The sequence below is a fragment of the Cupressus sempervirens genome, chromosome 7, assembly GCF_028749045.1.
Source record: "Cupressus sempervirens isolate cs-2001-9-10 chromosome 7, ASM2874904v1, whole genome shotgun sequence".
Classification (NCBI taxonomy): Eukaryota; Viridiplantae; Streptophyta; class Pinopsida; order Cupressales; family Cupressaceae; genus Cupressus; species Cupressus sempervirens.
In genome coordinates this window covers 358,411,732-358,483,820 of record NC_143124.1, presented here as the reverse complement: position 1 = coordinate 358,483,820, position 72,089 = coordinate 358,411,732, and the positions used below count along the sequence as shown (strand labels likewise).

The 72,089-nt window shown below is 33.7% G+C and overlaps 1 protein-coding gene and 1 pseudogene across 1 annotated transcript; both read left to right on the top strand.

Annotated features, from left to right (window-relative positions):
• The first annotated feature begins 32,468 nt into the window (after positions 1 to 32,468).
• On the top strand, positions 32,469 to 35,044 carry LOC149546951 ((R)-mandelonitrile lyase-like). The gene is made up of 4 exons (XM_089791447.1): positions 32,469 to 32,811; positions 32,913 to 33,563; positions 33,849 to 34,671; positions 34,762 to 35,044. Exons 1-4 carry the CDS (start codon positions 32,721 to 32,723, stop codon positions 34,802 to 34,804), a joined length of 1,608 nt encoding a protein of 535 aa, XP_089647573.1. The 5' UTR covers positions 32,469 to 32,720; the 3' UTR covers positions 34,805 to 35,044.
• Positions 35,045 to 53,686: 18,642 nt separating this feature from the next.
• LOC149546950 ((R)-mandelonitrile lyase-like pseudogene) lies at positions 53,687 to 57,233 on the top strand (annotated as a pseudogene).
• The last annotated feature ends 14,856 nt before the right edge of the window (positions 57,234 to 72,089 follow it).

Here is a 72,089-nt window from a genome sequence, read left to right as displayed (position 1 = left end):
TGGGAAAGCAATCACTCTCCTAATGATTTTTTGTCTCCTCTTGACCAGAGTCTTAATCTTTCTTTTCTTAGGGGTAGATGGGGAGGCTTCTACCTCTTGTACTTTAGTTTCAGCTTCTCCTTAGCCTTGTTCAATTAGTGGCACTTAAGGATTGTCTTGGGCTTGCGTAGCTTCAATGTTCTCCAACCCTCGTACATTTTTTGCCTCAGATTGTGGTGGTGCATGAGTGCCTCCCTCTTTTGGCTCAACTTGTTTGGGAGAAGTCCCATTTCTCTTTCATTTACCTTTCTGAGCCCTATAATACCTGACTTCTTTATCAAGTTGGTGCACTATTTTCGGCATTACTAGGGGTTGAGCTATAAATGTAGGCATTATAACTTTAGCTCCTTGACCTCTTGTTGCATGGGCTTAAGCATGGAAGACTACCACTTGAGGAATTAGATCTAACTTGAAAGGTCTTTTGATCCAATCCTTTGTCAATTTGATGATGTGCCTGGCCTGGTGATTGATTTTTGAATTTTCTTTCTTATCAACCTCAACATTCATAATGGGTTGATCACCAATCTTGTCCCTATTGAACAATGGATCCAGGAAATCTTCAATATCCTGTTGCACAACCTTTAAAGAAACCTTAATCTTCAAAGCATTTGTTTCTAGATAGAGATTCATCCTACAATAATCCCTTATTTGGATATCGTAGTCATGATGATGACTTGGAGAAAACCCAAAAAACCTACTTGTTCAAAAACATCTTAAAACCCTAATTTTATCCCTTATACACAAAAAAAGGGCACACTTGGTGCACCTCTGAGGTGCACTAGGGGTGCCTAACCTTATGTTAAACTTTCAAAATATGGGGTGCACAACAACACACCTCAAGGTGTGCGCTGATGCGCACCCTATATACACTTGCACAAAAAGGGTTGCTTTTATTATAGGTGCACAATTACACACCTAGATTAGTGTTTATCTACATGCCTATAATAATTGTTTGTGAGTTTTTAAGGTTTCTTAATGTTTTTAAAGTTTTTAAAGTTTTGCAAAGCAAAAATAGTGCGCAATTGCGCACCTATACTTAGTGTTTTAATGTTTTTTTGTTTCGTGAATGCAGGTAAAGTGGAGGAGACAAGGTAGGGAGGCACACCTCAAGAGGTGCAATACTATGGGTCAGAACTCAGAGTGGAGAGAAAACAAGTGGGGAGAGGGGTGCGAGTCCTAGGGTTTTATAGACCCAAGACCTAGCGCACCCCTTGGTGTTGCGCAGTTGCACTGTTGTGCATCACTAAGGGGTGATGCTTTTTACTTAGTGGTTTGGCACACTAGCGCACCTGGTGAGGTGCACTAGTGCACCATTTTTCTTTGCAAAATGACTTGTCCTCTTAGAATTGTTTTTTTTGAGATCTAGGTTTTTGAACTGGGACACAAATTTGACCAGAGACACTAGAAAAAGCCCTAGAAAAGACTTGGACCTCGGACTAGGGATCCATAAAGCCAAAATATAAAGTAGGGGGTCCCCATTTCTAGGTGAAATGGGGTGTGCATTTTGGTGCCTTCAATGGCTATGTCCCATATGTTTATACACAATCAAACCATGTATTATATCTCTATTTGTCATGAAACATTCATTCAAACTTTTCCATAGAGCTTGAAAATATTTCAGTTAGATTAAACATTTTCTTCTCTCTTTTATTCATTTTGATGGTAAATTGTAGAATGTGAATATGAAAATATTGATAGAATGATTCATATAATCTAATTAAGAAATATTCTGATGATATTCAAAGAAATATTCAAACATCTAAAAGGTCAAAAGCAATATTCAATATTCTCTTTTGGAGTTTCTATTATCCCAACTTGAAAACCTTCTTGTGTCTCTTTCTTGTTGAGGCATAAAGCATGTTCTTCCAAATATTCCTTGTTGTTCATCTCTGTCAATCGGTCACAAGAGAAATATAACTTAATAACTAACTAGAACCTTAAGAATAAATCCCTTAGTCATCGTTCTTTGGTGGTTGCTGCTTAAGTCTTAAATATTTCATTAAAAAATCACAAGTGTAACTACAAGCCACGCACATCTTTTCCTATGAAAAAACTACTTGAATGTAATTAATTCATAAATACAAAACAATATGATGACCCTATAAGATAAGAATTTGAATTGAACTTATTTCCTTTGAACCAAAAAAGACGAGAAACATGTCTTGAAGAAACTAGTTATTTGATAAATTATATGTTTGTTACAAATTAGTCTAATGATGCAATAACCAAATGATATAGAAAATGTTATCATTGTGGAGAAAAATATATATCACAATACAAAAAGGCACAATATAGACATTCCAGTGTATTAGTATGTTAGCAATTTATCATCGAATGGCTATAGTCATCAATTGAATCATTAGATAAATCTAAGAGAAAATGACTCATAAAACAAGGTTTATTCCAACTAGTAAGATTATGAGCCTCACTTATGTCAAGTGAGCAACTCAATGTATCTCTTACAAGTGACCTGCAATCAAACTATTTTTCTAAGTTGATGTGTAAATATGAGTAATACAAACTTACATAGAGGCCTCATATTTTAATTCACATGGATGAATCAGCATCAACCTTGCTAGAAACAATTTTTGTGAGACTAGAGATTACTAGAGGAAACTATGATCAAACATAGAATTCAAATGAAGTTTGGAGAGAGTAAAAATTCACTAAAATTTGAACTTCATAGATGAAATTTGGTGTATCCTATGACAGCATTCAAAGATGAGAGAGAGAGAGAGAGAGTACATCAACTAATGTGATGAATCTATAAGCTTCTTCCCTATAATTGTGTGCCCCAAATGTAGGTACAACTTCAATGCAAGAGTATGGATGTGCTCTACATACAACCATCCTTAGCATCGATGGGCTAAAATTGACAAATAAAAGAGTGGGAACATGAAAATAAACATAAATAGCAATATGGTTGAGCATTAAATGAATGCATTGAGGACCCAATCAACTGCCACTATAACCAAACAATCTTCCAAATCAAAATCCTACTTGGGAATGTGACTTTACAATATTGAAGTGACATAACACTTAAAGGGAAGCCAAAAAGGTCTACACACTCTACCTTTTGTCATATTGGTTTACCATGATGAAGGTTTTCGTAATTGTCTTAATAATCTAGGTTCACTTTATCACTGAACCTTCTTAGCTAGGGTTTAGGAATCTCATACCCCTACCCACTAGCTAAAAGTGACACCTTTAAACCTACTTGTGACTTTTATGAAAACTTCATGTGACCTTATATACCCATAAATTGACACTTGGTGATGATGATAAAACACAGATTAAAACATGGTATCCCAGGTATAAACTTGTAACATTTTAGGGAGAGGAAAAAAGTCTTGACTAGAGAAAGTTCTTGATCATGTGAAGCACTTGAAAAACAATTGAATCTATTTAATGAGATTTCTAATGTTATAGCAAGAACAAGAATAAAATCTACCTGTGCGAATAGAGAAGAATACTGAAGAAATGTGCAGCAAATGTGTGAAGGAAAATGTCTTCAAACTCACATCACTCGTAGACCAAATTTAAGAAAATAGGGGAAAGCCCCCAAAAAAACAAAAAAATTAACCAACATGAGAAAATCTTCCACAGTGTAGGATTTGACAAACAAAAATGCCCCCTCTTTTGTGTACATCTTTCATGATGAGCTTCCACGCTTCAACCTACTCCTCTCTCCATATCCCTGGCATATTTGGAAGCCTGCCATTTGAAGATTATTATATATTTAAATGAACATTCAAATGTTAATCAGAATTAGGGGATAATTTAAATGAAGGTAAAGTGGATTGCAGAAACACACCCTTGAGCAGTATCAGAGACCCATGTTGCCTCTATGATCAACAAGCCTCCAGGCATTGTTCTCTGGAAGTAGTACAAGATTGTGTATAGCTGAGGAATGTTGTCATAGGATCTTTGCTTGGTCAGAGGAGCCAAAACCACTTTGCAAAGTAACATAAAAGTGTACATTCACATCTTCTCCATTGGGATTAACATAGTTGAATCTCACACTTGAAAACCTCCAAACCGCACATTCATGTCTTCTCTACCAAGATTGATTAACACAATTGAATCTCACACACTTCAATTTATGAAAAATAATTTGGATTTGGTGGAATATTTTGGCATCGACATGATTATGGGAAGAACATTAGAAATTCACCACAATGAGGCCAAAATGCCTTGTGACACATCAATTCCTTCATCCTTCCCCCCCTTTGCAAGCACTAGAAACTCCCCCTAGAATCAAAAGCTCTCCCCTATCTCCAAGTTTAGTTCCTCAAAATGTAAACCTCTAAAGCATGTAGACCTCCAAATTAGCTCCTACCTAAAATGCCCAAATTGTGAAATAAATCCATGCCCCTATTTCTCTTTCTTTTTTGGTTATGAACTTGATTTGGTCAAGATTTTGGCCAAATCAAGCATTTTGGTCAAACTTTTGACCAAATTGGGCTCATAAAAAAAGAATTGGACAAGCCAAAAAAAGGCCTTGGTCAAAAATTGACCTCAAATGTACTAGTGTCAAGAGTCATGTCCCTTATGATGTTGATGAGGTCCTCTTTCAAACTTTTAGAAATATGGGTAGAATGATTAGAAATTGATTTATTCAAGATGCCAACAACACTATCTTAATTGCAATCACATTCCATATCATTTTTTACTCATCTTCCTTTAGAGTCTTCTTGTTCCCCTTTTTAGTATTCTCCTTTGAATCATAATCAACCAATAGTTTTTGTTCCTTTCTTCATAGATCTAGTAGTCAATCTAATAAATCCATGTAGAATATTGTCATCCTCTTCCTCATAATCTTCCTCTTTCACCTTCTTAGATGTGGAGTTTGGTTTTCTTATTAAGGAGGAGGGGCTTCTCCTTTTCCTTTTGGATGTAGCCAACTTGAGCCCTTTTCCTTTTCAAAGACTACTATTAGGTGAGGGGGCATAAAAAACTAGCAACTTAGGGGCTCCAAGATGGGAAGCAATCCTAAGGGAACTTAAGTTAAAAATACCTTTCTTTTTATTAAGACCTAGCATGCCAATGATACTAGTAGGTAAGGAAGAATAATAAAGATGGGCCGCATAAACCACAATGGCCTTGTGAGGACATAGTTCTAGATTAAAGTGGTAAAGCTTGAAGATGATTCCATGGTAAAGGGATAGGTTTCTTACCTTGGGTGTGGGTGCTCTCCTCATCATCAAACACATAACTTTCTAGTGAATTAAGTAGGAAAAAAAGAGTACAATTAATACTATCCACTTTATCAATGATATATTTTATTTGAATTAATATTAACACTAGATTCTATTGAAATACAATTAGTTAGTTATATAAATCAATGAAGAAAATTAAAACTTAAAATGATGAACTTATTGTGTCAATGATAAGCTAAGAGATATGCACATAGATTATCTTAAACATACCCATATCATTTTCCAATATAATTTTCCTTTTCATAAATCTCACTCTAAATAGTGTGTGCCACATGTGTCCAAGTGTGTGTGCATGTTTGGGTGTGCATGTACGCATATGTGGGGTTGTGTGTACATGTATGTGGATGCATGTGAGTCTACATATATTTATATGTGTGTGCATGTATGTGTTTATTTACTCATATACATAAGCATGCATGTACATATTAATGTATATATATATATATATATTCATGAAGCATGTATGCATGGATGTATATATAGATGTATGGATAAATATATGAGTAAAAAATTACAAATTTAATAAATAATCTTAACTAGATACTAATTAAATTTTAAACAACTTAAAGGAATAATATAAAAATATATGAGGGAAAATATAAGTAATGAACGATTCATTATAAAGATTATTTAGCCCATTAATTGACAAGTAGGAGATACATTTTTAAAAAATCAAATAATGACGGATTCTAGTTTTTTATTCAAACTCATTGACTAAGTAAATTTTTTTTTTGCTTTGATGTATTTATTTACAATCACATGATGACATCCATCTCAAGGCATCACCTTGTAGATAATAAGGAAAATATTCAAAATTTATACATTCCTTTACAAAATAACATTCATAGATCTATCTTGTGATTTTACTTTACAGATACAAAATTAACAACATTCTAATTATACACATCCAACTATAAGCATTTTGAGAACCATGTCCTCATTTATGCATATCTACCCATCATTGTAGACCATTTCTATTGATGAGATATGTAAGGGATACATTATGTTTATTTCTTTCATGTTTCTAATAGTTCTACAAAGGGTTTTAATATACTATTAAGGTTTAAACTCCTTACTTATGATGTTTTTGTACCATTTAAAAGTTAGGACTCATTATATATAAAGACTTCTTAAGCCCCATTTTAGCAATCTCCTAGAACATGGATGCATTTACAATTGAATTGTTCATTTTACTTCAAAATTTTCCCCATTTCTTGTCATTATTTCTCCACCTTCAAGATCTTGGAGGGCATCACAATTCGAAAAACCCTCTAGTAAGGGTCAAGGTCATCCCTTACCCTAGGAAATGGGTGAGGTTGTTCCTTGGCCCCTGGGTAAGGGTCGAGGTCATCTCTTACCCCATGTGTTTTCCCTTGGATCTTAGTCTTATGTTGGGGTTTTCAATTTTATTTTTCCTAAATGTGTAGTCGATCATTTAAATCTTGGTTCTCAAATTGTTATAGAATGAGGCTTACTCACTTTATTTGATCCATCCATTATATATGGATGTTATTGATCCAATACACACATATGAAATCTACACTTTCATGAGCAAGCATACAAGTCATCAATTGGAAGAAAGCTTTCAAGGTACAATCAAAGAGTTCAAGACTAGAAAGAAAAGATCAATTGAAGACGCTAATGTCATCAATAATGTATTTACTTCTGAGGATCTCACTTCTTTCTTAGTAGGAGATAGTGGAGTTGTCCATCAAGGAATGAGACAAACATTCATCAACATTGCACAAGCTTTCATCCTTCAAGAATTCAAGAGCATATTGACATCCATGGTTCTATGATTTGATACTTGTAATATCCATTTTATTTGTGGAGACGTCCTACAATATCATTCTCAATCATTCATATATCTACATATAAGAATGCATACATCTTTATGGATAGTGGATTCAAATACATCCATAGAGATTTGGCAAGTAAGGTGAATATTTAAGTTTTTCTTACATGCTTCATCATTTTGACCTTCTTTCAGTAGACCCTAGTAACATGTTATGCATGCTATTCCTTTAACTCTTAATAAAAATTTCAGGTTTATCTACAATAATGTGATTTACACTCTTCATGCAGAGACTAAACCAAGTAGTTGTCTAGATATGGAGGAGAAACAAGATCAAGAATTTAATGATGATCCTCCTTCTACAAGTGGGGTAAAAGCACAAAGTTGCATCACCCTTTTATAAAGTAAAAGGATAACAAAAGTAAAATTGTTCAGCTTCAATGACATTATTGTCTTGAATTTGAAATTGAAATAAACTAGTGAAAAATATAGAAATGTGTGAAGTTCTAGATTATTATTTTTAATAATTATTTGGAATAAGAATCAATATAGATTTCTAATTTTTAATGATGATTTTTTAGCATCTAAAAAATGTTGAAAATTAGGGGTCTAGTTCCCACCAAAAAACTATATGTAAATATTCTTTTCCCCTTTAATATCAATATATGTTATAGATGATGTATATATAGCTAGTAAAATCAAAAATATAAATTGGTTTTTGATCTATATTTTCTCTTTTAGAACCATACCAATTCTAGCTCCCTTGAAATTGATAATTTTCATCTCTTACTATATATCTCATAACAAATCCATTCCAATTTTAAAAAAAATTATACATTCTTGAATAGGACTCTCTCCTCTAGCACACTACATATTTTTCTTTAAATGATATGAAATTTACTAATTTATTCTTTTTCAAAATCAACATCTTCTTGTCTGTTAAAATATACACTTGTAGTATTTTTTGATTACAATATATTATGTCTAATTAAAACACTATAAATTCTAGATGAGCATATTCTTGACTCTAAGATCTATAAAATGTGTTTTTATATTTTTACTTTTCTAAAATAATTAAATTTCTTTAGTAATTGGACACAAATTAGTATAAAACATGTATTTAATAGATATTTCCAATTTGAAAAGTTGGACCACTTATATAACTTAGCTAAAATGAATCTAGCTAGATCATATGTTTGATCAAAATTGATTTTTAGTTATAAATACTCAAATTTAGTTGTTTTGACAAATCAGCCTAAAAGTTTACATAACTTTGTGTTTTTACCCAACCCTCTTTGAGAAGATGATTGGGGATTGCTATATTTCACACTAACCTCTATTAGAGAATATATATTTTTGGTCTTTCATTTATGAAATCTAATACAACTCCTCTTTCTAATAACTTTTTTGCTACTTCCACTAATGATGAATCTATCAAACCAAGTGATATAGGTTCTTGTCATGATCATGGTTATCATGGATTCACTGAGAATGGATGTGGTAAACAATAATAGGAAAATCAAATGCCCTTAGACAATGAGGGGCATGAGCATTCCTATAATCGACAAGCTGTCAATATCATTGTCAATCATAATTAAGGATGTATGCAACAATGTGTTGAATCTCATTCTTTATCTACACCCTCTCCTTCATCATCTAACATTAATCAAGAAATAGTTTTACCTAAACTTCTTCATGCTAAGGTGATTACTAGATCTAAGCGTAAAAATAAACATTGTCAACAACTTATGAATTTTTCATTTTCTATTTATCACTACTATCATGAACATTCCACTAATGATTTTTAAGCTTTATATTACAAGATTCACCAAGTCAATGATAACAAGGTCTTTCACATATCTTGTCATAATGAGCTTTATTTCAATCTTGGTTTTTTAAACTGACATCTAAGTCCCTATTATGTTGCTCCACACCATGCAACATTATTAGCCTACCTCTTGGGGGCTCATTGTCATGCATGGTCTACTTTGTGAGTAGCATTATAAGTCCTCTCTTCCCTTGTTCCCACATGTGGAGGACAAGGGAATCATATCATTCTTTCTCATTCTCTCAAGGATTCACCACTTCTTTGGTTATGTGTGTTATTTGTTTATTGTGTGACATCCAATCTTACATCATTTTCAATTGGGTCTCCATGGTAGAAAGATTACCTAACTTGGAGTCTCATAATAGTGTGTCATCCTTTGAAAGGATATCCTTTTTCACTTCTTACATCATATCTCATTACACTCTTCCCTTGTATGGCTTCATAGAAGTTGTGACATCTTTGACTTGGACTGGGTGTTGCCTATGGATACTATCTTGATGTTGAAATTGCTTTATCCTTCTTCATCACTTCCTTAAGATGCCAAAATAAGCTCTTATTTTTTCATCTTAAGTGGGGGGGATACATGGTCCCCTTATTTTCATATGTATTTTTTAAAATTTCAAGTGCAACACATAGAGTACACTAGAATATCACAACATGCTAGGGCTAATTACTCTTCCTCTTTTTTAGATGTCTTGGATTGGTTGAGTAGCACACCAGACACACTTGCTAGATCATTTGACCTATCTAGCACATATACAAACCATTCTTATGGCATAGGAGCACTATATCGTGGGAATTCCAAGCCATCACAAGGTGCAAATTTTGTAGGGTTGACTATCTAGCACACAAACCCATTAGACCATTTGATTGCACTCCTTTCTATTTTAATGAGATTGACTATTGGACACACAAGCCCGCTAGACTATTCAATCATATCCCTTTGGTGTGGTTCAAAATAAGGAACACAACCCTTATTAGGAAAGTTGATCACACTCCCTCCCAAGTTTTTCAACCTGTTCCTTGAGGATTTTGGGTCTCGGGGCCAATTTTTGTCTTAGGGAGTTGATTTTGAAAATTGGGTGAGCTTGTAGGCTTGCTTTATTTTATAGCCTAAAAACTAGTATAAAATGAGGTCTAGGCACCTCATTTTCACATCACATGATAGCACAAGGCATCATTACACATGTGAGGACACTCAAGCTAATTGATTTCCTAAGACATTTCAAGAATTCATTAAAGCATTCAAGAATTGATAATCCTTTGTGAGCATTTCTTCTTCAGGATCTAGCATTTTTTTGGCCATCAAGGGATGAGATCTACATTGAGGCATTCATCATCTTCTTCATTAATGCACATTTACTACATCCATGGCTCCATGATGTGGTTTTGGTAGATCCACTGCATTAGTGGAGCTTTCCTACCCACTTCATTGCAATTTTAACATTGACAACACACAAGCATTGCAAAATCCTTCTTAACAAGGGTTTCTTCAAGCAAGCTGAATATTTATAGTTGTTTTCTTTCATTTTATGTTTTACATTTCAATTTCAAGGTTGATTTCTCGATCTAGGACTTGACCAAGGAAAACCCTCATCAAACCAAATAAAAAACCAAGTTTTACTTTGTATAGGAGCATGATAGCCGAATTATGATCATGGATTTGGAAACTGCTCACCGAAACATTATTAAAGAAGTTGGGTCAAGTTTTCTACTATGTCCCGAGAATGCGTCCATCTTCCCATAAATTGTCTAGATACTTTACCACCAAGTCGATGTCTTCCTAGAGGCTTGAGAAAAAATTCATTTTTCTAGATTTTCTATTGTGATTGTGAATTTGTAGTCAGAAGTCCAATCATAGGTTCATATCCATAAATGTCAAAGCAAAAAGGCATATTTCCTTGCACATTTTGAGGTAAGTACTTTATTTTTTATTTCACTTTTTAGTCTAGATCTATTTTCATATCTTAATTTGGTCGATTGCATATATTTAGTACTAGATCTATCGTATTCTTCTCATTAAATCAATTGGTCCAATCTCACCTTTACAATTACACACTACTACATTTAACCTCAATTTTCGACCAAAATTTTAGACCATCAACTAAATAAGTTTAGGTTGGTCGGAATGTTAAGGCAAAAATTTCTTTTTTTACATGTAAGTCCCATGTTGGTCAAAATTTTGGCCAACACGGGGCTTACATGTAAGAAAAAGAAAAGTTTCATTCATTCACGTGATGGTAAAAAAGAAAAACTTTCATTAATTCGCAGCCAATCCTAAAGGTATGAGCACGGGCGGGAGAAAAATTGAGACTTCAAATTCGCGTGAGCACAAGCGGGAGAAAAATTGGGACTTCGTTCCCATGAGGACAAATTTGCCTGGCTTTTCTCATTGGACGCCATATTTTGTTGGGTTCTTTCCATCCATGGATGCCATGCTTATTAAGATCTCTATGCAACCCTTGGTGTGAGCTTGTTGTGAACTGTATGCAATGAGATCTCTGATATTTTCAATGCCAAATCAAGAGTTCTACTGCTGTAAGTTACATCTCTATTTTTGCTTTCTGGTTTTTTGGAAAAAATGCAATATGATTACCATTCTGAGCATTCTTCTTGGGGTTTTATGAATATGGAAAAAATTATGAGATATACCATAAAATTTTCATCCAAGCTTGCATATTCTCTATAGATTTGCAAATAAGGATTTCTTTACCTTATGAATGTTGTGAGTTTCTTTGAGTAATTGTATTAATGGTATGAGCTGACTCTTGAGTAGTTCGGGTTGCTATTATTTTGCTTCTAAATGGATTTGATAACCTTCAATGGCAGGTCCCTTAATTTTACAAATACTTTGTTGATGTACAAGACTCAATAAAGCCATGTAATCTCTACTCTGTTACCATATAGTCTTGCTATTTTTCGGCAGCCATCATTCATTACTGCTTGCACATCTTCTATTACAACTCTATTCCTTTCCCCAATGATGACAGAATTCTTCACCCACTCAGCTTTTCCTGGATTTAACTCTAAAGTTATCTCTTTCATCCTCAATCCAGTAACAAGTTATCATGTTGATCAACTGAATACATAGCTGAATCTTCTCTATTTCCACACACAATGCTTCATTTATTACCTTGTCAAGCTCCAGCCAGAATGGTCTTTGCTGAAGTAGCTCTTAATTGACCACCATAGTACTTAATCATTCTACCTATGTTATAATTTGAACTCGTATAAAAACCAAATCATTTACAACTTAGAATCTATGGTGAAATCTTCTATCACTAACCCCATTTCTGTACAATGAGCCACAAGCCAAACATGGAATACTAGTTTTTAATGAAAATGGTAAACTTTAGATTACAACTAGAATCAACATTCACCAGAGGATTCTTTTGAACTACATAGACTTCTTATACTGCATGTTGTCTAACTTAACATCTCACATTTGGTTGTCACCCTTCTTGTGTGCATGGGGAAAGGAGCATTCATCACTAATTACAAAATTTGCCATATTAGCCTAGTTCAATCACACATTTGGCACCATGTTTAAGTCCATTCCATCATCTTTATTTATCTAGACTCTCTAAGCTACTCTTCCATGCTTGTAGCTATTCCACCAATTTCTTTGGATATTACATTGGTTTGTGGTGTTGTTCTAGATCACTTTTCTGAAGAGCTCCATGCACTGGAAATTTTCATGGGATAATAAAATTTCAAAATGATGAATGCAATTTAGGTAAACTATGAACTATACTACATTGGAAAATCTATATTCTAAAGTTGGTGAGTATTGATTCTTAGGCTAAGTAATTATATATTTTACTGTGAAATTTTAATAGGAGCTTGAGCTTCACAATGCTGGGTTTCTTTTTTTTGTACATGATCCAATCATTCAAAGATTTATTTTATTGTGTCAAATATCTTTACTATGATTCTCATTTCTTCTTATTCTTCTTGATCATGATACATCTTTTTTTGAATTTTATTTTTAAATTTCTTATATCAGGAGTCTGGTTTATTATCATTGAATATATTATTCATCTTAATGTAGGCGATGACATGATGCATTATTTGTAGTATGTGTTTTTTCAGATGGAACTTTTTGCAAGTTGCTATCATATGTTCATAATTCTCATGCACTATAGGTGTCTTAATTCTGTTAAAAAATATATTAAACAGTTTGGGGCTTAATCAGCTATAGAGATAGGTTATTTGGATCCATTTAAAATCCAACAATGAGTCTCAAGTATGAATTTACGAAAATAAAGTGGAGATGAAATCCTTATTGAAGGATCATGATCAAGGGACACAATTTGTTGCTAAGTACTTTGGAATATGCAAACTTTGATTGGTCTCATGCAAAATTCTAACTATGGCCTCTACTATCCTAGATGAAACTTTCAAATACAAGTGCAATGCTCTTAGATGATGACAGTTTTCCTAAAATCTAACAACTTCTCTACTATTGCAACTCAAGTAAGTGCAATCCCAATTGTCGAAGAAATTTTTTCACTAGTGGATATCTATTCCAAAAGGTAATCTATATTGAAAAAGTATTGTACTAGTGAAGTTGTATCCATTCATTGGAATCATTTTTACAAATGAGATTCCATCAGTGTTTATACTTATCGCACAATACACTTTTTACTTATTAATATTTTAATTATTAGTGATTGATTTGGGAATGCACAACAAAGTGGTGTTAGTTGTGCCAGTGTGTTAGGAGTAGGGTACTTAAATGATTTGTTCTTATTGTTTTTATTTTGCAAAATTTTGCATTTTTGACTAAAAACCTTGCATACACATGTTACAGTGACATTACTGCTTTGGCAAAAGATAGAGCATATGCATAGGTGCAGATCGACAAGATAAGTATTCAGCAGGTAAATGGGACATATTTATTTTGTTTTTTCCAATGTTATTTTTCAAATTACACATGGAACTTGCACATTATTCACTTAAGTTGTACACTACCTAAAACATGCACTCAAAAACACATTTAGAAGTAGTTTTCTAAAGAAGGATCCTGGATAATAGATAGCAACCTTTTTTACATCAACACTTGCATTTTCTTTTATCACATCAATAGCTTAATGCACATCATTACCTTAAACAACTAATTTGTTAAACTATTATTGCTATTGAATTACTAATTTTAGCTCTCTGAAGATCCCTCATAGTGCGAGTGCAAGATTTTTGTGTAGCCTTAAATCGCAGTATTCTATATACATTTTCTATAGTCCATTTATATGACTTAGCTATTTTGGTGGCTGCATAGCCGCTGCCCTAAATCACACCCTAATAAAGGCATACATCTCTTAAATTTTTATGATATTCTTCTAAATAAATGCAAAAATCCACAAAATTGTAGACCATTTCAAGAAGGCTACCTCCAATAATTGGAAAATAAATAGACACTTGGTATTTTATTTTATCACATCAACAACTTGATGTCCATCATTATCTTTAACAATTTAACTAGTGCATTTGAATTCCCGAGTGTAGCTGTGTGAAGATCCTTCACAGCATGAGTGCAGGAGTTTGGGGTAGCCCTAAATTGAACCCTAATACTGACATACATAGCTTAAATTGATATGATATTTCTTCTAAATATATTAAAAATCAGTGAAATTGCAAACCACATCAAGAAGGCAACCTCCAATAATTGGGAAATATATAGGCTTTAAGGGAGTAATGTAAACTAATTTTAAGGTTAAGCATGTGACAAGTGCTTCAGCTTTTTATATATGGAAGGATAGAATAACATGGTCCTAATATCTCCATCGCCTTGGGAAAAGCATTGTCCTCATCAAGAAATTTTTGATGTTTGAATGGAGATAGAAAAGAGTTTCTAGAAGTTTGAAAGGAGTTGTCATGATTCTACTATGTTATAAGCAATCTTTTTCAATCTATTTGTATGCCATGCAAGAAGCTCAATGACTCTTCAATACCAATCATGCTTCTTCAACAACAAAACAAGATGCATGTGAGTATGTTCCCGCAATGGACAACAAGAGCAATTGGGTGTTTGGCACAAGAACCAAATTCTTTGGGGTAGATCATTTTATGAAACTAGAGGGAACAAAGTTATAACTTGTGAGTTATGGAAGCAATCTAATCAGACATGGTGTTGCATGTTATATTTCATAATTGAATTGTGATGGAAGTATGATATTTGGGACTTTGTTAAATGAATTGGTATCCTTTCTTTGCCTTTCATAGAGACCCATTGACACCAATGTCATGAATGCCTTCAGTCAAACAATTCATGTTCTTTGTACATGTTTTGACCATCTGGATTAAAACATTTCATAGCAAGCTGATTGTGTAGAGAAGTTTCAAGTGTATCTCATGCATTGAGCCAATAGAGTCAAAGCCATTTTTGACATAAAACATTACATATCATGCTTTTCCATATGCATGTTCATCAATAAGCATTCCAAGCTTTTTTTTGGGCATTCTATCAAAAAATTTGATATCTTACTAATCCCATTGCACTATGCATTTCAAGTGTCAAGCTTTGTCTTTACTAAGGCCATAGAACGATTAACAATCTCTTTGATGTTTCTTGCATTTTCTTTGTACATCTGTGCACTATCTCCATGATTCCATGTTTGGTCCTTAGCCTCTTTGCAATAACCACATGATCAATGATTGCCAAATAGTGCCAACATACTATGTGAAAAGGTCCTTTCTAGATCATATTTCATTGCAACCATTTATCAAACGGTGGCGCTTTGAGGGGACAGTGATCATCTTCAACCATGTCACTTTGGCTCATTGCTTCAAATTTCTTAGAGGATATAGAAACTTACTGATTGTAAACAGCAAGTATGTTCTTAAAAAAAACCCATACTCACTATAAACAATAGGTATGGACTTAATGCATATTTCATGAGTTGTGGTTCATAAAAACCCATACTCATCAGCTTGAATTGTTTGTTTAATACCCAATGCATTGGTGACGCTTACAATTTGAATTCATAACAACCATTTCTCATCAACTTAAATTGTTTGTTTAGTACCCATTGCATTAAGGTGACACTTACAAGATTGAAGTATTGCAACTTCCTAGAAGGTCTACCTACTCAATTCCATGATGATCCAACTTTCCTTGACCATAAAGTTTTGCCCAAGATTAAGCCTTCTTAGCTTGCCATGCCATTTGAAAAACCTTCAACAAGTTATCTACCTTATGAACCATTGATCATAGATCTGCTTAGTTCCTTCATTAACAACTAGGTGGTATTTTTTGTCATTTCAAATTATGTGATGTTTAATTAGTATCGATCTTGAAACAATTGCAAGAGTAGTGGTTTACAAGAGCTCATCTCTTGTGATTAAAAATAGTCCACTTAGCACTCATTGCATCCATGTGATCCTCATACATTTGAAGCATTTGAGATTTATTTGGTGTTGTTGTTGCAAGACTAGTACAAATTTGTTTGCATCTACAAAAAAGAAAGCATGGAGAGTGTGGAGGAGAAAATGTTGTAGGTCTAGGAGCTCAAAATGTTGTTAATAAAAAAAATTCAGGTGCCCATCGTTTAAATTTTTATGGAAGGTTCTCCAAGGCTTAACAACCATGTTTGAATGCTTCAAGTGGGCTAGAGTTTGGTAGGACAGACCTAAAGTAGAGGAATTTGTCATGGAGTTGACAGCAATAGCATTGGATGTTTTGGATAATCTACACTCCCCATTGGACAACCAATGACATATGTGTAATATGTGCAACCCAAAATCATGTTATATAACAAATTTATATCTAAATCAGTAAACTAATTAATTAATATAATATTCTTGTAATCCTATAAAGATATATAGGAGGGATGTGAAATATATATCTTCTTATTAGTTTGTTCATTAGTCACCCACTGTTCCTTTCTCTGTTCACTCTTTACAGGAAATGAATTTGTGAATAGAGGGACGTTTTTTTCTAAGTGAATACTAACAATTATTCTAAATGAAGGCTGCAATTACTAAATGGATAGACACATATTTTCAAAGAAAAGGTCATTTAAAAGCATATGGCTCATAAAAGATAGCAATAATAATAAAGATAGACAATAGGAATAAGAAGGGAGGAATATGGGCATTTGATGAAAGAATAGGGGAATATAAGATATATATTTGGAAGAACTAGGGATTAGAAAATATATTTGAGTACTTATCAAAGGATCAGAAGTCAGAGCACATATATCAAGCAATCAATAAAAGACCATAGAATATCAGTTACATATATATTGTACTGATCAAAGGACTACATATACTAATAGAATTGGTACTTTGATCGATGGGAAGAAGAGTACACAAAGAGATAAGTAAGGAAATGAAGTATTTACAATACCGGTAAACATTGTCTAACAACAAATTACTTCTGTAGCATATCTATGAGTAATGTTGATTTACCAAATACTATATCTTACTCCTGGTGGGACTAAGAATTACTTACTATTTAGTCTTGTGTGTGTTTGTACAGTATATATTTGAATTATATATCCAAATGTTTTAATTTATATATCTGGATATCCTATCCTATATTTCTTAATGATCTAATATTCAATTATAAGAATGATTTAATATGTAGATATATGATATATGTTTATAATGAAATAAGCATTATATAATATTTATTTATGTAACATATAAAGTAATTTATACTTTGTCTTTTTATTGTTATGCTGCCTGCTAGCAGGCAACATTACAAATTGTCATTCCCTATCACACATATTGGTATTGTTCACTGTCACACATATTCCAAATAAGGAAAATAGGAGTATACTGTCTCAAGAAAAATTAAGCCTCACCTAAAGGAAGAGTAGTTCTGATACATTAATTACAATTTAAATTATAAATTATAATTATCAGGCTCCGTAAACTAGCTATTGTGAATAGTTGTATTTCTAGTCCTGCCAATGTTTAACAAATTGATTATCAACAACAGCAACAAAATATAAATCTTGGAGAAATATAAATCTTGCATTCAATCACCCAATACTTACACAATAACAACCTCACTCACAATTTTCACATCTACACACATTCATCACATTTCAGTTTTATAATAACACATTTCCTGCCATTAGTATTTTCTTTTTGAATTATGCACCATAAGTGAAACTACATGCAACACATTAACAAGCTGGTCAATTTCTAGTTGATATTCAGAGCTTTTCTCCAAGAAAGAGAGTGAACTACGGGATTAGTGTGAGCAATATTATTTATATTTGGTTTCAGACAACATAATGTTACGGTGGTGTAGGATCATGATTTTATCTAACTAAGCCATGCTAAATTTGTGATTTGTCTTCTCCATATTTTACATTTTAGAGGGTAGTTTAAAATTAATTTGATACAAAGCTATTGGTATAAAATTTCCATCTTACTTGTCCAACCTAAAGTATTGCATTTACAGAAGAAATAGACCCATTATTTAGATATTTACTGAAATTCTGATTAGGCTTTGTTGAGTGGTGGATTGTAGGAGCGGTTGTTTTAAGATCCACTGCCCTGGATAAATGGACCTAAACTTGTTTTATTATTCTAGTTATTCTCCTTTTTGGGGAATTACCAAATTTTATGTGTAAGCTAATATTATATGTGTTGATTCTTTTCAATTAGGTTGGCATGTGCTCAATCTAGTGATGATTGTGGCAGTATTTAAATCAACTTCTAAAAGATCTTTGATTGGGTCACAAGATAGGAGTGCAGCTGTAATAGACAAAGGAAAATAAGATTCCTCTCAAAATGGAGCCCATAGGAGATCAAGGAGCAATGACGCTTCAAATAACTATTCTAAATCCTCCTCATCAGTAGACATTTTTTTGAATGGCCAAATGGATTTTGGAAATATGACAGTTAATCCCCTTTTTAGAGGATCCACAGTACTGGAAGAAGCCTCCAGAGTCATAGAGAAAAGCAAGGTGGACTCAAGTGATAGAAGAGGGCAATCATTGTCTTGTATTAGACCTAATGATGTCAATAACTATCAATCTAGGGTTATATGTGGGCAGAGGAGAGGATGTTCAATGTCTCGGAACCATTCCATTAATTCTCAAAATACATCTAATCAAATGGCTAATGTAGTTAGTGAAGGAAGAGGAAGGTCTCTATATTGTTGCAAATATTATGAATTTGAGGCATACTTTGATTGTTATTCAGGCATTTGATGCTAAAGTTGGCTCATTCATAATATTTCTCCATCAAAACTATTCCACTTTTTGCTATGTCATATTTTAGATTCATAAAGATGGATACAGTTTCTAGCTCAAGTGATTTATCTTTAATACACATGCTATTCTTATTCATTACTGGCAGAGTGACATGGATCAAGCATCTAATAGGATGGGGCTAGGCCAAGTTAAAAATATTGGTATTGTTGAAAATAAAATATACAAATAATATCCTGATGATGAATCATGAAATCTGATCTGAAAGATTGATACAAAAAACTTGTACACAATTTAATTTTAAACCATTTTTTTTCTCTACTGATTTAGTAAGTTAAAGGTTGACAGCATTACTATAAGGCATATTTTGTCCAACAGGGTCAAGCATTGTATACCAAAATGCATATCGGGAAGTCGTATAGCCTTGTTTATGTAGAAGACATTACTTCTAGGGATGTTGCTACCTCACAAGCTAGGTATGACATCTAACATTTATTGCTAACTTTCACCTTGAATGAAGTAATGGTTCTCATAGGAAGTAATAAATTTGCAGGACTTGCAAAACAGACTCTCTTAATGCTACTTTAGCAAAAGGTAAATTTGTTCTGTGCTTCCAAACTAGAACACAAAAGCCAAGCACTGCTACAACACTTAGTGTCTACAATGCCCAAGGAATTGGAGTGATCTATGCTCAAATAAAAACCAAGACTATAGTTTCTTCCCCTATTATTCCATGTGTAAAAGTGGATTTTGAAGTGGGCACTAGTATTCTTTCCTACATATAGACATCAAGGTAATCAATTGGTAATTTCTACATAGGAAATAAGGTACCTATCTGGTGCAGGAGCACCTATCAAGACAATGAAGAACACCTTGGTACCAGATGAAGACAATGGAGCAAGGACCTCTTTGAAGATCAATTGGAACATTCTAAGACCAATAATGGCATTTTATAATGGACAAAGTGCATTGAAGGTCAAATGTCCTAATAAAGCCTTATGGGCAACATGATGTAAAAATGGCATATGAGCCATGAAGGGTAGAATAGGAAGTAGTTTCATGTTTTTTTTTTAATTCAATAAGGTCATTGGATCATTCTTAAATCAGTTGCATAGGTTAGAATGCTGAAATATGCATAGAAAGCAAAGTTTGAAATTTGAATTTAGTTTTGGAGGGAAAATAGTAACTTGTTATTTGTTTGATTAAATAAACATTTCCAACCAACTTGGTTAGTTGGGCAGGTATTCTAAGGTTTATTTAAGATGTCTCAGCCATATGCAAGAGGAGAGACAGTGTTTGTACAGAAAACACACAGAATTTGTACGGACAACCTTGTGAATAAATGAAAATTTGAAGTTTTCTTGCAATTTAGAGGTTCTTTGAATATAGAAATCAGTTATTTAGGTAGGTAAGGTGTTATTAAGAGGTTTTGCATCCATCTTGAGATTTTTTTAAATCAAATTACAGTTATTATTGCTGATGTCATGTTGAAACTGTGAGTTTTGCTTTGATTTTTCAATAGAAAATGAGGGTACCATCCTAGTTTTGTACATCTAACCCATGGGATGGACCCTAAATTCCATAACATGTCTAACTAATCATGAAAATGCAAGAAAAGTGAAGATTTGTAGGTTACTATGAAAGAAATGCAAAGTTGAGTGCTAGAAGGATTAATTTGGGTACCCAAATGAGTGCTAGGTGTTATGCAGCCGTACATATGGCTTAAAGAAGTATAATTTTTATTTGATAATATTTGAAGACAAGGTAAATTCATGGTGAATGCTGAAGGAGAAGTTTTGGAATTGAATTTTGGGGTTTGAACAAGCAGGCCCTAGTTTTTGAGCCATTTTAAGGAGGGTTTTGAAGTTTGGGCGTTTAGGAGTGTGACCAAGACCTATAATATTGAAAATCCTTTGATTTAGATCATTAATAGAGACTATGCAAAAGGATTGCAAGTTTGAAGGGTACTTTCTTTGTAAAAGTGGCCTAATTAGGCCTAATTCTGAGACAAACTGCCCTGTTCCGTACAATCTTTCCAAAGGAGTGCTATCTGATTTTTGGATATGTTATAAAAATCCAAAAATGGTATTTGAAAATCCTATTTATTTTCTTGGTGTTTTGGAAAGTTTCAGAGAAAAATCAAGAAAATAGGGTCTACTGATCCAAAGAAGAGAATAGCCCAGTAAAGGGAAAAACTGGTCTTTTTTGTATCTACTGAAGATTTGTGGGTTTGGAAACCTTAGAAACATGTTTCTTGAAGTTGTTTAAGGTGTGTAGAGGTGGAGGAAACACTTGGTGAAGGTAAATCCAAGTTTGGAGTCTTTGGTGGCATTATGTGCATTTGGGAACACCATTGAAACATAGGGGTTTGGGACCATATTGTGCTTGAATGTGCAAGTTTGTGGGTAGATACTTCATCCTCTGCATCACTATCACCCTGCATTTGCAACTACAAGATTTTTTAAAAAACACTTTGACTAAAAATGCCCTGATATTGATACTCTAGATGATATTCAATATCCTTGGTTCATGGTTAAAGTGTTTGATAGTGAAAACTTATAGTGACCAATCAAGTATATCTCATGACTCTAGACAAGTTCTTTTTATAATTTAGGCATTGTGTATGAACTATTATCATTTTGTCCTCTATAAGTTTAAATAGCTCTTTCTTCTATTATCTAAACCACGTATTGTGTCTAACCTATTATTGTTTTGTGCTTTATAAGTTGAAATAGTTCTTTCTCCTCTATATAATCTTGTGTTTACACATTTTCTTTATATTTTTAATACTGTGTTAAATAAGCCTATCAAAATAGGGTCACCCTATTCTATCCCATACCCTACTTTGACATAAAATCTTGGCATATTATTAATGGGTCTTTACGACACTCAAAGGTTTGCATAATTAAATTGGAAAGAGATGTAATACCTCCATCCCACTTATTGGATTCTTAATATAAGTTGTTTCTTGCATCTATAAGATACATTTCGTGCCCATTTTCTCTTTTCAATTTTTTCCTTACAATGATGTTCATTATTTCATTTCTTGTGTCTTCATCTTTCTTCTATTTTTATTATTTGCTAATGTTGAAACAAAGGATCTTATTTTTTAGGATTAAATTAATTTAAATATTTTCTTTGAATTTTCTAGTGTAGTATTGAAATTGAAATTCTCATGTTTTGTTTTAACTTATTTTTGTTCTCAAAAACCACATACTTTGTGTACATGTACTCATTTTATTAATTCACTAGAATTTCCGGCTATTGGTTTTTCTCTTAATATTAATAAATTGGGTATATGCAAATTGCTTGCTTGATTGTCAATGCCAAATTTGAGTTTTAGTCCTCTTGTTTATTTCTTTAATGTCTGGAAATAATGGCTTGATCAGAATTCTTGGGTCATGATGGTGTAAGAAATGGGGTAGATTGTCCTTTAGAGAATGGGTGATTTTTTATAATAGCTGTTATAAAGGATTTGTGCTGAGGACAGATGGAGCCCATGCCATTCCTGTGGGAAATGCCAATGATAAATTTGATTGAATGATTTTCCAGAATATTGTGGTTGAGAGGAAATTTTTAGTGGATTTTTTTGGCCATTCTTGTGAAAAATTAAGGTAATTTGTTAATTTCTAGTCTGTATGCACTATATGGAGCTATGAACCATATTAAGCTGGATTCTTGTAATATTTTAATGTTTGTGTAGCAAACAAATGCTATTTTGCCAATTCCAATACATAGTGCATCTTTGTGAACTCTGATAATGAATGCTAATTCGACTATACTGTTGTTGCTTGGTAAATTGTTGCTCTACATCTTAAATGAAAGTGCTTTTCGTATTTTAAAAATAGCCAAACTCTATTTTCCTTAGCTCCTAGGATGTTTATAGAGTGAGTGGAACTTAATGTTCTAATTGCAGGTTTTAGTGGACAGCGGTTAAAAGTTTGTGTGTCCATTTGAAGTAGATATGAGGGAGGTATGGTCACAGTTTATTTTTTTGGAAGATTATTGATATTCTTATGCATTTATTTTAGAGTACTCTAATGCACTATACTTATCTTATGAGTTTTCTAATGTTTCTTTTATGTCTGGAAAATTTGATTAATCAATTCGCCTTTGACAATACTACAAATATGATTCATTACATTTGGTAAATGTATTTGGTAGTATTTGTGCTAACATTTCTGCACATGGACACCATATAGCAGGGAAAGGTATCCAAACATAGCTTTCAGGCTTGAGGTAGGTATTGCCTATGAACCAATTGTTTTTGTCTTTCTGTGAGCTATAATTGGGTCAGACCTTATGATGCTTTTATTCAATATTTTATCTTTACTCTCTATTTGTTATGTATAGCAACTTGATTTGTTCTAAGAATTGTGTAGTTTTATTGCATGTTTATTTCTGGGGAAGTTAAGTGCATTGACATATTGATTGCATGGGTCACTTCATTGATGGATTATAATTTTGTGCTGCATATTTTTTATGATTATACAGTAGTATGGTTACTCAGGTAGAATCTGTTATCACTTTTTACTACTAGTACTTTATTTGAACTCCTATTCAAGAACTTTAATTTAGGGCTCTCACTTAGCTTCTCTTATTGATTCTTCTCATATATAGTCTACATTTACTTGTATTTCACCCTTAAAGATCAATTCCTCTGAACTTTTCGTCATAACTAAATATAGATTTTTTGTTGGACAAATAAATAGTTTTAGAAAGGCTTATACCTAATAGACGCTAGCAGATCTGTGGCACACAAGAATGGCATTTTTATGAGTATTGAGTGCTTGGCATTAATGCTATTTATTGCTACTCATTTTTAAATGACATCTAGAGTGAGTTGTGCTACTCTTGAAATGCTTGCATCATTAATGGCGATACACTAATGTTTCTTATAGCATGGATGACATCCTAGCAAGAAGGAGGATATCATTACATTTTTTCTTCATCTTTATTCTCTTTTTATGCCTTGTAGAGAGTCGGGCCATATGAACCAGCTAACTTCGTTTCAGATGGTTGGATGACATCTAGATATCCCCTAGTTTTTTCTTGGGCCATCTCAGAAATGTTTTTGATTTTTCTTGACCTAGGGGATAGCTCTAGTGACAACTCCTAGCCATCCCTACATCTAGAAAACATCTTGATGATGCAAAATGGTAGGGTCTCCTAGCAATTGCAACCCCTTGTAGCTTGGGTTTTGATATTATGTATGGCTATATTTGTAATTTTTTCATATATAGTTTTATTGCTTTAGAACATAGGTTCAATTACATACCCAACCTTACAACAATAGTCTTTGCAATGGTTATTGCAAAAACAAAAACATTTTAAAACAAATTCTAAGCATATTTGCTGAGGTAACCAACACATGGCTTTCTGTAGATGCTTATTTAACCTACTTATATCTTGGCAGAATGATGATGGTGTTACTGTTACTTATATTCTTCATTATTGCATTTGTAGATTTGTAGGCAGATCCAAACATCATAACTTTGACCAATTTTTTGTCAGAATAGATGATTTTCATTAGTTTTTGGAGATGGGGCTGAAGCTCTGGCATAGGCCAATTTTATTACCAAGTGGCTGCCTACATTATAAAAGTAATCAACTCCTTAAAAAGTGTTTTTGTTAATGTCTGATGGGTTCTATGATGCCATTGTATCAATGGGTCCATTTCTTTGCAATAGGATGCTTGATATTGGCATTTTTGCATCAAAATCATGAGGTACTATTTGTCTCTGACAGTTGCATGGTGATAATTCAATTTTCTTTTCAAGAATCCCAATCTCCAAAGCAGAATATGAAGTTGGTCATCTTCGAATGTCCAATGGTTATGAACAATATACAACAGTAGTCTTCTTTGCCCAACATAATACATATTCATTTCCTTTGCTATTCATAATATTCATATGAATTATATCTAATGTGCTTGCTGCTAGACAACATTGTATTGTGCATTGGATGACAAATTGAGAACTATTATGTCTCAGGATGAAAATGTGTTTCTTGGATGTGTGTCTTGAGTTTTAGTAGTCAAATATTTTTTCACAATTAGAGATACCGCATATTTATCAATAAGCACAATGATTCTATAATGTTTTGGATGAGTCTTCATTGGATTTTGTTGGGTTGAATGTTTCTGTGAGTTTTTAAACATTTAAAGAGGGTAATTGTTTTTCAGATGAATTATTGTACTTTTGATATTAAAACTTTAAAAACATGATAGAAATAGGCTTTTTATTTTTTATTTTAAAACTCTTCCATGGACTGGAACTCTGTTTAATTCCTCAACACTTCACTGTGGATGAGTTTTCATTAGATTTTACAGCGGATTGGATGTTTTTTGTGAATTTTTTAACATTTTATGTTGGAAATTGTGTTTGTCAATTGAATTATTGGATTTTGTTATTGAAACTTCAAAAACATTTAAGAAACAAGATTCTTTAATTTTTTAATGTGGATTGGAAGTCTATTTGATTCCTCAACTTTTAAGACAAGATTGAATTCGTAAGACGCCTACAAAATTTGCAGATTCTTTTATTATTGAAAGTTGACACCTAAACACTCGTGTGGACAGCTACTTCTTTTCAATGATTTATTTGACAGTATGGATTATTTCTATTAAGAATGGTACTCTTTTAAGTTTTATTAGTGAATGGGTTATGAATTTATAACATTTCAAGATAAAAGCATGTTTAGTGAATGCTTGTTTTGGATTTTTCTTAGCAAGAGTGTAAAAGATTTTGGAAGCCCACTTGTTTAGTAGTTATAATGCATTGGTTGAGAGTACAAACAATTTTTGCGAGCAATTAGAATGGACAGAACAATATTTTTTTTGTCTAAAGAAGCAATCTGCTGAAATGGATTTTGATCCTCAGCATTGGATACATATTTGTTAAAATCTGTTCTGTTTCTAGTAGAGATGTTACACTGAAAGGAAGAGCTTACTCTTGTCCTATGTTTTTTCCAAAATTTTGTGAATGATTCACAGAGACGTGTAAAAATCATAAGTTTTTATTTCCTTCACTTCTGAGAGAGAAATGAAGACAAATTAATTAGATAAATGATTCCTCAGCTTACCTACTCAAAGCAGAAAGCAAGCACAGACAAATCTAGAGCTTATGTTAAATAGACGAATGCAATCCATGTTAACCAATTAGATGATATTCAAGAAGTAAGCTTGTAATTGAACAAGTAGGCAAGCAAAGAAAGCAAACAATCAAGCTAGTCTTCCATTGAGATTCTTTCATGTCAACTTGATGTTTGGGGCATAAAAAAGGAGTTCTCTAAGTGCTTGTGCAAAGTCAAAAATCATTTGCATGATCCTTTTAGACAAGGAAAGTGGAGAATGTAGTGACGATTCTTTGGTGTATGATCTAGCATGTTGTTGAGGCCCGAGATATGATATTCCTATATGAAATTGTATTTTACCACTTAAAATGCCTAATGTCTAGTTTTCTCCCATTGCATGTGTAACATTTCACCAGTGAAGGCTAAAGCTAATAGAAAGTGAATATACATGGTTGAATCAGTAAGTAGAAAGTTATCCCTTTTGAATGGGACACGAGTGCCAATATATATCCCCTAACATTCATTTAAGAAAATGTTGTTCCAATCTAATCGATTGCCTTGGACAATGCCTATGGACCCTTGTCCACTATCATGTCCATTTGCTACCAAACAATTCATATTCTACAAATTTGAGATGCTGGAACTTTTGCGGATGTGCAAGCCATCGAAGCATATTGCAAGGAGGATGACGAACTTATTCTCAACAGTTAGACTTAGGCAAGTGATACAAATTGTAAAATCTTAACATATGGTTGTCCAAATTCTGTATCTCCTAAATGATTTCCTTTTAGCATATAACTTGTTGTGCATAGTTGCCAAGTTCACTTATTGTATTGGGCATATTAATGAAGAAGCATATTAGTTACTGTCGATTTTTATGACAGTTTGATTAGTTACTGTCGATGTTTTCCAGGCATTCTATAAAATAGTTCACATGCCTTGCGTATGATATGGCATTTTGCATGCATCCTGCACTCTCTCATCCGACTGATGATGGATTACAGAGAGTGATCTGAAACCATGATGCTAAAAAACACACACAATCAAATCCAAAATGAACTTGCATTACAAATGGATTGTGGAACTCTAATTTCCAACTTTGGTTTTGTTTGGTCGAAAATTGGGTCAAAATTTCAAAAAATAATGGTCGAAAAATGGTCTCAAATGTACTAGTGACACATCTTTAATCAATTTACATTGCATGAAAGATGACTTACTTGTGTACTTCCTTGATATAATTTAAGTATTGACATTTGTTCATCTATTTGGGTTTTTCTAATCTAACTTGGGTTATATTGAGAGTTGTGTTTTGAAGCCCCTTTTTCTTTTGTATTGAATGTAAAGATGAAAGTGGAAGTCAAATATTTTCAAATCTTACTGGGTACTTCCATTTTTCGTCTAAACAAAACCAAAGTTTTAAAACTTTGCTTGAACAAATTTATTTCCTAGAAAAGTCCCTTACAAAAGACAAGAGCACTAGACCAAACCATATAACAAACAAAATAAAATAACAAAGACACAAAAATAAACAAAATTTAGAACACACTTTGTATGAAAACATCATGTTTGAATTTGTAATGGTCTTCACCCTAGTTTATCCAAATACTGGGGACATTTGCACATTTACTCTTTCTATGCATATGTCTAGGCAACTTATATCTCTATTGAAAATAACCACTCACATTACAACATTCCCACAGAAGAAAAGCTCCAACAATAACAAGTTGTAGTTTGCAACAACTTGAACTCTTGAACCATGTAAATTGAGAAGTGCATGTGTTCTAGCATTCCCCATTTGACCAACTCCAAATACTTATATGTTGCACATTACCCACAATACATGCATATGTTCTAAAGCTAGTCAAAGAAATATAATACTACACTTATACATTATCATAACACACTTCAAAACAATAACACATAATTACCACTTCACTCTATAAGTGTGTTGTCAACCATAGACATCCCAAACCATTACACAAATTAAATCCTATTATGAACACACAAAAAAGAACAATTTAATTGTTGGATAATCCAATGTTATTCTTCACACTAAGTTCAGTTGACACAAATTGTTTATGACCAATTCAACACGATCATTCTAGTTCTTTTTCTTCAATGCATTATTAGATGCAACCGATCCACACCGCACATCGTTTTGGCAGAGTTTGGAGCTCACTCTTTCAAATTGGGGACCATCTTTGATTTAGTTTGGCTACTTCACCGACTTTGAAGCTTCGCTAATTCCTCGATGATCGTCACATATATTCCTACTTGGCTTACTGTTCCTCTAAGGAGGTTGTGGGTTCGGACTCTAGTCACATGTCTCATTGTTGGTACACCCAGGCCTCTTCCCTGTTAGGCTCGATTGGTATTAGTATGGATCGTCTTTCCCCCTTTTAGTTTTCTCTAGATGCTCCAACCCATCTTCTTCCACCTCAACGGGAGTTGAATGAGCATGTTAGACTTGACATCTACAGATAGTATGTTATCACGACTTGGAGGAATCCCCCAGGTGGGCTTCATTCGCATATGGCCTTCTATGTTGAGCACTTCCTTGATATCCAGGACGAGATCATCCTACTCCCCTGGTACCTCACTCGTTGTTGGACTCAAGCTCTTCAAATCTCCTTGGGATTTTTAGAGTGGGATCACACTGGCTACGTATTCAAATTGATTATCAGATCGACAGGGAGGACAAGATTTGTCGCCTTTGTCACCTTGGAGAGGTTGAGACCGAGTCTCACTTTATCTTTTGTTGCCCCATTTACTATGAGATCCAGGGGAGATTCTATTCTCTGTTCAGAGAGTGTCGGTCTCTTCTCTCATTTTTTAGATATATCGACCAACATTGTCTTGCACTTTACCTTCAGGAGACCATGCGGCTTCATGAGCACACTCTACATCTCTAGCTTTGCTTGACACCAATCCCTAAATAGCTTATCACCTCCTTTTTCAGTCCTATGGTTTCGGCCCGACGATTGAAGTAGCCTCTCTACACTATCTCGATTCACACCAGATTTTTGAGACCCCATAGAGATCACACTCAATAGCACCTCTCCACTACTACTACTTCCTGTAGGCCTCAATGGCAACCTTCCAGAGCACCTGATTGTTCTAATGCACACTTTTCCATTCTTGACTACTTCTCACCTGTAAGGAGTTCTTAGTTGTTGCTCTTCCTTCCCTTGGTTCTTTTGTTGTTTTGCTTTCACACTCTTTCTGCAAACACCGTTTGGTGCTTCCCCCCCCTTGTTGACATTTACCCTTTGTATTGTCTCCAATCCCTTAGACTCTCGTTGGTCTCTTGTTGGACATTAATTTATCTTATTTATCTTATCTAGTCAATTTTCACGCACAAAAAGAGTGCAATACCCAAGTATCCAAGAATAAACTAATCAACTATTCTAACTTGACATTTTTTACTCCTTCAAAGAGCTTAGACATTTGCATATATGCCCTTTCTCTACACGAAAATAAAAATCAATAAAAGCTCAATATAATTGAAAGCTAAACCAAAAATATAACCTGCAAGGAATGCACATTCATAATTGCAACATTTTTCATTCAAGTTTACTTCTACCTACCAAATGATATACAAACACAAGAAAACACAAACTATGTAAACCATAACAAAGTCGATTGTAAAATCGTTTCTTTTACTGTTCAACCGCCACCCTATAACCAAGAACATCAAATATACACAATTTACCAAGATTCCTCTTAACAAAGTGCTTTACAACTAATGTAGTTGGTCTTCTGAAATCTCGTACAAACCAACAATAAGAATAATAGGTGAAGAATAGTGACTAATAATAAACCCAAACAACTTTTCCCAGTGATGGAAAAAATGACTAAAGGAAACAATCGAAGCTCTTAATGCGTTTTTCTTTTGCAAGCAATAAAATTAAAGCTCATGTCGTTTCCAACTATGCCATATCCACCTAGTCGTCCATAAAAAAAAATTCTCAACAAAATTCAATAAATGTCATCCAATTCGTGCTACCCACAAATCAAAGGAAAGGATCCAAACTCTTAATTAGCTCTTGTTTGGCAAGCAACACACGAGCATCACAATTAAAGCAAATTATTCCCATCATCACTGGGAAAAATTTAGAAATGGAAAGCGCTGCAACTAAAGGCAAGCCTCTATTTGCTCCTACACATTTGACAATTGCTTGACATGAGACAACATGCTTGGCTCGAGACAATATCCCACCGTGCGACAATTCCCAACACTTGCAACTCCACACAATGCCAATTTTCCGATACCAAAAAGCTGTCCAATTCCAACTAATGAAATTGGACAACTGTATGGTGTGAGACAACATTATGAAAGCAAAACTTCTAACAAACAACCAATTGACTAATAATATATTAATATTATTTCATTTATTGAATTATAATAAGAAATATATAATATTTGTAATACTTCAAAATTGACTTATTGTCATGATCATCAATTCTGATCTATTCTGATCAATCCTAAGACTTATTCTAATAGGCAATTCTCATTTTGCTACTCGCTACTTGACTTAATTGTCAGATATAGAAAATCCTAATCTGCATTCATCATACTCATTATTTAATCCCTATAGTACGCACTCATATTAGCCACATTAAACCTATTTGATTTCAATTTAATTTAATTTAAAGTATTTATACTTTAATTAAGTTAAATTATCTCCTAAGGCTAATGTACTATGGAATTAAATTTATTTAATTTAATAAATATGCCTATTTTGATTAATTAAACAAAATTATTTAATTAAATAGAACAGCTATTTCTAATTAATTAAGCAAAGTTATTTAATTAAATAGGAAGCCACTCCTAATTAATTAAATGAAGTTATTTAATTAAATAAGAAAAGTGTCTCTAATTAATTAAATAAAATTACTTAATTAAATAGAAAAAGTATTTATGAGAGCATATCTCATTTTATTAAATAAATATTCTTTCTAATTCTTCTCTTCAGTTCAAAAATGGAAATTCCTAGTTCACTGCTGATCAAATTAGAAGTGACCCGGATCACTTACTCTCACACTAAAGTTTATCTGAGTTGACTGACTCTTACACTCAGATTTGAGCCAATTAACTCCCTCTAATTTGGGAATCTTCCACCTTAACTGAACCTCATCCTCAATCTTGACCGTTGATTGAAATCGATCTCAACTGTTAGAGTATTTTAGGAAAATTTATTTAAGAGACCCTCATTTCTTCATTTCGAAAGGATGAATTGAATTGCTATCGAAGTGTTGTTGAAATTCATACTCACATTTGCTCATATTTTGCATACATTTGCATCTTTAGTTTAATTTCATTTAGTATAATATGCATATGATTAATCTAGTTTCCTTTACTTGTTCTTAGATTAAATGCATATCTCATCATAGAATACATTGTATTCTCACATAGATTAGTTGCATATCAAATCCTTCGTTCTTAGAGGGTTTGGTTGCTTACATCTCGAATATGAAGATATATAATAAGCAAAATCCCTTTAGATAGAAGGCAATAGGTCGGCTTGCAGGGCAAATCTTAGGTGAACAATCTCATATTCATTTCAAGATGAATCTGCATACAATGACCGTGTTGAAATATGTGTGTTAACAGAGGCCACATATTCACGCATACAATATTAACTAATTATTTAAATTATTTATTTTAGATATATATTTGTTTGCATTTTTTTTTAATGTATTGATCGAAGCTTGAAGTAAGAAAAATATATTTCCTTTGGATTTGTTCTAGATGTCTCAGATTTTGACTTCTTCTATATCGTGATGTGAATATCAGGATTTAACTGTGTGATTTTTGAGTCAAACTCGATGACCCATGTTTCATGAGTAGTGATTCAACATGAATCCATCTCTCATGAGAATAAATGGAACACTTAGCACTCATTGGATCTAGGTGATGCTCACAGGGGTGAAGCACCGGGGCTTCCTGGGAGGTCACCCATCCCAGTACTACTCTAGCCTGAGCGCGCTTAACTATAGAGTTTCCTCCACAGTTAAACCCAAAGCTTGCAACCCCATTTGCAAAACCTTCACCAAGTGTTGTGCCTTATGAACCATTCATTAGGAAGCCCCTTAAGCTCTTCTATATCACTTTGAGATGACTCCATCATTCCACAAGATTGTTCAATGGTGGTGGTGGAAAATTCGATAGGAATCGAGTCACCCTTAAGTTATCCATTTGAACGCCTATGAAACGTCCTAATCTTTTCATGCTTAAGATAGTAAGAATCCCAACGTCCTAATCATTTGATGCTTAAGACAGTAGAACAGGATTGAGAATGTCAATGTTTATATTAATTGTAAATATACAACAACCGAGAGGCATGTATATTAATTCCAAGTAAACACTTCAAGAATAATAATAATGAGAGTTGCGAGAGAATAAATTCAGACAGATGAGACATTGGCTTTGAATAGTCAAAGTCACAAACACATTTTATATTTCATGACACCAGCCAGAACTTTTCGACATAAGGTCGGAGAGAAGATCTGATCACTACAAAGAATTCAAGCATTCCACAGAGTATTCATCTAATTTTCAAATCTAGAAGAGGAACCAGATTGACGACTTAAGTATGGAGATAGTATTCCTTGTGATTTCATGCCTGCTGATGTTTACAAATCACCACCATCAATTCCGTTCAGAAGCAGCGACATCTAATTTGGGTGGGTACAACTTTTTACAATTTTGTTTCCAATCGATTTTTTTAAGTCTCAGCGAGGACACATGCAATTGATTTGTAATGCTCTGTTCTTGATGTTTGCAGGATACCCATATCCGTTTATGACAGCAGATGCTAAAAAGGCAGCTTCAAGGTCATATGATTACATTGTGGTTGGAGGAGGCACAGCTGGATGTCCCCTGGCAGCAACATTGTCACAACACTATTCTGTTTTAGTATTGGAGAGGGGAGATTCTCCTTATGGTAATCCCGCCGTTGAGGACTTCAAAGGGGCTTTCACTAGTCTGGGGGATCCCAGAAATTATCCCGATGTAGTGGAGGGTTTTGTCTCAGAAGATGGAGTGCAGTTGGTAAGGGGGAGAGTTCTAGGAGGCGGAACAGCCATTAATGGCGGATTCTACAGCAGGGCAAGCTCTAAATTCATTCGGAAAATGAAGTGGAACGAGAAACTTGCGAATGAATCGTATGAATGGGTGGAGAAGTTGAATGCCTTTAAACCAGACAAGCTTTTTCCTTGGAGTTCTGCTTTGAAGGGTGGGCTTATTGAAGCGGGAGTTATTCCTTACAATGGATATACTTTGGAACATATGGAGGGTACTAAGATCAGTGCTTCAATTTTCGACAAGAATGGAAAGAGACATACAGCCGCAGATCTCCTCAAGTATGCAAATCCAGAAAATATTGTAGTTCTTCTAAATGCTACAACCAGCAGAGTTCTTTTTAATAGGGCATCAGGTTCACGTAAATCTTTTATTTTAGAACAGCCTTGTTCTCAAATTAGATATCTAGTATTTTCGAACCTCCCCTGTTTTCAAATTCTACATCCTGTATTTAGCTTGACATTTTGAATAGCCTATGCTAGTTTTTATTGTTTATATAGGTGATTGTTCTGATTCATTCACAGATGAATGATGTTGTTGTTTTTAAAATGAATTTTGAGAAATAAGATGTTGAAATCCCTATACATTATATAGGTATCTATGTGTATGTGTCTATTAATATCTAGAATCTCTATTGCAGGAAAGCTTAAGGCTAGTGGAGTGCAGTTCAAAAGCAATAATAATGGCCTACATTATCGAGTATCACTTAACCAATTCAAGACCAATAGTGAAGTGATTTTGTCAGCAGGAGCCATCGGTAGCACTCAACTTCTTCTTTTAAGTGGAATCGGTCCAGCAAAACAACTTAAAATTTTGAATATTACTGTTCTTTTAGATTTACCTTCAGTAGGAAAAAGAGTTCAGGATAATCCTGGTACAAGATTCACTATAGAATCCTCAAAACCACTTGATTTTTCTTATGGACAAGTAGTGGGCATTGTAGATAATTCTAAACTCGATATTGAGTCAGGTAGCTTTTTCCAACAAATTAATGCAACATATACACAATATTTAGGCCTTGTCGTAAGTAAGGTGGCATTTCCCAAATCAAGGGGCAAGCTTTGGCTTAAAAGTAGAGATCCTATAGATACTCCATATGTTCATTATAATTACTACTCACGCCCTTCTGATTTAGAAAAATGCATGTTTTGTGTGAAAGTAATGGTTAATCTAAGCATGACATCTTATATTCAAGAGTTTGCATTTACTAGCAATGGACATACCAAAACACTTCGATTCATTGGGACTGCATTACCAAAGAATCTATCAAATGATGCCTTGGCCAAGTTTTGCAAAGGCACTCTAGCGACAACTTACCATTACCATGGAGGTTGTCAGGTTGATTTGGTAGTTGACAACAAATGTCGAGTGAAAGGTGTTGATAATCTAAGGGTTGTGGATGGCTCAATTTTTAAGGATACTCCTGGTACCAATCCACAAGCCACCACAATGATGCTTGGAAGGTATTTAAAAAATAAAATTGATTTGCATTATGTTTCAAGGATTTCAAGTTACAACATTAACACAATTATTTGATTATGCAATATATGCAGGTATATGGGACTAAATATCATTCATGAGCGCAAGAAGATCTGAAAAATATTCCAACATCCAACAATAACCATTACACACACTTTATTTCCTTTAAATAGTCATTTAAATAAACAGTAACGTTAGCTTGTTACTCATAATATTTGTAATTGTCATTTCTATTTTGCCATTTCTTTCAAATGAAAATAAATATTACTTTCATATAAAAGAATGCCTATGTATGAAAACCTACCTCATAAGAGCATTCTCAATCATAAAATTGATAACATAAGCAATTGTCATTTCTATCTTGTCTCTTCTTTCACGTGAATATAGATAATCTAATTCACGTGAATATAGATAATCTAAATGTCATTTAGAATAGCACTAGTTATTTAAATTTAACTGTTACTTTCCAAAAGAAGTTTTGTTCCAAAATTTTATATACACAACGCTGTAATGGTTAAATTTGCATAATTATATCAATTCCTATTTAGTTTTGTATCTAATTGAAGTAATGTATTAATGCATATGTATGATGATAAATGTCATGATAATGATTGAATTGAGTTTGTTCTCCCAGTCTCTTTATCTCCATGCACACGCACACGGTAATTGTCATGATATGGTAAACATTGAGTATGTTATTCTCATTGTCTCTTTACCCCCCTCACCCCAGACACATAGGAGTGCATATTAACCATGAAACATAGAAAAAGGTGAAACATATGCACAGGGATATAATCTGGACCTTATCATACATAAAAATATATAACATCAGATATATACAATATTGAAGATCATATCACAGCCAAGCAAAATCATAGCATGAGGCTCATTGTCCAACAGCATTGAATCAGCCAAAAGCTACGAACAACTAGAATTTCTGCCCCAAGGGAAAAAATAATCCAAAAAACTCATAGATAAGATAGTTAATTACCCATGTCAAAGCCAGGTCTACCTTTTTGGTTGGTTCAACAAATGTACCATTATTAGAAATAAAACCGATATACCAGATAAACTAGAATTGCAGAATGGGAAATTATGTCACGGTTAAAATGAATGACAGCCTTTTAAAAACTCAACTTGCAACTTATAAACATTTATACTAGGCCTGCAGGAAGGCATTGTATATCAACTGAATCACCCGCAATGACAAGACAAACAATCTGAGAAGTCATACTTTGCTCCTGCAAGATCACATGAATAGTTCAACAAACAGTCTTGAAAAATTGAAGAAGACTACTTGTTCATCACCTGAGTGACTAGACATATGGTCAACAAGAAGCTGAAATTGAAGAGGATTGGACTTGATACAACCAACCATAAGCCCAAATTCAAGAACCACATATTTGTTCTCTTCTGCAGAGGATAAATATATAGTAATAGTGATACAAATAAGACCAAATGTATTTCTTTTCAGAAACAAATGATGACTGAAAGTATAACTAACTCCCCACCAAGGAACGCTTGGAACTAAAGGTTAAACAAGCACAGAATTTCTTTGAAATGAATAACATCACAGTTGCATAAGGTTGCATTGCAACAATCAAGAGAATACATGACAGCATCACACGAGTATGCACAAGCTTCCTCCACTAACAGCTTCCAAGGGTTCCCTGACTACCACTACCATGTTCAAGGTGAAATTATTCCATGAGTATCTACGGATACAAACTAGCAACTATGATTATATCAAAGTGGACTAGGAATAAAGGGGCATCAAGCCACAATCTCATTGTTAATGTAGACCTTCATTCACACCCCTCTATTCTGACTCTGTAGGAACAAATGTAGCTCAGAGGATGAATGCACAAGAATAGTCAACGAATGCAGAGGAATAGTGAATGAAAGTGCAGGGACAAGAAGTAAATGCATAGAATTTGATAGAAAATGTGCAGGAAAAATGGTCAAATGTGTAGGAAGAACTTGTATATATATGTACAAAAAAAGGTTTAACTCCAAAATTCAAGCAAGAATGAAATGCTAACATACACATTGTTGAGAACGTGTTCAACTCCACTCTCGGAGTACTAGATGGACATAGTTGGGGTCAATTACACTCGATTCACTTGGAAAGAACATGAATACTTCAAAAGTACCTTTATTACCATATATTCCATCGTGGTGTCTAACTTGCACCTAGGGGAGAGGGTGACTTTAAAGTTGTTAGTACAATGCTAACTACCCAAAATTGAATAAAATGTACCCTTAGTTATAAAAATTAACCAATGATGTGATGCCACATCAGCTGTTCAACTATGATGTGATGACCATTGGTCTCACTTTTTTTTTGGGCTGTTTTGGACAACTTGGCAAAAAGCATGCTGGTGTGGCATTATAACGGGTGACGTGAACTTGAAACCTTAGTTATAAGTAGACGACTCCCTAAGTAAGCTGCTGTAAAAACCTAGGAGCGATTTGAAATTTTTACGTAGGATTTTGATAAGCGCAAAGTTAGGGTGTTCAAGTACTAGGTTCTCTCCCCTAGAACCAAAATGTTGAAAGAGTTCATCTTTGCGTCCTTAGAGTAACATAAGTCTAAATGAAGTGCAAACAAGGACAATTCATAAACTTGTGCTCTTGTCCCCAATGGTGTTTAGTCACACTACCTGACAACGAGGTACCCTTAGGCCCTCCCCAATGCGTTCATAGCGATTACCATATGGCCCAAACAATCACACTAGTCCAACATGCAACAAGGCTTTCCATGCTCACAACTCACAAGTACAAATCTATTCAGGCTGAATATGAATCACATAGAGGACAAGGTCAAATCACAGATAAACTCATGCAAGGGAACATACAATCACTCCTCCTCGTGCAATACAACCCAAGACAAGTACTTCCTCCCAAATAGCATGGGCATAATGATGAATAAACACAAACAAAATATCAAGTCTACTCTCATGCAAGAGTGATCAATCGCATCATTCCCATAACCAAATCATATACAACAATGTCAACAAGAGCACTACCCCAAGGGTCACTACTCATAGCTATGAGGGTATGGGCGGTGAGTTTTGATATGGGACTGTCATCTCCGACGCTTCTTAGCCCATTAAAGCATGAAGACTTAGGGTATGGGCGGTGAGTTTTGATATGGGAATGTCATCTCCAATGCTCCTTAGCCCATTAAAGCATGAAGACATGCATGACTGATGCATCCTTAGCCAATACAAGAACTAAGGCATGCATGAGGAATCGATTTTCATCTTTTCTATATATGTCATCTTCGATGCGTCCTTAGCCTGTGAGGGTACGAAGTCACACATGAGGCATCTTAGATGCGTCCTTAGCCGGTAAAAAAGAAGTAAGCCATACATGAGGAATCAATTCCATCTCATTTACATGTGATTACTCCCATTTGTTTTATTAAGTCATTATGTTGTCACTGGTTCAACTACTTTCCAATGGGTTATCTAGGATGGCTACTTGAGCCTTGATCTCCATTGAGACCCACTCCTTAGAACTGAATCTACACCCTTCCCAAACTAGATCCAATAACAAGCACAGTGGAACATTGCCAAATAATCATACAAGACATCAAATTTTCCCTCCTTCATTACATATTGCCAGCACTATCCTCGACAAGCAATCCAAGACCATAAATGGCTCAAAACAAAAGGGCCACCAATCCCAACAATACCGTTATACATAATTAGTTTCCAGCATCATTTACAATTGGTCTCAACCATGCAAACATTCTAATGGTGGTTTCATAAAGGAATACACAAGGCCATTTTCATCTTAATATCATATCCAAATACATAGACCGAGAATACACCATGATACCATGATAGAATTCATCATCCAATTTACTCAAAGAATGTCAAGAATACCCTACAATAAGGGTAGCATTTTATATTTCATATTGAAGACTAAGTGAAGAAGTATAATTTGCCTCAAAACTGGGTATGGAAAAACTACTCGTACAAAATCACCAAAAATTTCTCCAAACAGTTTTGTAATATGATTAAATCCATAAAACAATACATATCAAACCATTTCAAAGTCATGTTCAAAATTCAAACAAGAATTGGGAAGAATACAAGAACCTTAACTCTACATCCATAAAACCAAAAAATATTCATTATGTTACATCCCAAAATTTTGACCTAATTAAAATTAAATTATAGCCATTGAGATGATTAGTTAAAAACTATTGTTTTCCTTGTTCATGTGAAAAGGGTAGTTATATTTAACCTTTGTTTATATGAACTTGGTTGTTATCAATTATTATGTATAATTGCTTATTGATGATGGTAGTTAGTCGTTACTTGTCATTTGTTGATGATGGTAGTTAGTCGTTACTTGTAATATGTTGATGATGGTAGTTAGCAGTTGCTTGTTTATTGAATGATGGTAGTTAACTATTTTCTTTACAACTAACTGTGTTATATGTTGGTATTGAAGTATCATGGAGAACTTGTTATTATTGTGGAAATGTTGCACGGGTGGTTGCAGGAGTAGATGAAAGGGAGAAAGCATTTCTTAACGAGATCTATGTAATGGGACACTACTTTAGTCCATTGATCCGATCGACAGGTATGACCTCTAACTACCTTGGTAAGGACCTAACAACTGCATAACAGGGTACATACACTGGACATGCATGAGCTACTTGGACAACATATAAAACATTTATAAATTTAAACATAATCAAAATTCGTACCTTTTATGATCTATGTTGGCATCCTCATCATTGCATTATATGTATATATATGCACATATGTATAAAGGTATGATGCCACCATGATATTAAATTATCCAAGCTCGTCTCTATTAATATACATATATATAGATTAGGAGGATATGAAGATAAAATAAATTCTCTGAATTATGCACGTATATAGATATGTGTATCCTAATAGGTATGACCTTGGACATAATAATAGTATGATGACATCATTAGAAAATTATATATATAATAAAATTCTTCTTTATAATAAGGAGTCCTTTGAATTCTGCTTTTAAATTATAAGTCTCAATGAGATACGATGAGCAAACTTGGCAATATTTCTTTCTTTTTGAATTGGTGAACCAAGAAGCCGATGATCTTGTTTATAACTACCATCTTGAGCCGTGGCTTCAGTTTAAGCTTTCTCTCTTGCTTAGACATATATTCAACTACATTCCTTTCTTTTCAGCTTAACATCCATACTGTTCCCTCTCTTCTCTTCGTGTTCTTACTCTTTCCATTTGGCTCCCAATATTGAATGTGAAACCGAGCTTGCTGTTTTAGATGGGGACTATATCAAGCATCTGCCTTGGCTATTCAAATCATTGAGAGCCAGCTAGTCGGGACTCCCCGAATTCATTCCATCATTGATCAGGTTATGTGGATACTTCTATTTTCTTATTTGGTATATATGTATCTGAAATCTAGGTGCAACTTGGTTTTAAGTATGCCAATGTTATTCCTCAATGCTGTGATACAAAAAGATGAATAATGAACAATTCATTTGATCAAGGTTAACATGTATACTGATTTGTTCGAATTAGAAATAGAACGGATATGCAATGTGTGTAAGCTTATTCTTGATCAGATTGTCCTTTATTTCTGATAATATAATCTTCTCATTTTACAAGAGAGAAGTCCTTGAGTTACAAGGATGGCTTAATGCCAGAAATAAATTATCATCTTTACATTAGCTGAGTTTCAGCAAATGAACTGTTAATGGAAGGATTTCATTAATGAGCAAACACCAAGGACTCACCTTGGCTGGATGGCCAAGAAAGAGGGTGAAGAGGTAAAAGGAAGTTCTGCAAAAACAAGGAACATAAATTAGATTTGTCATGATAACTTAATCACTCAAACTTAAAGAACTTTCCAATAAGCTCGTGCATGTCCAATTTAGTTACCTGTTAACAAGTCGAGCGGGGGTGATCGGGTATTATAAACCCACCTAAAACCTTAGCCAAGGTCGTTAAAGGCATGCTTACCTTCTATAGATCACATGATCTCGGTGGTGCCAGTTAATCAAACATGTCTGTCTATTACTGAGCAGACATTCTAAACACTGGTACAACTCAGATGGCTGGACTAATAGTGCCCCAAGCCTAGCCCTGGGGTAGGGAGGGCCTTTCTTGTTAAAAGATTGTGTGGGGATTGATAAGGTCCGTGGTTGGGAGGTTAAGCCTAAGCTAATGTTTCTCCTCTTATTCGAGAGCCGAGGCTTGTACAACAATTATGAGACCCTTCAGTTAGATTATTAATGTTCCTCTTCAATTATTTACTATGCATTACTTTCTCTTGTAATTATTAAATATCATAGAATTGATGGTAATGATTTAAGTTATTTTGTAATTAATATAGAAATCAGTTATGTCAGTTGGTTGTTATTTCAGTTAATTTCACATGAAATGGAATTAAAAATGTTCACTTCGGTACTTTGGTTTCAAGTATTGCTTTCATATCTACTTTAATTCAGATTATAGCTCCATCTTTCTAGACTAGAAAATTTGTTTGTTACACATTAGTTGAAAAGTCTTCCTCCAAACCAAGATATATTTTGAAGACAAGGCAATTTCAACACTTGCAATCCAATAAGAAAATACCCACAAAAATATTATCTCTCAAATTTGCTCCCCAAGGCTGTTTAGAATTTTATCATGGAGGACTTTTTAAAGAAAATCCACGAACTATTGGGAAAAGCCAAAAAAAAAAGGTTGAATAGTACACTTTTTGCAATCTTAAAAATGGCTACTTAAAACAAAAAAATAATATTTCATTTAAATAAAAGTCTCAAAATAAAACTTTAAAAATACACAAGTCGTAATAATAATAACATCCCAACTTAGTTTAAGAAACCCTTATAAACTTTCTGGCAATGATAGTGGCAATGATAACACCCCAACCGGTGACACTCATGATTACTCCTACACGTTACTTTGCTCATGCACCAACAGGCAACAATACAAACACAATAAAGCAGCCCCCACACACCACATTGGTCCCATCACAACTGCAAAGATAGTTGTTCAAGAGTAGGAAAGCTGATTGGGCTTAAGAACATGATTGGCCATATCACCATCTCCAAATTTAACCACTGTCAGAGATATCAAAGGTATGCTCAGATCTGTGGAGCCAGGTGGAGTTGATGCCTGGTCTCTACCATCACTTAAACGACATATGTCCAGGGTATCAGATCATATATGCATAAATAACTGAAGCACACATATCATCATCAAATAACAACAATTGCTGAAAGAGAACTTTAGCGGTGTATTCATTCTATGAGAGTTATGACACTACCCCTTCTCACCTAAAATTATTATCTATGTAATTTAACTCAAACATCGTTAACTATTATTGATTGTCATTAATCATCGTTAGTAATTAACTTATTATTTAAACATCATGAGTATAATCTCATCTAATCTATAATATTAATCATTGTTTAGAATCATCAATAATACAATGTATTGTTGAAAATGCTAAATAACATTGATCCACATTTAGCATCCTAATTACCACCTCCTACACACTATGATATTAAGCATCATCGTATAAACATTAATAACAAACTATAATAAGTCCCTGGAATGAGATACTTGCCACATGTAAACTGTTCAGCATAACACATAGGATCCATGTTATAAGAATACAACAAATCACAGATACCACATCATAGAACATATGAAATCACCAACAATGCCATAAGTCAATGATACCATCTGTGCGTGTAAATGTAACCAAACATCATTGTGGAGTTATTACACAAGTATGGTCATCAATGAAACAAGTAAAATCCACTATCTATGCCAGCAGCGGCATCACATAAACAACAGAATATAACTGTTGCCACTCATCAATAAAATGCAAACACCAAAGAATAATTTGAAAGTAGTCATATGGTAGTATACACTAGAATAATCTGACAGTAGTCATATGGTAAGTATACAATAGGTCTATCTCAAATCATTACAAACAACATCCTAAAAGAATAATTTGAGAGTAGTCATATGGTAGTACACACTAGAGTAATCTGACAGTAGTCATATGGTAAGTGTACAATAGGTCTATGTCAAATCATAACAAACAACATGCTAAAAGAACTGCAATTCAAAACATCGAAAGGACACCATCAAGCATGCCATCAACACTCAAATTGTTTGAAGCAACAATGAGACAATTCTTATTCCAATCAGGGCACACAAAGATCCACATCCAAAATAACATATTAGAGAAAACAAATGGCAATGACATGACAGAAAGCATACTCCCATGTTTATACCGTTGAGGAAATTCTTGGAACAATTCCATTAAGAATTTGCAACTGTGAAGCTCATCTTCTCATTTACCAAAGAGGAACATTTTAACCAAAACTATTATGCAACATGAACCTGATATTGAGGGAAAAAACCAAATTGTACCAAGGATTTCAGTAACAAACTAAGGCCCTTAGACCAGCTTGAGTATTCGTTTGAATCAGTACCAGAATGGAGAGAGTGTTGAGGAAGCAGGTTAGCTTCTAAAATACATTTTACGTAGAAGAGCTTCTAATGCCTTCAAATAGATTTAAAATGAAAAGATACACATCTTAGAAAACCATCTGCTTATAAAATCAAGTTCCCTGGAAAAATCTGGGCCTGATTCAAATTTACCTACCAGTGACAAACATTGGAGAAGAGAGAACCTTTCCTGTCAATTTAACCCTTCTGCTGTTGTCTTTAAAATTGGGATCATCATATGAGAGCACAAAATTATGCAGTTGTAGTATAGGCCCATAGGGACATAAGTCCTCTGCAAAAAGATTCTAAATATTAATAGTCTACTAAGAAAGAAAGAATTTGTATTGATGCCTACAATTAAGCAAGCTAGGTCATTGGAGCTCACAACTATGGCCACTTGCAATAGAAAGGTACAAGCGTGGAACACAGTACCAAGACAAAACCATAACATTAGAACACCAGAAGTACAGCAGACAAATCCCCACGGAGAGAAAACCATAGCAAAAATGCAAAGTATAAGTGTAAACTTCTAAACACAAGACTTTTAATTTCAAACCCCTTACAAGGTAATACAAGACAAAGATGATAAAATCCCCTCCAGAAGAATAACAAGTGACTAGAAGTTATCAAAGCCATGAAAAGAGTTATGATCCCATCTACCATCTTCAGAATGATGAACTTATAAAAAGAATCCAAATCAAGAAAAAGTACCAGAGATTGTTACCAAGAACTTTATGAAGAAATCATAATATGATTTGAAAGAGCTAAACATAAGGTTAATTAATGCCACTACCCAGAATTTAACAATTTTAGGTTGACAAGGCATAGCCAGGCGAAAAGAAAAGAGAAAAAGTTTCCAAACACAATACTTTAATGGAAAAATAAAACCCGCTTCATAATATTGAGAAAAATGATCCTCTATCAAAAGGCTAGCAGCTTTTTTTCTCTCCATCTAAACCGCACACAAGAAAATGACAATAGGAATGACATTGAAAATGGTGCATTTCTGGAATAACTGGATGCTACTGCTCCCAAATAATAAGATCCAATGATGCAGAAAAATAAGAAAAAATGTTACACATTAGAGGAAAGGCATGAAAACCAGCAGATTGGAATAAGATTTTTCCAACCTCTAGATGTTGTATGATCACGCTGATGACAAGACACAATATTTTGTTGATTGATAGTGAGGTTCATACAAGTAAAAAAGCATGGCTAAGTCATTAGCAATATCAAAAGAACAACAAAGTAAGGTTACAACGAATCGGTGTGTTTACAATGTTGTTCATTACATTAGAGAGGGGCCTCTAATTTGGATACCCTAACTATCACAGTTCTTCGCTATGTATTTTGCTATTTTATTTTCTTAATGTAACTCATGCATGTAATACAGCATATCTTCTATCCACAAGCATCCGAGTTTCATTTATTTCATATATAGGAACCTCCAATGATCTTAGCTTTCAAAGCATAATGTTCTAATATCTACATAGTTGTGATATTCCTATCAGGATTTATTATTTAATTGTGTAGTTTTTGACTCAAACTCATTGACCCATGTATCATGAGTGGTGATTCACAGATGAATCCATCTCTCATGAGAATAAATGGAACACTTAGCACTTACTGGATCTAGGTGATGCTCACAGAGGTGAAGCACTGGGACTTCCCGGGAGGTCACCCATCCCAATACTACTCCAGCTCGAGTGCACTTAACTATGGAGTTTCCTCTATGGTTAAACACACTCTGCTTGCAACCCCATTTGCAAAACCTTCACCAAGTGTTGTGCCTTATGAACCATTCATTGGAAAACCCCTGTGGAAAATATCATCTGCTAAGCATGTTACTAATCCACATTTAGCATCATAATTACCACCTCTTACACTCTATGATATTAAGTATCATCGTGTAATCATTAATAACAAATTATAAGAAGTCTCTGGAATGAGATACTTGCCAAATGCAAACTGCTCAACATAACATATAGGATCCATGTTATAAAAATACAGCAAATCACAGATACCACATCATAGAACATATGAAATCACCAACAATGCCATAAGACAATGAAACCATCTGTTCATGTAAATGTAACCAAGCATCATTGTGGAGTTATTACACAAGTATGGTCATCAATGAAACAAGTAAAATCCACTATCTATGCCAGCAGCGGCTTCACATAAACAGCAGAATATAACCGTAGCCACTCATCAATAAAATGCAAACACCAAAGAATAGTTTGAGAGTAGTCATATGGTAGAATACACTAGAATAATCTGACAGTAGTCATATGGTAAGTATACAATAGGTCTATCTCAGATCATAACAAACAACATGCTAAAAGAACAGCAATTCAAAACATTGAAAGGACACCATCCAGCATGCCATCAACACTCAAATTGTTTGAAGCAACAATGAGACAATTCTTATTCCAATCAGGGCACACAAAGATCCACATCCAAAATAACATATTAGAGAAAACAAATGGGAACGACATGACAGAAGGTGTTAGTGATAGGATCCATTAAATCTGATCTATAACTTGTAATAGCACTTGTAGATATTTATGTGTCTTCCAAGTTTTTATATGAATGAATATATATATGAAATAAAGAGGCATGTCTTTTGAAGAGACATGTCTCTTTAATATATTAACCTACATTAGTTATAGTTATAATAAAAGTAATATATTCTCAATATATTATAATGGTTATATATATATAACATAAGTTAAATTATTCCATATATAATATCTGCCATATATTATTTATATATCTCATATATATAATATAATTTATTCGACAGAATTATAACATTAACACTCCCTCTTAATGAAGAAGGATAAAACACATAGATATTATACCATAGGTAATATTTCAAAAATAATACGTATAGGAAATCTTTGATCAGAAGATTTCTAGAATATGATATCATGTAAGTATTGGCCTATCAGAATATCAACATATGATATTCATCAATTACTATTTGATATCATATTTGGTAACATGAGCATTGGCCTATCAGAATATCAATCAAATGATATTCACCAAATACTCCGAGTAATGGCCTATTAGAACATCAACTAAATGATATCCACCAAGTACTCAATGTGGTAATGGCCTATCAAAATATCAGGGCATGATATACACCAAGTACCGAAAATATATCTATACAAACAACTTGTAGATAATCAAATTAATGATATCAACCGCCTACTTGTTGATTTACAAGATAAAGCCCTTACATGAAACACTTTCGCAAAAATGAATCATGCTACAAGTTATTATAAGGACGTCACTTTACAACAACTTCTCCTAATACAAGTGATAATCATTTAGAAGTCGTCACTTCTTCATGATGTACACAGGGGACAGGCTCATACATGTATGACATCAAAAGTTCCCATGAAGTCTCCATGAATACTGTCATGTGGTGTTGTCACAACATTCACCATAAAACATGTCAGAGAATAAGGTTTCTCCCTCTTAGTTTGATATCACCTTTTCTGACCTCTTAGCAAAAGGTTCTTTCCGATGAAGTGTCAAACTTCCTCTGAATCTGTTATCATCCTTCTAACCTCTTGGTAACAAGTCATGTAATGCTTCCCTAGTTCAATAGGTATCCTAATAGCATAAGGTCTTCCAGCCTACAAACATGAGACTTTATCCCATGAATCATAGTCCTATAGCTGTTATAGTTTCTGACTAGTGGAGAATCCATCAACAAGGTCTACTCCTTCTGAACCAAGATCATCAAAAGTTTGATTGAAGCATTTTATTTTCTGCTCCCTCTCTTTCACCAAGGTTGCCTCTAGTGAACTGTCAGACTCCCTCTCATAATGTCAATCATTAAGGATATTCACTTCAAAAGACTCAAATTATCCAACTTGATCATCAGATGATTAATGAATCCTAAATCACAGCTTCTTTGAAGCTACTATCATAAGATTGAGTCTGCACAATATTTGGTAGCATGCCTAATGTACCAATCTTCTTTTCCTGCAAGAACATCCTCAGAGACAAAGGAAAAGATCAAGGCAAATAGCTCTTTATAGTACACAAAAAACTAATAGAGAGATAAATGTAATACACAAAAATAATAAATGTTTATCGCATATGCATCCTTAATACAAATTGCGTTGAATCCCTCTATTATTATTCTATCTGATCAAAGAGCAGTTTTCCATATTATAATATCCAAGTGTGGATAAGTCTTCCCGCTCTCTCGTCTTCCTAATGAGTGTGACCACCTTCTCATATTTTGTATTTAGACTCATAAGTCACTAGCCAGAGAACATGCATTATGCCAATTCATAAATACTTTCTTTACAAATTATGCCACTTTATTATCAATACTATTTGTGCCTTCATAAACCTTGTCATTAATTGTTAATGGTTTAGACATAACCATTATTGTTAGATATTCTTGACTCCTCTTAGTTTGACCTGCATGTAGTCACAAAGGCTGGCCCACACATCTTTCACCACCTAAACTTAATAATTTTCTTTATGTTCTAGAGTAATTTCCACTGGTCGATATCATTAATTAAAGTCATTGTTAAATATGATTCAGCGCTGAAAACATAATATTTCCCTTATGGCGGTCTCAATGCATGCACATAATATATTGGTGAGTCCCAGCTCTCCTAGCAGCAGAACACACACAGGCTGAGCGCATGTACCAAAAGAATATCCCTTATTGCACACACCCAATCGAGTATGTAGCTGTAAGCACTTTCAGCAGAGGCCTGCAATCTGCAGTTGTCACCTCTTTCGACATTCGCAGCCCAAGTTCTTTGTTCCATCTCCAATGTGAGGGTCTCTCAGCAGTAATCTTTGTAACCAAACAAGAGTTGTCTTTATCACAACATTGCAGCCACAAACTCTGTGATAACTTCTCCTTTAGAATTTGCGATATCAACCATCGTAGCAGCCTCTGGATAGCCATATCGTGGATGATAAGGGGTGATGTTGGAGTGTCTATTATGCTGTGTATAAATTATTACAGCCATCATAACAATGAACAATATGATCTGCTGAGTCATTCATGCCCAAATGCATCGTAAGCCTTAATTATTTGTTGGTTAAATGTTTGCTGATACGTGTTGACCATTAATCATAATAAGTCAATGCCGTGACGATTGTTTGTTACTGGGATGATTAAAATCTTTAATCGTAATATAATTTTGATTCCATCCCAAGACATAGTTGCAGATATATATATCTGCTCAATAACCAATTGCAATACTCGCATGTTCACATACCAATATAATGAAATTCCTGAATATTTACTCCTGCTCTTTCTATAGATAATATTCATTCACGGGTGGATTTTATATCTCGTATCCCTGATTCTATTATCTGGTATTACCAACTTACAGTAGCAAGAGCAGATAGAGAGGTAAAACTTTTTGTATTGAACTTTTGTTAAAACACACCCATCAAGTATCGGGTAAGACTGGCGAATGTTTATAATGGTGACATATTATTCCTTATTGGGACTAGTCTCCATCTGTCATTCCTCTTTTTTTTTTACATTCAAATCACTTGAAGGTTCTTATACAGAGCACATCCCTTCTATGCAGTCTCAACCTGCAGTTCCAGTAAAGTAAAGGCAACCCTTTGACTCTATAACCATAGATCCATCATCACTGATGTTAATCTATTATAAACTCTTAGCAATAGTTATACGATCACAGACAGGTGGGGCACCTACTCTGATACCATGTTAGTGATAGGATCCATTAAATCTGATCTATAACTTGTAATAGCACTTGTAGATATTTATGTGTCTTCCAAGTTTTTATATGAATGAATATATATATGAAATAAAGAGGCATGTCTCTTGAAGAGACATGTCTCTTTAATATATTAACCTACATTAGTTATAATTATAATAAAAGTAATATATTCTCAATATATTATAATGGTTATATATATATATAACATAAGTTAAATTATTCCATATATAATATCTGCCATATATTATTTATATATCTCATATATATAATATAATTTATTCGACAGAATTATAACATTAACAGAAGGCATACTCCCATGTTTATACCATTGAGGATATTCTTGGAACAATTCCATTAAGAATTTGCAACTGTGAAGCTCATCTTCTCATTTACCAAAGAGTAACATTTTAACCAAAACTATTATGCAACATAAACCTGATATTGAGGGAAAAAAAAAAATTGTACCAAGGATTTCAGTAACAAAAAAAGGCCCTTTGACCAGCTTGAGTATTTGCTTGAATCAGTACTAGAATGGAGAGAGTGTTGAGGAAGCAGGTCAGCTTCTAAAATACATTTTACATAGAAGAGCTTCTAATGCCTTCAAACAGATTTAAAATGAAAAGATACACATCTTAGAAAACCAACTGCTTGTAAAATCAAGCTGCCTGGAAAAATCTGGGCCTGATTCAAATTTACCTACCAGTGACAAACATTGGAGAAGAGAGAACCTTTCCTGTCAATTTAATCCTTCCGCTGTTGTCTTTAAAATTGGGATCATCATATGAGAGCACAAAATTATGCAGTTGTAGTATAGGCCCATAGGGACATAAGTCCTCTGCAAAAAGATTCTAAATATTAGTAGTCTACTAAGAAAGAAAGAATTTGTATTGATGCCTACAACTAGGCAAGCTAGGTCATTGGAGCTCACAACTACAGCCACTTGCAATAGAAAGGTAATAACGTGGAACACAGTACCAAGACAAAACTATAACATTAGAACACCAAAAGTACAGCAGACAAATCCCCATGGAGAGAAAACCATAGCAAAAATGTAAAGTACAAATGTAAACTTGTAAACACAAGACTTTTAATTTCAAACCCCTTACAAGCTAATACAAGACAAAGATAATAAAATCCCCTCCAGAAGAATAACAAGTGACTAGAAGTTATCAAAGCCATGAAAAGAGTTACGATCCCATCTACCATCTTCAGAATGATGAACTTATAAAAAGAATCCAAATCAAGAAAAAGTAGCAGAGATTGTTACAAAGAACTTTAAGAAGAAATCATGATATGATTTGAAAGAGCTAAACATAAGGTTAATTAATGCCACTACCCAGAATTTAACAATTTTAGTTTGACAAGGCAAAGCCAGGCAAAAGGAAAAGAGAAAAAGTTTCCAAACACAATACTTTCGTGGAAAAATAAAACCTGCTTCACAATACTGAGAAAAATGATCCTCTATCAAAAGGCTAGCAGCTTATTCTCTCTCCATCTAGAAGCACACAAGAAAATGACAATAGGAATGACATTGAGAATGGTGCATTTCTGGAATAACTGGACGCTACTGCTCCCAAATAATAAGAGCCAATGATGCAGAAAAATAAGAAAAAATGTTACACATTAGAGGAAAGGCATGAAAACCAGCAGATTGGAAGAAGATTTTTCCAACCTCTAAATGTTGTATGATCATGCTGATGACAAGACACAATATTTTGTTGATTGATAGTGAGGTTCATACAAGTAAAAAGGCATGGCTAAGTCGTTAGCAATATCAAAAGAACAACGAAGTAAGGTTATGACAAATCGGTGTGTTTACAATGTTGTTCATTACATTAGAGAGGGGCCTCTAATTTGGATACCCTAACTATCACAGTTCTTTGCTATGTATTTTGCTATTTTATTTTCTTAACGTAACTCATACATGTAATACAGCATATCTTCTATCCACAAGCATCCGAGTTTCATTTATTTCATATATAGGAACCTCCAATGATCTTAGTTTTCAAAGCGTAATGTTCTAATATCTACATAGTTGTGATATTGCTATCAAGATTTATTATTTAATTGTGTATTTTTTGAGTCAAACTCATTGACCCATGTATCATGAGCAGTGATTCACACATAAATCCATCTCTCATGAGAATAAATGGAACACTTTAGCACTCATTGGATCTAGGTGATGCTCACAGAGGTGAAGCACTAGGACTCCCTGGGAGGTCACGCATCCTAATACTACTCCAGCTCGAGTGCGATTAACTATGGAGTTTCCTCCATGGTTAAACCCACTCTGCTTGCAACCCCATTTGCAAAACCTTCACCAAGCGTTGTGCCTTATGAACCATTCATTGGAAAGCCCCTGTGGAAAATATCTCCTACTTATCTACATAGTTCTCAATGCTTCCAAAGTGGTCTTCGTTCTCTCACCCTTGGTTTCTATAGTTTTCTACCAAAATTTCTTCTGCCATCCCATATGCTGGCTTGAGAGCACTTTCAGGGAGTCTTCTGTGTCCTCCTGATGAGAGATTTGGAACAATAGATGCTGGTTTATGGCTAGATATTCTCTGTTGAAGTAATAGTGCAACTGGTTTCTTGGTTGATTTCCTGTATGGTAAGATCTCTTTGGCAAGCATGCTACTAATTGTAGTGGAAGGAAAAGTGCCATAGCTGTGACTAATTTCTGTTAATCATCTGCTAAGATCATGGCTAGACCACCCTTGTTTTCCACCTCCATTTTCTTACTGCCTTGGCTAACTCGTGTCAGTGTTGAGACAGTGTACCATCTTTCATTTCAGTTTGGAAGCTTCAAAAGAATCTAGATAGGTATTTTCTGCATCATTTATAGAAACTAAAGTGCTATCAATGCTGCCCCAATCCCCAGGAGGGTACATGTTTGATTGGTTAAAATTTGAGAAGTCTATGGCCATACCCTGTATTGTCTTGGCATTACCCAAAATAACATTTGACCTTAGTTGTCTGTTTAATTGTGGTTGCTGCAACAGTGAAAATACATGGAGTTGTCTTCAGCGTTCACAACCATAGATGATCAGGTCCTTTGTTTCCATCAGAACAAACAACTAGAATCCCTTTCTATGTAGCTCGGAAAGCTCCAATGGCTATTGGGTTCGATGTATACTCAAAAAGAGGTGTTGATAATCCAAGCAAGAGAGACATGATATTCAGTCCATCGTTAACTATATTGTCAAGTGCACCCCAAATGTTTGAACTTAGACACCCTTTTTCAGTAAACAAGGTACAGTTCTCATCTGGAGGAGGTTGATCCACCTCTGACAGTTTCCTTGGCGAGCCATGTTAGTTTGCTTTTCAATAATTGCATTTATACCTGCAGTAGAGGCAGTGTGGACACCATGGCATTTAGATCTTTTACTGTTATGGATTTAGTGAATATGAATTTTGATTGAGATGATTCTTTGTTATTCATGTGCTAATTAAGGTCCTCTTGCAATTGGCAACAATAAAATCTTTGCCCTGTATGCATGCATCTCTTTACCAACGAGTAATAGCGGTAATGCTGCTTCAAGCAATACACTTGTATCTAGAATTTCTATGACGGCATCTTGATTGGAAGAAGACATATTTGGATAGTTTGAAGGACGAGCAGGGTTCTATTGCAGAAAATCTTATGACAGTTGTATGAAGCTCAGAAACTGGACCAAGGATTCGTGGTATAATGAAGAATCCTTATTTTCAAAAACTGTTACTCCAAATTCTTTTTGTCACCCCTCGAATATCCACCCAATATCTTGCTATATAAATCCCACCTCAGCCCACGGAAAACACCTTCCCCTTATTTAGACTCTGTATTTTCTTTTTTCCCATTTTAAACCCTCCAATATAAACGCACTTAGTATATTGGCCGTGATCAGGGAAAACTGATTTGACTTTTGATTTTCCAACCAGTGCATTAGCTGATTGACCGGTTAACATTGCTTAGAGTCCAATAAAAGTATAGGTGTAGCTACTCATAAGCGATGGTTCTGCTTATTTGTGACTGTGGAGCATAGCCACCTGGACCAGCCTCTATCTTTCTATAATAAAAGACCACATCCATTCGAGAAGGTTAGACTATTATATAGATTTTCGGCCTTATGAAGAACCATATCAATAAGAAGTGTCTTACCTGCTTTTCATTCCTCAGTATATCCCGAGATCAGTGATGTCTAAGATCTGCATTTTGTCAAACGGTTCACATGTGTCCGCTATCTGACCACATTTTGCATGAAAGTAAAAACTTTGAATACTCTCGTGCTTTGTCCACAAGTTTTTGTCTCAATAATTTAATCCTCTTCTCTTTACGCAAGGCCTTGTCTATCCGCAGTTCTATTTTCAAACATCGACATCTCAATCACTTACATAGATTCTCAGAGCAAATATTTTAATATATCAACCTCCATCTGCTTAGTTAATTACTTGCAAAGCGGAGTCTTCTAGGGTTCCCTCCATTTTAAAGATTCCCAATCAAAATAAGCTTTGTTCTGCAGGAGAAGCTGTTCCGCGTAAGTTCATTTTCTGGCTTTTACGGCCAAACACCTTCCCGAAGCTTAAGTCAAATTTAACCCGAAGATTAGTTTAATTTTATCTATCATTCATTTTGTTTGCCTGACTTGCTTCTGTTTTGAAGGTACCTTTATTAATCATAGATATGTTAATTATTGTCAACAATCTTGGAGAAAACAGCTCGATGTTGTTTCCAAATGCCACCGATAGTGTTCACATTTAACCTGTCTAAAATCCGGAATCCCTTCGATCCTTTATGACATTTGATGCTGAAAAGGCAGTTGCAAGAACATACGATTACATTGTTGTTGGAGAAGGTTCAGCTGGGTGTCCCGTCGCAGCAACTCTTTCACAGCACTACTCTGTTTTGGTGTTCGAGAGGGGAGACTCTCCTTGTGGAGATCCCGATGTGGAAGACTTCAAAGGGCTTTTCAAGCTTTTGGGGGATCCCAAAGATTACCCTTATGTAGCAGAGGGTTTTGTCTCAGAGGATGGAGTGCAGTTGGCAAGGGGGAGAGTTCTTGGAGGTGGAACAGCCATTAATGGTGGATTCTACAGCAGGGCGAGCTCTGAATATGTTCGGAAAATGAAGTGGGATGGGAAACTTGTAAACGAGTCATATGAATGGGTGGAGAAGTTAAATGTCTTCAAAACGCACAAGCTTTTTCTTGGAGTTCTGCCTTCAAGGACGGGCTTCTTGAAGCAGGAGTTGCTCCTTACAATGGATATTGTTTGGATCATTTGGAAGGCAACAAGATCAGTGCTTCAATTTTTGACGAGAATGGGAAGAGACATACAGCCGCAGATCTTCTCCAGTATGCAAATCCAAGAAATATTGTTCTTCTTCTCAATGCTACTAACAGAGTACTCTTCAATTTGGAATCAGGTAATCATAGATATTTTATTTCTAGAATTCCCCGAGATCATCTTGAAGCGTGTAATAGGAATTGGTGTAGAAATTAACTTGTTTATTGTGATCAAAGTTCTCTGCTTAATTAATGTTAGACGGAGAGGCCAAGTTATTGATTTAAATATGATATAATTTAACAAGTCAAATAATTAGGGGAGAATATTCGTAGTTTTAGAAATTTTAGAATTTTTTTTTTGTTATTAATTTAAGATTTAATGTAATTTAAATTGCCACATTTTTATTAAATTTAGATCTAAAATATTTAAAATCGTTTAATAATTTATTTTATTAAAAAAATTAAATTCAAAGATTCACCACAATATTTGATATATGATTAGATTTGATTCACCTAAATATTATATATTATCAAACAAATTAAAATTAATCGACTAATAATTATCATAATTATTAGTTATTTTAGGGATATATTAACAATATTTAGTTTTCACTATTGATTTAAAATATAATGTAATTATCTTCATAATTTCCATGAGATAAAACATGTTCAATTTTGATTTGTAATATTCCATGACGATTAGCAAACTTCCTATTGTTATTGAGATTATATTTTCGACTCAAAAATTATGATTCCAAAATAATCGCCAATGTAAATAATATTTAACATAGAAAAATAAGAGATTTGCCTATAAAAATAATTTGATTTTTCAAAATAATGAAAGATTTGCCAATAATTTATATCTTTTTCTGGAGGGGGTTTCTTAAAGTTTACCTCGGGGGAGAGGAACCACTAGTCATGAGGGCTAACTTCGTCAACATGTAGCCGCTACATGGGATATTATAAGACTTTCATTTTTTTTAGAAATGTAAAATGGACATTAAACTACCTACAACTAAGGTTTGAAGTTGTGACTCATCGCACAACTCGTTAAAATAGTGCACCTAGTGAGATGTGTCAAAAAATGACTTTTTAAATATTTGACCAAAGATGAATCTAAAAATATCTAATAATTGAATTTTAAATTATCATTTGTTGTTAACGGAATATTGTATAACTATATGAAATGTAACATATATGTAACTTAAATGGACTAGATAGTTATTATTAATCATAAATATTTGTAATATATAACTTTTATATATAACATAAAATGACAAATACTTCAACAAAAAGAATTATTAGCTACATTATAAAAATAACACATTATTATATAAAATACAACCTATAATCAACACAAAGGGACCATTAGTTGAACACAAAAACTTTTTGACAATCTCACACATTTCATAAGAAAATTCAAGACATTTATTAGTGTTCACCTTTTATATTTGTGATGAGACATATTATTGATATGATTTACTTTATTCATATACATTCCTACCCTAATAATTGTATACATAAGAGTAGTATTTGTACACTAAGATATCAATGTTTATTTAATTGAGTATATTATGTTTTGAGTGACACACATATATGAAATAGCTATGATATTTTATTGGAGACAAAAAGTTATTTATTTCACTCATTAACGAATTCATATGTTTATGTTTTTTATAATATTTATAAGTTTTCATGTGTTCAAGTATTGATATATTTAGATCAATTAATTACAATATATAGTTAAAATGTGTTGGAAGATTGGACTCTATGTTCACGATAGGGTGATCGACTATTGGACCTCGCTCAACTATTGGGTCCTCTCCCTTATATATTAATTATATATTTTATTAGCGCCTAAAAGTGGTAATTAGTTGTTTAGTTTTTTACCTTATTTAAATTAAATAATAAGTATATTCATATTTCTTATTAGACCGCTCTTCTAATCTCTAGATTAATATTACTTTATTGTTTTGTGACTTTTGAAAAAAAAATGTTGACATGGTCATATATTATAGAATATCTTTATATTTTAGTGTTTTACATTAACAATTTTATTTATGTGTATGTATTGAATATTGAAAAAAAAATTCTTGCAGGAAATCTTAAGGTTAGTGGAGTGGAATTTACAATCAATAATGATGGTCAATCATATCAAGTACTACTAAACCAACTGTCCACCAATAGCGAGGTGATTTTGTTTGCAAGAAGCATAGGGAGTCGTCAACTTCTCCTTTTAAGAAGAATCAGTCCAAGAGAACAACTTAAAAAACTAAATATTACCATTCTCCTAGACACACCCTCAATAGGAAAAATAATCAAGATAACCCTAGTGTGAGTTTTAGCGTAGAATCTCCAAAACCACTTGAATTTGCTTATGGACAAGTAGTGGGAATCTTAGACAATTCACAACTATATATTGAAGGTTCTAGTTATTTCAAACAAAAAGCCACAAATATATAATATTCAGGTCTTGTTGCAAGTAAGGTGGCATTTCCCTTGTCAAGGGGCGAGCTTTGGCTTAGAAGCATAGATCCCCATGATAATCCTTATGTTCGTTACAATTACTATTCACACCCTTCAGATTTAGAAAAATGTATGTTTTGTGTTAAAGTACTAGTTAATCTAAGTATGTCATCTTCTATTCAACAATTTATGTTTACTAATAATAGGCATCTAAAATCACATAAATTCATTGGGGTGTCATTGCCACAAAATCAAACAAATGATTATGCCTTGGCCAAGTTTTGCAAAGATACACTAGGGACATATTACCATTACTATGGAGGATGTCAATTTGGTTTGGTGGTAAATAAGAAGTATCAAGTGAAAGGTGTTGGAAATCTGAGGGTTGTGGACAACTCAATTTATAAGGATTCCCCTAGTACCAATCCACAAGCCACTACTATGATGCTTGGAAGGTATTCACAATTATTAAAAATTAATCTAATATTATTTATTTTTCAAGGTTCTCAAGTTAGAACATTTATAAAGAAATTAGATTATGCAATTATGCAAGTATATGGGAATTAATATCCTTTGCAAGTGTACATGTAATACCTACCCCTACTTGACTTTTCTGATTGGTTTTGACTAGATCCTTTTAGGCTTGTTTTATGATTATGTTTTATGATTATCGGTGCTTGGTTACCAGATTTGATTAAATGTTATTTTATACTTAGTTTATATATATATATATATATATATATATATATAAGTTATCTCATGATTGTTTCAATGATGATATATATGTTCATTTAGTGGCTTTTAGTTATTTAGTTATTTAATGATGTTAGTTAGATGAACTATTTATATGTGTTTCTATGGATACTTACCCCATACTGCATGTGTATGGTGTGCGCGTATGTTTTCTTTATGTGTGGCATTTCTGATTTGGTTGAGAAAGGGAGTCGTAGTCACCTACTAGTCGAGATCTACACGATGCACCACTTCTTGCCATTGTTTGTTTAGTTTAGAATATAAGTGTTTTTACATGTGTGGATTTTATGTAGATTGCAGGTACCAGGTATCAACTTTCCTGAATTGCTAGGATGAGCGTACCCTATCACAGTATTTCATTCGTATAAGCGGGGAGATAACTCTTGAGTCCAAATCCTAAACCTTGAGTCAATTGTCCTAGAAAATAGGACAAGTATCTAAGTTAGTTTAACCTTTCTGAATTTGTTAAGTGACGTGAATTCATGATTTGTACCCTGGAGTTTGATTATGTTCTTTGTCTTTAGTTGAGTTGTCATATTTTGTTTTGTGGGTTTATGATGATTTTCTATTATAATTAAATCAAATTAAAAGATAATTTAATGATTTAATTTAATAGAAATTTTATAAAGAAAATTCAGTATTTAATTATATTTAATTAATTGAGAAATTAATTAAATAAAAGAAATAAATTTAAAAGATTATATTAAAGTTCTATTTTTTTGACGTATTTATATTAATTTAATTTAATGATAATTTTTTAGGAGTTTTATTTTAATAATAAACTCTAAATAATGTTATTAATTAAATTAATAAATATACTATTAAAAACACTTCAAAAATTAATTAAAGAGAGAAAGCTAATTATTTAAATAAAGATATTTTATAATTAAATATCTAAAAGTTGGTGCATGAAAAGGTAAAAGGTAATAAAGTAATAAACAGTAACTGATCAACGAGTTCCCTCTTGTGATTGCACAATCAGAGCCCCAAATTTAGGGGAGAACTCTTTATCAGAGATCTAGAGTTCATTTCTTCATTAACCAAGTTTTGGAGGAACAATTTCAAAAAATGATGTTTTCAGAAAGAAGGAGAAATTCTTGCATGTTTCATGTGTTGTCGAATTAGCATAAGATTTAGATAGAATCTTGTGGTTAATTTGCACAGTAGATTTCCATTCTTCAATTTTCTTGTCTTCCTTGTGTTTGGTTAAATTTGTTTTCAAAACTTTTAGAATTTTTTGAAACTCTTATGATTGAAATTTATTATTTGATATTCTTGATTATGTCCGTGAACGAATTAATGAAACTGAAACCCTTGTGGTATATTTGAATTGATCTTCATTCTAAGATTATCTGCATGAGTACAGTGAATTTAGAAACCTTCGTTTGATTAATTTGATAATTCGTATTTTGAATCAATTAAGAAATATGTGCTTTCGAGATAGGGTTTGGAAAGTTTCTATTTTTAGTTAGTTTCTATTTTTAGTAAGTTTCCATTTTTAGTAAGATTTCATTTTTGGAAAGTTTTCATTTTTAGTAAGTTTCCATTTTTGGAAAGTTACTATTTTTAGTAGGTTCCTATTTTAGGAGAGTCTCTATTTTTAGTAGGTTTCTATTTCGAAAAAGTTTCCATTTTTAGCAAGTTTCTATTTTGAAAAAGTTTCTATTTTTAGCAAGGTTCCATTTTGGGAAAGTCTTTATTTTCAGTAGTTTTCATTTCAAGAAAGTTTCTATTTTTAGTAGGTTTCCATTTTGGGAAGTCTATATTTTCGCAGGTTTCCATTTTGGGAAAGTCTCTATTTTTAGCAGGTTTCTATTTCGAGAAAGTTTATATTTTTAGCAAGTTTCCATTTCAAGAAAGTCTTTACTTTTAGCAAGTTTCGTTTTTGAGGAAAGTCTTTCCAAAGTTTAATAAATTTAAAATTATTATGGTAATAATTGATAATTATTAATAATAATAATTTTGATAAGTATTGTTAAAATTTTAAATTTAATTATTTGAAAATTTGATTTATTAATTCTAAAGTAAATTGGAAATCAAAGAAATTAATTGGGAGAATTAATGGTTATCTTTAGTAAACTTGGATTGTGCTTGATGATTCGATTTTATATGAAAATGATTTATATTGCTAGGGAAATTTTCTTATTCCATAAACTTAGTGATTAGCATGCTTTAAAAAGATGAAAATTGTGATGTGTATGTTCACTAAACTCTTGTGTTTTGATAACAAATTGAACTATGATCTATGTTTAAATAATTTTACATGAATTGTTGAATCGTCTGGGATTCTTGTGAACTCGGAAACATTAGTAGATCAACACTAGAAAATTTTTATGATTCAGAAACCTTAGTAATTATAATACTTTGAGAAAATGAAAAATGTGAACCCTGTTTGGAAAACCCTAAACTCTATACTTGGAAAAGAAAATTGAAACCTTGTTTGAGATCACAAACATTACGAACTGTAATATTTGAAAAACAAAAACAAAAACTTGAAGAACTTTAATGAAAATTAAACTGTTTTGTTTTTTAAACCTAATATTTTGTGAAAGTTACTTTTGTATGTACTCTTTTTATGACGTGTGATTTTACTATTGGGTGTCAAGTTGACTTAGTACTTTGACCAAATCAGGATGTTTACTAGAGGCTTGGAAGTTTTGTTTTGTGATGTCATGATGATGTTTTGATTTGGATCTTTTATACTCAACCATGGTAATGTGTCTTGTATGCTCTATGAGGTGTTTTGATCTATTGATTGTTATTTCTTTCTAGTGTTCTTGTGTGAAACTAAGGTGAAGGGTGTGACCTATATAGTTTAACCTTTGAGTCTTCGATCAGTTGTTTTTGGATTGATTTCTAGTTGCTTGTATAGGACTGAGGTGTTTGTATGATTTTTTCTTGGTGATGTCATGTTATGACAAGGATTAGTTTATGTGTACTTGATTTTGGGATCAGTCATGTTAGGATGATTGTATTGGTGGAATCCATGATTATGATTAATGATTTTCAATACTTGTTAGTTGCTTGTTTAAGAACTGATGTATGGTATGTGTTCTTTTATGATCTTCTGCTTTTTGTGAAGCTTAGGGTAGGTTATTTGTATGTCATGTTGAGAAGTGGCTTGCAATGGAAGCCGAGGCCCTAAAGAGGCTAACGGGTAACCCATTGTAGTTTATTTAAAAAGTGATAACATTTCATTAAATGGGTTCAAAATGAATTAACAAGATTTTGGTACTATAGAAAGTCACTAAGGGGCCAGAGGATTAAAAGACTAGCCGGGTAACCTTAGAGCTGACTTGTTAGTATGCCTTGTCAGTATGAAAGGATACTAGTGCCACGTAGAGTCACTAGGGGGGTGGAGGATTAAAAGACTAGTCGAGTAACCTTAGAGTTGGCTCATGCAATGATACTTTCCCACATGCATAATAGATTTCCTACGTGTTTGTTTGCCTCTAGGATTAGTTGATACTTGTGTCTTGGTACCCTTTGAGATAGTTTACTTTCAAGTGATTCCTTGAACCTAGATGTTGGTTTTGACTTTTGAGTTTGTTATCCTGTTTGGGACTTGAGACTATCTCCTCAGCGCAATGGGAGTGGACCCTTTTGGGTTCCATGAGATCGGGTGGTAGTGCTTTTTCTTATACCATTGAGATCTGACCGTCGAATGTCACTACTGGATGTGGTTGTGCAGATGTTCATTTCTATCTATTCCTATATTTTATGATGGATGGTTATACTTAGTGTATTGTATTTGATTTCATAGATCTTACAAGATGATGTAATCTATTTCATGATGTATATTATTTCAGCCCTTCATACCTTGTGACTCGTATAGTGGATGATGGTGCATTATGATTATTGCCAAGTGGCATAATATATAATTGTACATTATTTAAATGAAATTTTTACTTGTAGGTATTCTTTAATATGGATGTGTTTTATATTGGTGTTAGTATTAATTAAACTGAAATGTGATTCAATGTAATGGGACCCTTAAGAGTTGTAACCTGTTTATGTGTTGTTGATGTATGAGTGTATGTTAATTGCTTCTGTTATTCTATAACTATTGTTGTATCTTTATCTTTAAAAAAATGTTCGAAAAACTTAATAAATCTTTAGGTTAATTTCTTTTGGATTCCCTGGTGGGGTGTTATAGTACAAACCCTTGAAATGTTCCAATATCATGTCTAAATTGCATTTTTACACTTATTATTTTTCTTTAAGTTGTTCTAAAAACTAATAATACCTTTTATAATAACACATTCAACAACATATATCATTGTCATTTCCATCTTATGTCTTCCTTCACATAGATTTTGACATGAGCTTATGTACAAATGATCATTATATAGTGGTTCTAAATATAGAAGGCTTATGTTTATTATTATTTATTTTCATGGCTAATAGTATTTTGCTTCCTGATTTTATTGGATTATTTATATATCATGGTAAATTAATTGTAATTAAATAAACTGATACATGTGAAAATGATAAGACTTCTATAATATCAACTTCAAGTCATAATGTTTGTGTACAATTTAACTAAAGTATCTATTTAAGATATAAGAAAATAAATAATAATAGAATAAAATAATATTCTATCAAATTAAGAAATCTACTAGCAAAAACACATATCTTCATTAACATTTTGAAATAGACACACAATAACCATTTAAAATTGCATTGTGGAGGAATAAAAAACTATTTAAATCAAGCACAATAATAAAAATAACTATGTCAGAGTGTGCCAAACCCATTAAACCAATCACTATCGAGAAGATAACCTCCTCTACCTAATCCACATTCTTATTTCAATCATGTCAACATTTCAAACAACACAATTTTTCAACATTTTGTTAGTACCCAAAAATAATAATCCATAACCAAATGTGCATCAATAATTTCATTTAACATTCAACTAACAAAAATGTAATATTCCATATAACTACATTAGTTGAAGTAGTCAACATTATCCATAACATGATTATTAATGTCTCATCATAAGATAAATCAAATAGAAACACAATATATAAACCAAAAAGAAGTATAATAAAATGTCTAATCGTCAACTAAAGTATCTAACGAAGTCAACTGTCATGCACAAAAGTTAAGGACAAACACTTAATAATTTTTTGTTTCTTTGTTGGTTTCACAATGCAAGTAAATCAATGGTAACCATGGAGAGCTCACCTCCCAACCTATGTCTCTATGGAACCACCCCCAAGTTTGGAGAACCAAGGCTAAATAGGGCACAACCAAGAAACGACAAAAAAATGCAACAAAGCCAACAAAATAACAAAACACCCCTTTTTCAAGCTTTACATAATAGGCCACTCAAAGACCCATTAAAGAGGGCGAAGGTGGACTAAACCCAAGAGGAGATGCCATACACAAAGAATTATAACCAAATTAATATGCCTCCACAAAGATACAAGATAACAAAAACATCATGCCTTCAGAAGGCTTCAAGATAGTCTAATCCTTCTCACAAATATCTCCCATTATACAAATCAATGGTAACCATGGAGAGCTCACCTCCCAAACTATGTCTCTATGGAACCACCCCCAAGTTTGGAGAACCAAGGCTAAATAGGGTACAACCAAGAAATGACAAAAAAAGCAACAAAGCCAATAAAATAACAAAACACCCCTTTTTCAAGTTGTACATAATAGGCCACTCAAAGACCCATTAAAGAGGGCAAAGGTGGACCAAACCCAAGAGTGCTGCAGTGGCAGAGCAGAAAAATGCTACCAAAGGCAACATCGTTGAAATGCAATAGGAAACTAATGTTATGTTTTATGTTTGTTTTAATTTTAAATGTTTTCAATAATGTCCTACATGTGGTGGCATAATTGGAGTAGCAATTCGATGAGCTCTCCAAATATAGCCACCTAGGACCAGGAGTGATGGATTTTTTAGATAGAGTAGTTGTTTTTAATTCGTAGTTTGAGTGTTCAATAATTAAAAGAATCCCATCAGGAAGTTGGTGACAGTTTTTTTAAAAAATTCTTTCTGGATAGAAAGAAAACGTTTCATATTCCTTCTAGATGGAGAAAAAAAAGTTGGTTTTTTAAAAGAAAGCTTGTTTTATGTAAAGTGTGGCGATGGAATTAGAGAAAATAGAAAGTTTCCATGTTTTTTGTTGATTTTCTATGTTTTTAGATTGGAGTGTGGATTTTTACTTCTCTTTCCATCTTCTACAAGTCAAAATTCTAAAAAAAAACCAAGAATGTATTGAAGTAGGTAGATTGTATGTAAGTTGTTTTATTTTTTTTAAATTCCTCCAAACTTCAGATTTTCTGAGTTTTCTTTCCAGGGAATCGATTTGTGAGATAGCATATATAAGTTAAATCATTTTGAGAGTCATTTCTTTTGTCATGAGGATTGATTCAACTCCCTGCGATCGATTCTGAGGTCACAGGAGAGTATGTACATAAGCCTTATTTTCCTTTTTCTTTGTTTTTCTTTGTTATTTTTTGCTATGTTGGTCATTAATTCAGACAGCCATGTAGGATTATGCATGCAAGTCGATTGAATATTGATATATTCATCGATATATAACAGAACCACGATGTGAATATGGTGAATAGAGGCATGTTTTTAATATGAATGGATAATGGACTGAAATGTCCTAGTTTTCAGTGTTAGAAATTGGCCCACGATCTTCATGATAAAAGAAGAATTGTTGAGTAAAATCACAATGTGTAGTTGTAGTGTGATGACAGTAAATCTTAAATTTCATTAAGTCTTAAAATTCATGTCACAAATCATCATACATATACATTGAATGGTTAAAGAATGTTAGGGTGGTGTCAAGGTGTTCCTAAAATCCATGTCACAAGTTGTTATATAAATATATTGTTCGAAGAAAGGATATAAATGTGGTGTCAGGGGATTCATGAAGTTCATGTTACAGATTTTCATGAAAAGTATACATATAAAGAGATGCAATTAGTAAATCATTAAGTTTGGTTTTAGATTGATCTTGGAGGATGTATGTGTCCCTTGAAGCAACTCAGTTGAGTGAGTGATTCCTCCTGAGTTTTCCAAGGTGAGGCTCTGCATAATTTTTGTATCAGAGCTAAATAGTTGCAGGTTGTGAAATTATATGTTGAGCATCCCTGATCAAGATTCTTCAATAGGGTCAAGCAAGATGGTGACCAATGTAGAGTTAGCGAAGAAGGTTGAGGAGCAAGAAGAACTTCTCCAGAAAGAGAATTGTGAACTGAAGGGGATATTGGTAGAATTAACTAGTAAGTTGGAACACATGAAGACTGTAGTTGAGAAGAAAGAAATGAAAGAAGAAGTAGAAGAGGAGGAAGAAGTACCCAAGGATGAGGAGGATGAAATATTTGAGAATGAGAAGCCATTTTTTAAAGCTTTAAAGGCTTTGGGAGGAAAACCCATCGAGTTACCTATGTTTACAGGAAAGATGGACACTGAATTAGTGTTGGAATGGATTGAAGCTTTAGAGAATCATTTTGAATGTGAGAAAGTTTCAAAATCACAGCAAGTTAAATTGGCTAAGTCCAGAATGAAGGGAGCAACCCTTACATGGTGGAATTTTGTGCAGGAAGCAAGGGTAAAGGAGGATAAAAGGAAAATTTGTTCATGGAAGAAGATGGTCTCTATGATAAGAGAGACGTATCTTCCTGAAGACTATGAAGTACAGTTACATCAAAAAAGGCAGAATCTCAGACAAAGGGATATGGATGTTTGCACTTATACAGAAGAATTTCAAAAGTTGAGTCTGAGATCAAAATTTGCAGAACCTGAGAGTATCAAGGTAGCAAGATACCTAAATGGTTTAAGGATGAACATACAAGAGGAGTTGCAGTTGTTGAGTCCTAACACTGTAACTAAGTGTTATCAGCTAGCTTTGAAGGTGGAAGAGAAAATCAAAAGAAGACAAGAAAATAACAATAGAGGTAGAGGAAGGCAGCCATTCAGAGGAAGAGGTACATTTAGAGGAAGAAGTCCAAATTTTCAGCCACAAACAGAGATGCATAATGAAGTTAACAAATTTGATAATTTCAGAGAAATTTTTAGGGGTAGGAGGCCAAATTTTAAGGGAAGATCACCAGGAAGAACGAATGGACCAATAAGATGCTACAACTGTAATCAAGAAGGTCATATGGCACACAAATGTCTAGCAAAAGCAAGCTCTAGTACTCATGGCGAAAAGAGAATACACCTGACACAAGAAACTGATTTACAAGAAGATTCAAAAAGTTATGGTTATCCAGAAAAGGAGGAAGCACTTATGATGAGAAGAACACTATTGAAGATGCTTGTCAAAGAAGAACCACCACAAAGGAAGTCCATTTTCAGAACTACTTGTAAATCTGGAGGAAAAGTTTGCAAGGTATTGGTAGACTCTGGTTCTACAGAAAATTTCGTAGCTCTTGAAATGGTGGAAAAGTTAAAGTTACCAAGAATACCACACCCATATCCTTACAAAGTATCTTGGCTAAATAAAGGACAACATACTATAGTGGAAGAGCAAGCTTGGGTGGAATTTCAAATTGGAGCCTATAAAGACAAATTATTGTTTGATGTTGTTAATATGGATGCATGCCATTTACTTTTTGGCAGACCATGGCAATATGATCTCAAGGCACAACATGATGGAGTGAAGAATACGTAGACCATTACAAAGAATGGAAAAGTCATTGAATTGATACCTTTAGTTGAACCAAGTCAAGAAGAATCAAAAGCTGCAGAAGCTAAGGTTATGGTAATGGGTAAGAAAGATTTTTTGAAAGAAGTGAAAGGAAAGAAGTGTCCACTCTTTGCATTGGTTCCTGTACTCAAAGATAAATTACAGAATGATGCTAGAAATTAGATTGAGGAAGAAAAATCAAAGATGGAATCTTCAAACTTGAAGGTGGAAGTGATAGAAAAGAAGAAACAAAAGGTACCAAAAGAAGTGGAACCAATTCTGGACAGGTACAAAGAAATTATAGCTGATGGAATACCAAGAAGTCTCCCATCAGTGTGAGAAATCAGTCATTGTATTGATCTCATACCAGGCTCAACATTACCCAATAAAGCCGCATACAAGCTAACACCACAACAAAATGAAGAAATGGCTAGACAAATTGAAGAGTTACTCGAGACTGGTTTGATTGGTAAAAGTTTAAACCCATGCGCAGTACCTACAATCCTAGCACCAAAGAAAGAAGGAACATGGAGACTGTGCACTGATTCGAGAGCATTGAACAAGATCACTATAAGGTACAAATTTCCAATGCCTAGAATAGAAGATTTACTTGATTGTTTAGGGAAAGCAAGATATTTTTCAAAGATTGATTTAAAAAACAGGTATCACCAGATAAGAATTAGGCCAAGAGATGAATGGAAAACAACATTTAACACAAATGAGGGATTATACGAATGGAAGGTAATGCCATTTGGATTGTCTAACGCTCCTAGTACTTTTATGAGACTTATGAATGAAGTTTTGAAGGATTTTATAGGAAAGTTTGTGATAGCGTATCTAGATGACATTTTGGTTTTCAGCAAAACAAAAGAGGAGCATCTAAAACACTTAGATTTGGTGTTGAGAAGATTACAAGAAGAAAATTTAATGATCAATCTAGAGAAATGCAGTTTTATGCAAGAGGAACTGACATACCTTGGCTTTGTGATCTCAAAAGGAATGCTCAAGATGGATCAAGCTAAGGTAAGTGCAATTCTTTCATGGCCAACTCCTAAAACTATTACAGCAGTTAGAAGTTTTCATGGATTAGCCACTTTCTATAAAAAGTTCATTAGAAATTTCAGTTTGATTTGTGCACCTATTTTGAATAATATAAAAGGAGGGAAAAAGTGTAAATTTGTTTGGACAGAAGAAGCAAATAAAGCATTTGAACTTCTTAAGCAAAAAGTGGCCCAACAACCAGTCCTTACATTTCCTGATTTCAATAAAGTCTTTCAGATAGAATGTGATGCAAGCAACATAGCCATAGGAGATGTTCTTAGTCAAGAAGACAAACCTATAGCCTTTTTCAGTGAGAAACTCAATGAAGCCAAACAGAGATATTCATCATATGATTTGGAAATGTATGCCCTTGTCCAATCCCTTAAGAAATGGAGACACTATTTGCTACCCAAAGAATTCATTGTCTACACAGATAACCAGGCAGTTAGTTTCATAAACAGTCAAGAGAAATTGAATCATAGGCATATGAAATGGGTAGAGACATTGCAAGCATTCAATTTTTCTATTAAGCACAAGAAGGGAGTCACAAATAAGGTTGCTAATGCGTTAAGCAAGAGAGCTTTAACTACATCACAAATTCAGTTGGAAACTATAGGCATTTCAAATCTGAAAGGTATGTATGTTGATGATGCTGATTTCAAAGACATTTATCAGGCATGTATTAATTTGGATGAAAGGTACAATCGTGAGTATGCTGATTTTCTGGTTCAAGAAGGATTATTGTTCAAGGGAGGACAACTTTGCATCCCAAAGTGTTTAATGAGAGATAATATCATACAGGAGAAATATAGTGGGGCATTATCTAGTCATTTTGGACTAGATAAGACTTTAGAGTTGGTTCATAGAAACTATTTTTGGCAAAAGTTACAAAAAGATGTGAGGAAATTTGTGGAAGAATGCACCATTTGTCAAAAAAGTAAAGGTAAAAGTACCAATGCATGATTATATCAGCCCTTACCTATTCCTTCAAGACCATGGGAAAGTATTAGTATGGATTTTGTTATGGGATTACCAAGAACTCAAAAGGGGTATGATAACATTTTTGTTATTGTGGATAGGTTCAGTAAAATGGCACATTTCTTACCATGTAAATCCACCAAAGATGCCTCATACATTGCAGATTTATTCTTCAAGGAGATAGTGTGAATTCATGGATTACTACTGAATATTGTTTCAGACAGAGATGGCAGATTTGTAGGTCATTTTTGGAGGACCCTTTGGAAGAAACTTGGCACAAATTTATCTTTTTCATCTACATATCACCCACAAATTGATGGTCAAATAGAAGTTGTCAACAGATCTTTGGGAAATTTATTAAGATGCCTTACAAAACAACATGGAGAAAAGTGGGATTTCATACTTGCTCAAGCAGAATTCTCATACAATGATACTATGAATAGAAGTATAGGGAAATCTCCATTTCAAATTGTGTATGGTACACATACAAGAGGAATTCTCAAATTGAGGGAACTTCCAAACACCTTCCCGAGTAGTTCACATGGTGAAGCATTTGCTGAAGCTATTAAGGAGGTCCAAGATCAAGTCAAGTTGTAGCTACAAAATTCAAATCAGAAGTATAAGGAAGTTGCTGATCAGAAAAGAAGAGAAGTATAGTTCAAAGTTGGTGATTTAGTATGGGCATATCTAAGGAAAGAGAGGTTACCTCAAATGAAGAATACAAAGTTACTACCTAAGAAGGTTGGTCCTTGTCAAATTCTAGAAAAATATGGACAGAATGCATACAAAATTCAGTTACTTGCAAACATTGGTATTTCACCTATATTCAATGTTTGTGATCCCACATGATACAAAGGTTCTGAAACAAAAGTAGTACATGAAGATTCAGTAACAAAAGATTTGCAACAAGTACCTAAACCAGCACCACTCCAATTGGAGAAAATCCTAGATACACAAATAAAGAAGACTCGCAGAAGACAATACACTCAGTACTTAGTCAAATGGAAGAACATACCAGTGATAGAAGCTATTTGGATGGATGAGAAACAAATCAACAAGTATGGTTCATCAGTTCAAGATCTCATCTCAAGTGGACTTGAGATTCTTTCTACAGGGGAGTATGCTGCAGTGGCAGAGCAGAAAAATACTACCAGAGGCAACATTGTTGAAATGCAATAGGAAACTAATGTTATGTTTTATGTTTGTTTTAATTTTAAATGTTTTCAATAACGTCCTACATGTGGTGGCATAACTAGAGTACCAATTCAATGAGCTCTCCAGATATAGCCACCTAGGACTAGGAGTGATGGATTTTTCAGATAGAGTAGTTGTTTTTAATTCGTAGTTTGAGTGTTCAATAATTAAAAGAATCCCATCAGGAAGTTGGTGACAGTTTTTTTTAAAAATTCTTTCTGGATAGAAAGAAAATGTTTCATATTCCTTCTAGATGGAGAAAAAAAAGTCAATTTTTTTTAAAAAAGCTTGTTTTATGTAAAGTGTGGCAATGGAATCAGAGAAAATAGAAAGTTTCCATGTTTTGTGTTGATTTTCTGTGTTTTCAGATTGGAGTGTGGATTTTTACTTTTCTTTCCATCTTCTACAAGTCAAAATTCTAAAAAAAAACCAAGAATGTATTGAAGTAGGCAGATTGTATGTAAGCTGTTTTATTTTTTTGGATTCCTCCAAACTTTAGATTTTCTAAGTTTTCTTTCCAGGCAATCGATCTGTGAGATAGCATATGTAAGTTAAATCATTTTGAGAGTCATTTCTTTTGTCATGAGGATCGATTCAACTCCCTGTGATCGATTCTGAGATCACAGGAGAGTATGTACATAAGTCTTATTTTCCTTTTTTTTTTGTTTTTCTTTGTTATTTTCTGCTATGTTGGTCATTAATTCAGACATCCGTGCGGGATTATGCATGCAAGTTGATTGAATATTGATATATAACAGAACCACGATGTGAATATGGTGAATAGAGGCATGTTTTTAATATGGATGGATAATGGACTGAAATGTCCTAGTTTTCAGTGTTAGAAATTGGCCCACGGTCTTCATGACAAAAGAGGAATTGTTGAGTAAAATCATAATGGGTAGTTGTAGTGTGACGATAGTAAATCTTAAATTTCAGTAAGTCTTAAAATTCATGTTGTAAATCATCATATAGATACATTGAATGGTTAAAGAATGTCAGGGTGGTATCAAGGTGTTCCTAAAATCCATGTCACAGGTTGTTATATAAATATATTGTTTGAAGAAAGGATATAAATGTGGTGTTAGGGGATTCATGAAGTTCATGTTATAGATTTTCATGAAAAGTATACATATAAAGAGATGAAATTAGTAAATCATTGAGTTTGGTTTTAGATTGATCCTGGAGGATGTATGTGTCCCTTGAAGCAACTCAGTTGAGTGAGTGATTCCTCCTGAGTTTTCCAAGGTGAGGCTCTGCATCAAAGAGGAGATGCCATACAAAAAGAATTATAACCAAATTAATATGCCTCCACAAGGATACAAGATAACAAAAAGATCATGCCTTCAGAAGGCTTCAAGATAGTCTAATCCTTCTCACAAATATCTCCCATTATACCCCCCAAAGTGCAATATCATAAGTATGGAAACATGGAGCCCATACTCCATGTTAAATACATCTTCTACAAGAGAAGATACTCTACACTTCAAGGGAAAGCCCAACTAATCCCTTCACCCACAAGACCAATACTTCCCTCCCAAGTGTGAGTGATGCCTTGCATCCCCAAAATCAACATACAAGGAACACAAAGAAAAAAATGCAAATCAAAATACTCATTACACATAAACAACAAAATTCTAGGCTATAAATCATGAATGCAAGCACAAATTTTCTTCATGGAAAGAGAACCACCCTTGATCACAAGTAATGGAAACCGAGGGTTGATGAAGAGTTTTACTTCCTATACTTTCTCCAATCCTTCTGTATGTTCAAAAAGGTATCTAAAACTAGAGGGTAGCTGAACAACCACTAAGTCTTAGAAAAACCCACTAAAAAGGCCTCCAAACCGCTACTCAACCATGAGTCATGAATGAAAAGAGATTACAAGTCCTTTTCGTTCCACTTTTGTCCCCTCTCATAAATGAGAGGTAAACCAAAAGTGCGAAGAAAGGAAATGGATTTGACCTCCTCCATTTTTTCAACTTTGAAGGGTGGTCCTATTGGAGGGTCATAGATATGGTTTTGACATCCTAATGACCAAAATTAAACCCCTAACCCATTGTACACCCAATAGGCTAGTTAATTTTTACTTAAATGACACCCTAGGAAAACTTGTAACCCCTCAAAAGTCCATTAGAAGTTTACCTATGGATTTTTCTTGATGAACTTCACTTAAGTCTCTATGATCAATTGGGTTTACTTGGATAACCTATTGGGTCTTACCCTAGGGTAGGTATCTCTCACCAAGCCCTAAGTAGACATGTCACTACCACATAAATAATACAAGTGTCAAGTGATACTACAAAATACACTTCACAATTATAAGTGACATGTTTAATTCTCATAATGCAATTTAATCTTCATCCAAATTATATTTAAAAATAAAATACATCACAACAAATTTTTAATCTCTTCTTTAGATTAAACCTTGGCTTCACGATTTCCACATAGGTCTCACCTTGATTCTTTGATTAAATTCCATGGTTAGTTCCTTGCGCATTAAATCCAAGTATCAATAGTCCAAGGAAATCATATACATATAAATCAATGTTACATAATTTGAATTCAACATTTGACATTCATAATTCAAAATAATTAACTTTTCCTTTCCAAGAAGTGTTCCTAATCTAATCCTCATATACTATACTAGCAAAATTATCATCATGTAATACTTATAAAAATAATTTCCAACTTTAAAGAATAGTCCACTTGTCAGTTCCAAATCTAACCACAATTTAATTATCATCATCAACATAATCATTTGAATATATAGCCATCAAAGCATATAAGATAGGTC

Excerpts from the sequence above, each read along its gene's own strand:
- LOC149546951 (XM_089791447.1), top strand. The coding sequence starts at position 32,721 with ATGGAGATAGTATTCCTTGTGATTTCATGCCTGCTGATGTTTACAAAT. Across the intron at positions 32,812-32,912 it reads AGCAGCGACATCTAATTTGG|GATACCCATATCCGTTTATG; the intron begins GTGGGTACAACT and ends TGATGTTTGCAG. Across the intron at positions 34,672-34,761 it reads ACCACAATGATGCTTGGAAG|GTATATGGGACTAAATATCA; the intron begins GTATTTAAAAAA and ends CAATATATGCAG.